The 69638-nt window shown below is 45.6% G+C and overlaps 1 long non-coding RNA gene and 1 pseudogene across 1 annotated transcript; one reads left to right on the forward strand and one right to left on the reverse strand.

Annotated features, from left to right (window-relative positions):
- The first annotated feature begins 26842 nt into the window (after window positions 1-26842).
- On the forward strand, window positions 26843-27666 carry LOC135375489 (uncharacterized). The gene is made up of 4 exons (XR_010417257.1): window positions 26843-26908; window positions 26977-27025; window positions 27091-27132; window positions 27201-27666. It is a non-coding gene; the product is annotated as an uncharacterized LOC135375489 (long non-coding RNA).
- A 5475-nt stretch (window positions 27667-33141) lies between these two features.
- LOC135393553 (peptide methionine sulfoxide reductase-like) lies at window positions 33142-56946 on the reverse strand (annotated as a pseudogene).
- Window positions 56947-69638: the final 12692 nt, after the last annotated feature.

The raw sequence follows: 69638 nt of genomic DNA on the forward strand, positions 1-69638 counted from the left end.
AGCAGAAATAATTAATTCTCGAAACGATTCATTGTTTGAGCCGGCACATTTCAGTTCAGTGAACGTAAATTTACAGATTTGCTGCGTATATTGCAACTTTCGCTGTTGTTTTCTTTGACACGGAAAATTTTGCTTTTGCTCTCACTCGGGGCTCTCCATGGTGGTCGAGAAACATATTATGGCATTTTGTTGCACAATCACTCAATCCAGTGATGTATTGTAAGCTAATGACGCTTTCCGTAGTTATTGCGTGAGGGCGAAACTTTCCAAACACGTGATTTTCTTGTTTTCCTTGTAGCAGTTTGTTGTAATTTGAGCAGAGATAAAATGACGTGGTGATTCTATTTCAGCGCAGACAGATAAGACTTCACAAGAAGTACATATAGAAATCCTGTACTTTAATCGTCTAAAATGAGCTCTGGCGAGCCGAGGGATACACATGCTATAAATCGCGGTATGCCTCGATCGTTTCCAGCGAGGAAATAGCTTATATTGTTTTTTGATGTTGTGCAGTGCCATGCACAAGGTTTAACGTATCGTAGAGATCAATTTTTATACACTTTGGGAAGAGATGATGGGAAAACTCGCTGTGAGAGATCACAACAAAACGAGCAGGTACAATGATTGGTGTCTCCTGAATGTAGCTTGGACGAATACTCTGTACGAAGGAAAGATATGTTCCTTTGCCGATTCCAACAGGATTCAAGCCGGGTTATTAAATTAGCACGATAGAATTTGCTCTTGCTGAAGTGTGGCCTGATAGCGCTTCCCAACTATAGAATTTGGCTGACAAGACTCAGATGTCAAACTCAACGGCCACACTATCATCGCGTTGTAGATATAGCCTTTGTATATGAGTCAGATCAGTTCCAGGACATTTCACTGAACAAATTATTTAAAATGTGGAATGGAGTTTTACTTGGGAGGTCAGAAGGAAATCTTGGGATTGCCCAAAAATTACGTTTACGAGAACAACAGGTTGGCATCTGGTAACAAAAATAATAATAACAATGATAAAATAAAATAAATAAATAAAAATGAAAAGAGATAAGCGGGGGATGCAGACAAAATCTCTTGTGTTAACCTTTCTCTTCAAATTTAGGATGAAGACAAGGAAACTGTATATTTTTACCATGATAGGCAAGCCTGAGCGATGGGCAAGACACGTAAACAAACACAAACACGAAGGCTCAAAGCCTTCGAGCCTTCGTGTTTGTATTTGTTTACGTGTCTTGCCCATCGCTCAGACTTGCCTATCATGGAATTTATCCACCAGCTAGCCTGCATTTACGCCATTCTGTCACTGTATATTTTTATCACTATACACGGCCATGAATGGGCTCTAGAGTCTGTAGTTTATGGTCCGCAGAAGCTTTTGATACCTTGCAGAAGCAATTCAAAGCAAAAAAAGAAAGAAAGGAAACATGAATAGATAAAAATAGAAAAACATCACCCCCCCCCCCTCAGCCTGCTTCCGGTGCAGCAAAAACTAATAGGTATGAGCGGACTTCGTTTACTAAGTCGACTTGGCATTACATCTTTCCCCCCAAAGTGGTACCCCAAGACAAGTTATTGTATAAATATCATGTTGAATGATGTATATTTGAAAACTTTACGGTTCTTAGTGTTTTTATACTACCCATGTCACACATTGAACAACTTGAAGTAGCTCAACAAACCACGCTCATCGCAGTACGTCTACAATAAGGCTATTAGCAAATGAGCAAATGTTTCCCGTAGACCAAGTCATCTCTGTTTTTACACAAAGAAAAAATACTTTCATTAAGTCCTCGACAAGTTAAGGCTCGCCTTCCATGAAGAACATATAGCCATCGCGAAATGCTGCACGTTCGAATCTGCGAAATCTCCTTTATATGTGTAGATCATTCTTACATACGAACAGAGTGCAAAGATTGCAATATACTTCAAGGATATATAAAAAACGACCTCTGCTTACGCACTCAAAATGCAAGCACAAAGAAAGAAAAAGTGTACACTTCCAAACACCCATAGAAACACTCTGCAAGCCATACGCGCAGGCACCGGCGGACACGAAAGTCTCCCCCCGAACGATCGCCGCGCCACCACTCGCCGCTCGGCCGCTGAACTGAAGTCCTCGCGCGAGTTTCCTGACCAGAAAGAGTATCGAGTGACCGTGGTGGTAGTACGAAGGGAGTTGCCTCAGGACAGGAGCCGCCGATATTTCGAACAGAGACTGTCCTTCACTTGGGCACCGTCCTCGTCATTGGCATGGTATTTAAAGGGTTAGTATGAGGTGTTAAAGGTTCACGGGAATTGTGGGTCAACAGCTCGGAGGGAAGAAAGGGTCGGTACGGGCTACGGCCGGAGTGAATAGCCGCTTTGTTAGAGTGTGGAGGGGATTATGTGAATGAAGTGATCTTGACTCCAGACCGGTTACAGAAGTGTGAGTTTGACGAACACGGGAACGAAACGGGACAACAAGCAGCAATTGGCAGGGTGTGGCAAGCATTCCGAAAAATAAGGAGGTTAGTGGTTACGTGGGGAAATTCCAGAGCGAGCAGAGCTTTTTTTTTTTAATATATATTCGTAATACAAAATTGTGGCATGCAATAGAGAATGCAAATAGCAGTGGTCATGCAGAACATAACAGATGATAGAGGGGATAGAAGGGAAAATGTCTGAGCATATTTTATTTGTGAAGTGTTTCTAGTACGCATTGTGATGTGTTGATACCGAACGGGTAAAGATCGTTAAACTTGTATAGACCACTTTCTGTCTACAAACATGTGTCGTCTCGAGAAGACCGGTTCGAGGTTATATTTTGCTCGGGTTGGCAAGAAGCGGGAAAAACGCGTCTGCTGATAGGCCGAAAAGGCTGATAAGGTTGATAGGTGCCCAACAGCATGCTTTGCGCGGCGGCGAAACGTAATCGATGACGTAGGGGTGCAAGTGGTCTATTGGCGCCGAGAAGTTTGGGAGTCGCCCCCTGGTGTTCACTGAACGAACCTTGTCGTGGGGATGTCCCCGGGCCAGTATTCTCACATTGCATTGCGTATAAAGGCATTGCACGTGTTAGGGGCTGTCCAGCATTGATATTTCCTGGTGATTCATGAAGAAAACGACATATGTGTTCCAAGTAAATCGCATTTTTATTCCAATATGACAGTTTTTACTGTAAGTAACAGAAACGAAACCGAAACGGGGATCCCCACCAAGAGACGGCGCAGTGGCGCCCCTAGTGAGGGTCTCACCACCAATATGAGATAAGACTCCCAATCACGTCTGTCACGTGTGGATCTGAATATTTAGTTTAATGTTGTCAAAATTGTGACCAGGAACGTTAAAGTGTTCGGCGACTGCTTTGGGGAGTTTGTTGGACGTGTCGGTTCTGTGTCCGGTAAGGCAGTTGTTCATTTCGGCGGTTTCACCAATGTACTGCATAGAGCAGTCGCCGCATTCACTGCACTATATGACATTGGATCTTGTGCATGCGAATGCGTGGTTAACGGGGTGGGTGTGATTGCTCGCAATGCTTTTGATGGAGTTAGTGTGTTGAACGTGCTTGGATGTTTTGCAGCGCGGGAGGTTGCAAGTGCGTGTTCTAGTGCACTGAGTGTTCGTTTTGCTGATTTTGGCATTGACCAAGGAGTCTCCTAGTATTTCTTTTTTTTTTTTTTTTTTTTTTGCGCGTTGGCATGTCACCTGTGTTGGATGACAGTTGCTAAGTCGGTCACTGCTTTGGAGGAGGGGCGCGTGGTTCCGTAGAATGGCTTTGATGTTTGGAAGTGCGTTGGAATATCATGTGATGAAGCTTATTTGGCACGCGTCAGGATCTTTTCGGTGTTCCAGAACCTCGTTTCGATCGAGTGTGAGTGCCTTGCGACGGGATTCGGTTAGGAGGGAGTCTGGATAGTCCCTTTCGGCAAAAGTGCTGCAGAGTTCGTCAAGCTTCTCAGCATAATCTGTGTCGTTTGAACAAATAATTCTGCGCAGTCTTACACTCTGCCCATTAGTAATTTCAACCTTACAGTGACGCGGGTGCTGACTCTTCAAGTGAAGATATTGTTGTTTGTCAGTTGGCTTTTTGTACAGGGTTGTGGTGAGGTAGCTGTTGTCTAGAGATATTTAGCGTCAAGAAAGTTGATTAAGTGAGTTGAGTGTTGTGATGTGAACTTTATAGTGATATGCGCGGTGCTCAGTAGATCTACGAACTTTTGAAATTCATGTTCCTCGTGTTCCCATATTATAAGTATATCATCGATGTATCGAATGTACATAGTGTTTTAATGCGAGGGCGGTAAGAACTTCGTTTTCCAAGAACCCCATGAAGATATTTGCGTCCGTGGGAGCAACAGGTGTGCCCATACTTGTACCGTGTACTTCTAGGTTGCATACCAACGCGGAAACAACCCAGCAAACTCCTTGGTCAACGCCAAAATCAACAAAGCAAACATGCAGTACCCTGGAACACGCCCCTGCAACCTCCCGCGCTGCAAAACATGCAAGCACGTTCAACACGCAAACTCCATCAAAAGCACTGCGAGCAATTACACCCACCCCGTTAACCACGCATTCACATGCACAAGGTCCAATGTCACATACTGCATTGAAAGCTGCTGCTCTATGCAATACATAGGTGAAACCGGCCAACAAATGAACAACCTGATTCAGATCCACAAGTGACGGACGTGATAGGGAGTCTTATCTCATATAGAAGTTTAACGCTCTTTACCCGTTCGGTATCAACAAATCACAAGGCAACTAGAAACACTTCACAAATAAAATATGCTCAGACATTTTCCCTTCTATCATATGTTGTGTTCTGCATGGCCACTGCTTTTTCTTTTCTTTATTGCATGCCACAACTTTGTATTGCGAATGCCTCTACTGTCCTGCTTACACTATACAGGGTGTCCCAGCTAAGTGTATACAGATTTTTTAAAAATACATATAACACTTTTTCCCAGATGAAATCAATTGCAATATAGTATATGCCGAAGGGCACTCCCTAGGAGGGCATTAGCAAAGTCCAAAGGCAATGTCTTAATTAACTTTCATTAATTAACTTGTTAATTATAAAAGCTACAAAGTTGTCCCAATGAGAACATCTGTTCCTTTCGGTTACCTGATATCGTAGCCGTTTCCATAACAAAAATCCGTTCGATAGATCGCCCGCAAAAAACTCGTGAAGGAACGCCATTTTTTCTTTATTTTGTTCATTGCGCTTCTTAGAAGACGCGTCTTTCCTTCATCCCCAATGTGAGAGGGAGAAAGAGCACACTATCGCCTCTCGCGTCCTGGAAAAAGATTGAAAGGAAACAGAACATGCAACCCGAGATAAGGCCAGTTCCGATAGAGTCACCCGAGACATTTGTTTTTGTTTTGTTTCCGCAAGTTAAAGCTCATCTTCGACGCATGAGGCGGCAGTGTGCTCCTTCCCCCTCTCACGTTGGGGATGAAGGAAATACGCGTCTGCGAAAACGCGCAATGAACAAAATAAAGAAAAAATGACGTTCCTTCACTAATTTTTTGCGGGCGATCTATAGAACGGATTTTTGTTCTGAAAACGGCTACGATATCAGGTGACCGAAATGAACAGATGTTCTCATTGGGACAACTGTGTAGCTTTTATAACTAACAAGTCAATTAATGAAAGTTAATTAAGACATTGCCTTTGGACTTTGCTAATGCCCTCCTAGGAAGTGCCCTTCAGCATATGCTATATTGCAATTGATTTCAATCTTGGGAAAAGTGTTATATATTTTTTTAAATCTGTATACACTTAGCTGGGACACCCTGTATCTTTAAAGAAATGATTTGCTCGCTCTGGAATTTTCCCCACGCAACCACTAACCTCCTTATCTTTCGTAATGCCTGCCAATTCCTGCCTGTTGTCCCGTTTCATCCCTGTGTTCGTGAACCTACCATTTCTGTAACCGGTCTAGAGCCAAGATCACTTCATTCACATAATCTCCTCCGCACTCTAACAAAGCGGCCATTCACTCCGGCCCGTACGGACCCTTTCTTCCCTCCGGGCTGTTGACCAACAATTCCCGTGAACCTTTAACACGTCATACTAACCCTTTAAATACCATGCCAATGACGAGGACGGTGCCCAAATGAAGGACAGTCTCTGTTCGAAATATCGGCGGCTCCTGTCCTGAGGCAACTCCCTTCGTACTACTCACTAGTGTTGCACCTGGGTGCGAACTCCCACCACTTACCGTTTGGGACAGCACACACTATGAAACTTGACAGCTGCATTGGAAATGGTATTCGGATTTTATCCTTGCCGAGCATGTCTAATCGAAAGCATTATTTTCAGTAGGGCGCGAACGGCCTTCGATGTGCAGGAATGCAAAATGCAGTACCGTAGGGACTCTATGAAACTTCTGTCGGGAAGCCGCGACATTTTGTATCTTTATATGCTTGTTTGGCCTTTTTCAACAGTTTCCGTCAGTTAGAGCCTGAATATTTGTATAGTATTAACTAATTCAACAACAGTAAGCATATACGTTAGAATGTAATCCTTCACGCTCCCTTTGTTCTGTTTTCCCGCGCTCCACTTTCTTTCCTTCGTTAATGGCTTCGTGTAACTGTAGCACATCAGCGGGGGCGACGCCCTCTACCCTCGCTGTTTTGGATGTATTTGTTTTAAAATAAAGTTGGGCCACCGTGTTACCAACGCTCTGGCCCATACTCTGAGCCTATTTAAGCGGCATCCTGGTCCACTGTAGGCACTGACAGACAGTTCTGGAAACTGTCTTGGTTGATAGCTACTCCGTTACATCGTCCCTCTTCACGCCGCCTTGTGTGAGGACTTTGTTCTTCCCTCGGCTGTGGGAGACGTGGACAAGGGACAGGCTCCCCTTTCCGGCTGGCTGTGGAAAAATAAGTTTTCCCGCCTGTGTTGTCTGGAGCACAGCTACAAGGGCAGCCCTTCCAGAAAGAACATGCTCCTACGCGATCAAATTGAGACGTGACAAAGTGGTGGAGAGTGCGGGGCAATCCCTAATATAGTACACCCAACATAAGTAACAGGCTATCAAGTCTACACCCCAACACTCGGAAATACCGCTGTCTAAAAGCCAAAAACGTAATCGTAGTCGACGTGTCCCTTCTTCAAGGCTTGCAAATTCCGGACCCGAAAGCAGCTCATTATTAGTTGAAGTGACTGACGAGAACGGCGCCCAAGAATCTGAAAAACTACGCAAAATCCGCACTGATCATCACCTCAATCGATTATTAGCATTGGCAGAGGAGTACATCAGGTCCCATGAAGAAGTCGCGAAACATCAGTAAGCTATCGCCCGCTATCATGGCAACATCCACCCCGAGACCAGCCATGGCAGCGCCCACCTTTAGGGGAGGACCCGATAGGAGTATCCACGAGTGGTATGACCACCTCCTACCCACCAGGTATGAGCACGTCGCTGGAATAAACCGCTGGGGCCAGGACACAAGAATTAAGTGCTTGTACCTGGCCCTCGAGGGAGACGCGCGGAAATGGTACACAACCAAAATACTGACCACTGCAGCATCAGCCTGGGACGATTTGGAAACGGGAGATGACCCAAAGCTTCAGCGGCCACCAAACCACGGAGGTGTTTCACCTCCGCCTCTGCAACCGCAGCCATACGACACTAGAAGCACCCGAGCAATATTACTACGACGTTCTCCAGCGTATCGCTCGCGTGGATCCGCAGGATGACCGAGACGACGAAGCTACGACATCTCATAAAGGTGTTACGACCCGACAACATACAGAAGATGTTGCTCGTAAATACCCGGACGTGCACGGAATTTATCCAGACACTGCAGCCAATTAGCCAAGTCACCATCATGGTCCAAAGCGCACCAATGTCGTCGCCATTTCCACCACTACATCGACCACAAGCAACGCAAGTCACGGGTATGACTTTTTCACAGTACACATCGGATCTACATTCATCACAGCCCCCGAACTCCTTCGGAGGACCTCTGTCAACAACATCCATGTCAAGCCTAGCGGCACTGGCGGTAACGAGCGCACCAGCCACACAGCTGCAGGAACAATGGAAACCTTGAGAAACTTGGCCTATCCCTTCGCTCCCAGGAGGAAAGGCTCGCGACTCTCGAAAGCAGTTTCCTTCGCCCCCCGGCTCGGTGGCCACACGTAAAGGGACGAAACGATGACAGGAGGCCACTGTGCGACTATTGCCATCGCACGGGTTACGTATGCAGGCAGTGCCGCAAGCGCATGAACGACGAGCAAACAGCGTGGGGAGGCCAGCGTAGTCATCCCCACCATTGTCACCCCCAAGAAAGCTTCCCCCAGACGGAAAACGGAAACGGCCAGATGTAAGGGGCCCGTCTGGCCGCCCTTCCGCTACGCTTTCCAAGAATTAGCTTTTAGCTCTCCCTGTGACAGTGCAAGGGTTCACAGCAGACTTTGTTATCGACCCTGGTTCGACAGTGAACATAATATCGTCAACTTTTGCGTCCTTTACACGCGGTATGACGGTAAAGCCAGTGCCACATGTATTTATCACAACTGTGACCTAGAATTTAGTGCACCCGTCAGGAGAACTTACACTATGCATTTTTTTTTGGCAGTCTATCTTTTGAAGTGTCATTTCTAATTTTCAATGACTTTCAGTGTGACATTCTCGGGGAACTTTATTTTGGCAAGGACGCAGAAGTTTGAACTCACTGTCACAATCGCAAGCTGCGTATTTCTAATGAAACGTTTCCCATTAATCTAGATGACTGCATTTTAAAGTGTTTGTATCAAATTGTATCTGTGTATAGCATCTGTCAAATGCGTAGATATCTAGGAACTGAAGCTGTGCTACCACTAACTATGCGCAACGATGTCCTGCAACTTATAGAGCCCAATCCGAAAGTGAAAAATATGCTGTCCGTGGCACAAACAATCACCAACGTACAGCGCAGTAAGGGATTTGTTCACGTAGCCAATCCGACATCATCGCCGATTATCCTCCATGCTTCTAGTAAGGTGGGCTCAGCCAGTTCATGCTGAGCACGCAACTTTGCGTCGTGGCACCATAGGTCAATCAGGGCAGTGTCAGTCGACAATTAGGGCCACGAGAGAACTGATTTTCTGAGGCTGGAACAACATAGAAGAGACAATCACATACACCCTGGAAGTCGCTGAGAAGGCGTGTTAGCTTAGCTCACTTGGTAGAGCCCCGCACAGGTAATCCAGAAGATGTGGGTTCGAGTCCTACAGCTGGCTTACCTTGTCAGTGACTTTCATCTTTCATAGTTAATTAGGGCCACACCTAACAGACCAGGAGGAAACATCACTGCGCACCCTCTTAGGCAAATTTTACTAGGGTGTCGAACCGAAACATTTTTCGTTCCGGTTTTCGTTCCGGTTGTATCATAAACGGTCCGGTACCTGTTCTGCTCCGGAGCAAAACAATAACGGTTCATACCGGTTTTAACCGGTTCCGCTCCTGGTAGCCATACTCATTCCCAGAAAAAAAAATTAATGTTGCAAAATGTAAAGCCGTTTATTCCGCATTATGATATTTAACATTAATAGGCAGCTGTGAAGTTCGTAGCTCCTGTTTCCTGCGGTGACTGTCTGTTCAAATAGTCTTTCTCCTTTCTTGAAGCGCATGACAAAGACGGACTTGTTTGTTGTGATGTCATACATAAAGTACTTTCTGGCTGGATTGGTGCGATCGCGTCCCATCCGAATGCATGTTGCTGCTTCCTCGCCAGCAAGCACTACCGCACGGGTACGACGCAAATTGAGGAACACCATCACTCACAAACGCGCTCGACGGTTCCGTTTTCTTTTCTTCGTGTCCTGTCCACAAAAGAGGCGCCATTTCGCACCCGCTTGCCTCGCGGATACGTAAATGTATTCAACTTCGCTGCTCTCAAACAAGGGTCACGTTGCGCGACATTACCGATAGCGAAGCCGTTTCGCAGCCCCCTTGGGTCGCTGTTTAATTGAGAAGAGTTTGGGCAGATGAAATTAAAACGAACACTACGGCACATTGGTAGAGAGTCACAACCGCTCACATGTACATCTAAGTCATTGTGCGCGAACGATAAAACGTTACAAAGGGAGCCTAAGGGTCATAGTATACCGACAACATTGCACCGTAACCGTAACCCTCGTAAAGTATCCATGGCATGACTTCAGAACACACGACGACAGTTTCATTCGCCTACTCGTAGTCCAAACCAGCGAAGCTTTTTCTTGGACCGAAAACCGTTAAATTAATGTTTCGGTGTCCCTCCTGAGCGAAAAAAACGTATACGGTTTCGATTCCGTTCCGGTTCGCACCAAAATTGCGGGGGGGGGGTTTTTTTTCGGTTTTTGGTTCCGGTTTTCGATTCGCTCCGACACCCTGAAGGGAACCCTATCCGCGAGGCGCATTTGGCTGAACATAGGATCGACACAGGTAGTGCAACGCCAATCAAGCAGCACCCATATCGTCGACCGCCCTACGAGCGCGGCGTTATTCGAGCTCAGGTGCGCGAGATGTTGGAGGACGGCATTACACGCGAATGCAACAGCCCGTGGACCTCGCCGGTAGTATTAGTCCCGAAGTCAAAAGGGGCTGGCGTTTTTGTGTTGACTTTCGAAACGTCAATGTCGTGACAAAAAGAGACGTGTATCCACTCCCTCGCATGGATGACATCCTAGACGTACTGCAAGGAGCGAAATATTTCACGACCCTCGATTTGACGACAGGTTACTGGCAGGTCGGTATCCGCGCGGAGGACAAGGAGAACACCGCCTTCACCTGCCGCGCAGGCGTATACGAGTTCAACGTGGTACCGTTCGGGTTGTGCAACGTTACAGCCACATTTCAGAGAACACTCTAAGAAATAAGGGTGTCATTAGGGTGTAACCTCCAACACATACACCCCAGAACACCTCTGTACACCCCCGCCTGAGTGAGCGGTGTTACAGAACGCCCTTACACACCCGCGACTGCCATGTACACCCCATGTTGAGTGAGCGGTGTTACAGAACGCCCTTGTACACCTCGCCACCGCAGTGTACACCGCAGCTTGAGTGAGCGGTGTGACAGAACGCCCTTGTACACCTCGCCACTGTGATGTACACCCTATCTCGAGTGAGCGGTGTTACAGAACACCTTTTTTTGTCTTTCCCTCGAACATCTGAAGTTTATCGAAGTAATGTTTTATAGTAATTATATCATGCCAGAATGACTGTTTATGAAACATTTTATTATTCACTGGTTTTTGCATGTAAGTGGTAACAAATTATGGCGGGTGTTATTAGTCCATTGACAAAACAGCCGCAGCGCGGGAAGTTACCGTCAACCACAAAACGTAATTTCACAGTGAGGCATCACTTCGCACCCAAAGTACAGGTCCAATCGTTGTTGGGAGGCTTCTTGTCCAGGGTGGCTCACCCTAAATTTATCAGTTTTGGATACTCTGTATGAATATCTGTGCCTCCGAAATCCATCGACACAAAGGTCACATAAAAGCAGGAAGAGTTTGCCGGATATGACGTACAAAGCCACCACTTGGGAGAATTCTGGGTTTTCTCCTTTCCTCATGATCAGGATGTCATCCATATAATAGGCTATGTTTCCTACACTTGCAGACTTTACCTCCCATATTGGGCACTCCTCAGTTAACTGCAGCACACATGGCTTAAGTGTTGACAGGTCTGCTTGCTTAGCGCCTGTGGTGGTGAGATTATGGTCCGTGGAATGCGCATGAAAAGTATAACTTTGCAACAGCTGGTGCCTCGACGCAAGTGTCCTACATATGTTCTTGTAGTTCTTTACCCTTGAGGCAATCGTCTTGAAGTATTGGTGTTTTGCCTCAAACCGCATGCACCAGTATTGTCGTAAGGGCCCCAGTGCTGCAATGAACCTTGGGTAATGTATAAGATAGTGCAACTTGTGAGTAAACCGCGCTGAAGGATACATTTCCTGAAAAGAACACAGAAAGTCCTGGATTTTGACTTCTAGGTACGGTACACTCTCTACGGAGAGTTCCTCGGCGAGCACCACGTCCACTATCTCCCGATATGCTAAGTAAAGACACCAGTGGGTACTGTCTTCAGGGATTCTTGAGCCAAGGATCAGGGGTAGCAAGCGGAATACACACCACTTCTGTGATGCCGTACCCTTTAGGCCGCGGTGATCAGACAAAAATGCAGGGCTCATTGCCTCTGGTTTGTTCTTCTTGTCATTATGACCGTAAGAAAAGTTAGCGATTTTTTCTAGGTCTGAAGCAACCAGAACCCCATCACAAACAAGTCCATTCAATACGTGGTGCATGACATATGCAAATGAACCTTCGAAAAGATCATGCATTATGTCAGGTGGTAGCTGCAATGTGATATCGAAATAGTCCAATACCAATAAAGGAGACGGCTCATTGACACCATACAGAGTTTTCATTGCTGGATTAGCCGCAATGGTTGCAAGGTGCTGCTGGTGCGTAGTCTTTGTTCGTATAACACATAGCTCCTCCCTTGTGAAACTTGAGAGGTCCACAGCTCGTGCCATACAGAAGCGGCACACTCTTCCACAAGAAAAGGAGGCAGTAAATCCACTTAATCTGTTCATTGAAAGGTTGTCTCCAGTGAATGCTTGGACAATGACCTTTACAGTGGAAGCTGTACCGTTAATCATGACTTGAAGTCCTTGATACTGCAGAGTCACCAACTCTGCAAGCAACGGCTTCAAAACTTCATGGTGTCCATAACGCTGTACATCTACATATTTTGCAATGAGTGCAAGATACAAATGCTTCATCTGAGACCTATAGAGAGGGTGAATTGTAAGCAGGCTGAAGTACACAACATACAGTTTATGTACTCCTCGTCTTGATCCCAGGGGAATGACAATCTCCAGTTCATCACTGTATAAGAGTATGTTGACAGTGTCTGCAGGTGACGTCGAGATAAGAGAATCCTGCTTTTTGTACAGGGAGCCATCACGGAAATCGCGGAGGACATTGACATAGCCTTGAGTGCCCTGTGAAGACTTGAAATTGCACTGCGTCAAGCCCTGCATTTGCAGGAGATGCCCTATGACTCTTCCGATCGGCACGTATTGAAATGAAGACGTGCTATTCTCTCCAAGAGCACACTGTCGAGGCGCAACATAAGGAAAATTTGTTTTCGCAAATTGCTCCCTTTGGTAACTTGTTTTCACTGCAGAAAATAAGTCATTCACAAAGCTACGATCCAGCAGAATGGATACATTGCCATTTACATCACTGCCATCTGTACGGATATGCCTTTTCACTTGCTTGGCGAACATTTCTAGGATTGATTCCGTCAGCGATTGGAAATTGCTGAATATCTTTTCCGAGGTCGAATGGGCAACCTTATGCTCCTCCGTGAGTTGGAAAAAGAAACGGCATAAGGCTTTTCTTGTTTCCTGAATGAAGTCTTCAAAACTTGTTTCCGCTGATGGCCCTTCATCGGACTTAGGGCCAGTGTTTTCGAAATTTTCATTACCTGCTTGTGTGTCACCGATCGGAAAGACAGGTGAAGAAGCGTCCAGCCACGAAGCATCCGGCTCAGCTACAGAGTCTGCTGGATTGTCCGACTGCTGGACGTCGAGATCGAGGTGTTTCCGATGACAACGGTAGAGATGTTTTCTGTATGACTGCGCTCCGCTGTACGACTTGGCACATCCGTCCACGCCACACACCACGCTGAAGCCCACGTTACTACCGTGAGATTTCACCACGTGACTTCCCACACGCGCAAGTCTTTGTGAGAAGAACGGGCATATCGGGCAACGAAACAGTGCTTGCGACATCTCATGTCAACCCCTTAACCACTTCAATACTCTATGCGACTCACATGCAGTGCTTCGGCTTTAAATTGTCATGCATGCCGTCACGAACGGTCACAGTCGGGAACGACACATCACTAAGGCAAGCAATAATGCAAAGCCGCGAAAAAAAATAAAAAAGAAGGAAAGACGCGCTTCCCGGGAAAACTCTCCGACCGCAGATCACGCATGCGCAGAAGCTGCTTTCTGGTGTCGCTCAGTGCTGTACCTCGGCCCATTGGCTTCGTGCGCGCGCGCAAAGTTTAAACTTGAATAACAAAGAACCCGCTACTTTCGATCGGACCTTCCACTACGCTGCACTCATCAAGTTCTTCTCATGGCAGGTGAGTCCGTTGACGTTTGCAACTCGATTGTAATTACAGTATCACAATATACAAGCTAGATGCAGCGATGAATACACGCTGTTTCGTTTAACTGAGCTCTTAAGTCTGCTTGCGGCTGTAATACTTGTTGTTGCATAAAGTGTTTTCATTGCGAATATTTCAGACGCTGTTGCGGTGGACATTGTTTGCCTCGTAACACATGGCACGTCCAGAAAGGAAATTACTGTTCGTGGTGAGCGCAAGCTTGAGGACGTGCTGCGGGCACTTAGAGAATCCCCCTTTCGGGACTTAGTGAACGAGAGCCTTCTTGTACAGGTATTGTAAAGAATCCGTTACGGTAATATAGTCTGCAATGATGACAGCATAACACGCTTCATTAGTGAAGCTGGCGCTTTTATTACGGTGAGGAGAGTGCGTTGTGTGATGCCTCTGCAGAGTATATATGCTAAATTCCCATTCGTTTCTGAACTGAATTACTTTGTCGATTTTCTTGTATTCTGTGGTGCTACCAACAATTAAATTACACTGATAAACAGTAATATTATGAAGTTAAAAGACAAAACAGGGTATAGGCCTAAGTGTGTGTGATTTTTGGCTGATCTCCCCCTTCCTCCTGTTTGACGCAACCCGTGAACGCAACCCACGAAGAGGGACAGGGTCATAAAGTACATATGGGGATCTGGAGCTCTCGCTTAAACAGGAAGCAATAAACATTCTTCCTTTGAGCGGCATGTTCAACACAGAGGAAGATCCCCGGCGTTTGTTTTCGCTCCTTTTCCTCCCGTTTTCCCTTTTTTTCCTTTCCTCTTTTCTTTTTTTTTTTTTGTGACAAGCCGTTTTCTCCCTTGGCATGACCACTCTAGAAAGCTGGTTCCTGCTTCTTCGGACATGTAGTGGCTGAAATTAAACTGTGCACTCAAACTCAGCAATAGATAAAATATATCATAAACGAAAGGATAATCAAAAAAGCAAACGAGATGACACAGAGCTAAACAATGAGAACAGTTTAACCTTTTGGTCTATGCAAGCTTTTGGCACATAATGCGAATGGGAGGAAATATTTCTGCGTATTCGGGCACAAGAGCCACATGATACTACGGGCCCTTATGAGAATGTGTTCGAGTTCCAGGTACATGACAAGGATTTCAACGTGTATGTTGACTTGGACGCACATGATGTGGTCGAGCCCCACTCGATGCTCAACTTGGCACTGCAACCGGCTGCAGAAGCTATAGTACAGGCAGTGGATCTGAACATAAGGTAAATGTTCGGCAATTATTTCCTAAGTCATAACGCACTGAATTAAGCATGCGTTCGGGACGTATATTTGTTTTTGTTTTATTTCTTTATGTGTTTATTTTAATTCCAATTGCAGTACTACAGATAATGGAACAAGTGGCCCCCCTAGTGGCGAGCCTTCACTCGGTCGAGCAGGGCACCAGCTCGCGGAGACTCAGCGGCCACTAACCCTCTATAAGCTTCCTGAAACGCCTCCAGATGTAGCAACTTTCATGAAAGATGTGAAAAGAGGAGACGTCCCTGAGTGCTTGCGGAGAAGGCTAGTAGACTGGATATTCTACGACCTCTGCACGCACACGCTGTGAGTATGACCCATCAATCTATCATTGAGTGGTCAAACGTAAAAAAATATAATTGCAGTGAAGAATTCATACTGTTATATTATACACATAATGGAAGTGTATAGTGTCAATGGGCATCACAACACAGTTTCGTGTTTTCACCAGGTACCCTGGGAAATTGTACAAAGCTGCAACTGAGCAGCTAGTTCGACGTTTCCCTGTGCTGAAAGATCTATCCTCAGAAGGGCATGTAAGTATTGGCACCTTGAGGTCCACAGCAGTATAAGCTAGCGGTATACGTTATCCACTCAAATTTGGCTATAGCTATAGTATTGTCGTGATTGTATGTGGTGTTATATCTATACTAATATCAAGCAACCTACTTAGAAGGTTTTATATGCACCTATTACATGTTAGTTTTCATGGTACATGGCGTTGAGGAACAAGGCCAAGAATAGTAGACGGAGGCTTGGAAGTGGCATACCTGAATTAGATGCTGCCAGGGAAAAGACGAAGGCCCGCAAAGGGAGGGGATCCCTGGCGCATACAGGTGGGACCAGTGAGGGACCACTGTATGTCTCAAGAGAGGTAAGGACGGTATGTATACGTATATACCATTTATCAGATTGTTCCAAGAAATAGGATACCTTGTTTAGGGGAGTACTGTCAGAACTTTCAGTTATAAAATGTTTCAGAACAATAAAACAATTGGAATGATGTTTATAAATGCACTGTTTCCAATCTTTGTTACAGTCTACCAATCATACAGTGTACCGTGAAGGGGAGGATGAGGCCTCTATAAATGGGCATATTTCCTTCATGGTCAAGGAGATGAGAAAGAATGACATAGACAAAGAAAAAGTGAAGAGCTCTATTGACAGGACTTTCCAGTCAAGAAGAGAGTGGATCAGGACAGAGCGACCACTGGTGCAGGATGTACTGACGAAATATCATGCACTGAGAACTGAAGATGAAGTAAGTTTCTTTCTAACGTTTGTTGTGTCCATGGTTTCAAGGTCCCTTATTTTGGATGGCAAAAATTACATCCTATTATAAATTGACATTGGGGGGATATTGATTTCATTTTGGTCTTGGTGACTTATCATTGCACCGATTTGCTATACAGGGTCTCTTTTTCGTGCTTTTTATGCATATTTTTCACAACATATTTATTTATTTATTTATAAAACATACTTATATAAATTATTTATATATGTTATATATATATATTATATAGTGTTATATATTATAGAAATTTATTTATAAAACTAAATATCTATGCCCTACACATGCCGTTAAGACCTGGTGTGGTGGGCGTATCTTTTGGGGAAAAAACGAGGTTGCAGAATCGATGATTTAGATACAAGTAGCTGCTCTTCATTATGCAAATGAGTCAGCTTCGAATATAGCCATTGAAGTTGATCTAGACAAAATGTTTCCTTTTTTCTTGGACACCACAGCCTGTGGTGCCTTTTCTAACATGCTGATCTGTGTATCTATTCTTGCACTGGAAACCATCACTCAAGGTCTCTAGGTCATGTACATGGCTATTGTCACAGCTTGCGGTGTCCGAACGAAAAACGGGAACATGGCTTCTTGCCCAACTTGAGCGGTTTCAGTTCATTAGCATAATAAACAGGAACTGCTTGTATCTCAAGGCACAGAAATATTTCGAGAAATATTTTATTCTTAGTGTAATATTCTATTTTTCTGTACTAACTTCTAGGTCAGAAATGAATTCAAGCGTCCGACAGGGGTCGACGCAGATCGAGCGCTCCTTCAGTTCATTAACAATTGTGGAGACAAGGTGCTCAAGCTGGGCTCTCAGAAGAAACCAGTTCAGGAGCATGTCAGGGAGCTCTTTAAAAGCCTAGAAAAACTTCAGCCAACAGAACGAAAGTGTGAGTTCCGTCATAGGCTCACTTGAGGCACTATTTAATTTTTGTGTGTACCTGTCCGTTGTTCAAGACAGTGACATGTTTGCCGTTTACAGACTACTATGCAGTTGATGTACTGAAGTGCTTGCCTGGACTACTGAGAGAAAATTCGCAAAATCTTCTTGTAAAGCTGGTATGTAAAGTTTGAGCACCTTAACCTTGCTTTCTCTTGCTTATCAGAATGGCTAAGTTTTCATATTATACACGGCCACCTGAACTGAAGCAATGGTATGAGTGACACATAAAATGCTCTTGTTGACCAAAAATGCCGGTTTTTCCTTTCAAAGTCAAGCACGGTAAAGTCGTTTCACTCCTTCTTTAATTGTTTTTGAAATTTCATTTTTGGTGATGTTCGCAGACCAGTACATTTGCTTTTACAGTCTGCCAGTGTTCCTGTGCACATGCCTTTCCATATAATGATAAAACCAGGGATGGGGCCCGCAATACTAAAATCATTATAAATGCTCCATTTTGTTATTCGACTTTGTGCTTGTGTTTTAATCGTTATCCCACACTTTAAGCATACTTTTATCCCACGTTGTAGCCTGAGCTACAGTAGAGGAGATAACGATACTAAGTGGATTCTAAATTCCTTGGAAGTTAGGGAAGATTTATCTATGAGCATCGTCTACTCTGTACTCTAGGTCAATGTGTCTGAAATATGTATTCCTATGCCAGTGAACCTGACAGCTGCTTTTATTTATCTTACAGGATCCCAATGAGGCGCACGCCTACCCAACAATCAGTTATACAGGCGACGATCCACTGACAACACACAGCGTTAGTGTCACCGCGGAAGGGCTCACCATCGACGTCGTTGATGTGACATCATCGGTGTCACTGTTGTTGTGTGTCTACTGGACATTCAACATTCACCAAAGTTGAAAAACACACTGTGTGTGCTTGAAAGGATGATGGGGGTAGAGTACACCGAGGTAACGTCCCTCCCACTACGTGTCATAACGGCACTGAGTGCTTAATGTAAGTGCTTTATCCATTTTTGCTATTTTGTATGTATGTATGTATTTTCGTTATTCAGATAACTTTTCCCTGGGCCTTAACGTATGCTAGCTTCTTATCACTACCATCCATATATCGGCTATTCGTACAAATCAATAAAATCTATTATTATTATTATTATTATTATTATTCCAGTTCCCAGACACAAAAAAAACGAGGTTCACCACAAAGCATGGTTACAACCGACCATCACTGAGAATGACACCATTACCTATCTCAGTTTATTTGGATATGTAATAGATATTCTGTAGAATAATCAATAATAGTTTTTGATTTCTTGAAAAGGAGGAAACTATTATTGATTATTGTACAGAATATCTATTACATATCCAAATAAATCAAGATAGATAACGATGTCATTCCCAATGACGGTTAGTTCTGAGTAGTGATGTGTCGTTCGTGGACGAACCCCTCAAACTGAACTAGTCATTCGGGTGAACTGAACGAACTAGTTCAACAACAACCAAAACATTAGTTCCTCAATTCAGTTCATTGGGCCTCGACACCCACAACGCATCATACACTTTGATACGCTTCCAAGTGTGACATCTGCGCCATCTAACGAACGTTTTGAAAAGCTAACAAATCACATGAGCGCAAGAAGAAGGGCGGGAGACCACGGCGCATACGCTGTGGCCTTGAGTGGCTGTGACGCTGCGCTGAAGTGGACTGTGTGAAGGAAGAGAACTGGATGAACTAAAGAACTAAACGACGTCGCGAGTCGTTTTGAAGGACTCGCAGAGCCTGCCGTTGCCTGTCAGAACTGCTGCTCGTCCACAGCGCATGCGCTTAAGGAAGAGCGCGGGCGGTGCGGCGAGGCAGAGCTTCAAGTGGACTTAGTGAAGGTGTGAAGGAAGAGAACTGGATGAACTAAAGAACTAAACCATGCCGCGGGACGTTTTGAAGCACTCGCAGGTTCTGCCGTTGGCCGTCAGAGAAGGTGCTAGTCCACAGCGCATGCGCTTAAGAAAAAGCGCGGGGAGGGAGAGCTTCGAGTGGACTGTGTGAAGGTGTGAAGGAAGAGAACTGGATGAACTAAAGAACTAAACGATGCCGCGGGTCGTTTGGAAGTACTCGCAGCGCCTGTCAGAACTGTTACTCTTCCACGGGGGAGGGAGAGCCAGCAGAGCGGCTTTGAACGCCGTATGGATTGAAGTACTCTGGGCAAGTGAACTATATGAACGGCGAAAGCTGAACAAGAGTAAATCATTTAGAACTGATTGCGCTGAGATCGCTCTGAGCTCCTTCTCGCAATTGTGGACTGGTAGTGGCGCCGTTATGTTCTGACTTCTGGCTGACTGCTTGTGTGACTGGCACACCCTGGAGCGGGCACGCTATTTTTGCGGCAATACACTGCAAGCTTCCCAATTTTTCCTCCACAACGCTACGTTGTACTTTTCTTCAAGCTCTCTCATGCATTTGAATGAAAGGAGTTGAAACTGCGGTTACTCTATCACACTTCTGTGTTCTCAAATTCGCAGCAAGCAGACGTAAGTGATCAGAAATACACGATTGTAACATTGAACGACGACGGCACCTTGCATATTGATCTGTGCATTACTTTTCTCGTTAAAAATATACGTAGAAAATTAAAGCAAAATAAAAAAGCGACCTAAAAGATTACGTTTGCTATTGTTATGTTGATGTTCTCGAACCTTTGGAAAACTGAATTGCAAGATCATTTTGTTGTATCTCTCTTGGTCGAGACACTTTAAAGTTTGGGACTATATTACTTGATTGTGTTTAATTGCGAACAGGTGAACGAATGAACTATTCTTTTAGGCAGTTCAGTGGAGTGAACTGAACTAAATGAATTAGTTCACAAAAATGAACTGACTTGCCCATCACTAGTTCTGAGCATGTTATGTGGTGAAGATGTAGCGTACTTGTCAAATATGTGTTATTCCAGCTACATGTGCAATAAGTCTTATTGTTGTTATTGTTATTATTATTATTGTGCCTTATTCTGTAGTTATGGGTATGTATAAATAAACATGTGCTCAATAAATTCTTGTTTATCAGCATAAACTGTAGTATGTCGTTCAATACGATACGTTGCATGAACGCTCAGCTCAGGCAGTGTACATTACTAGGTTGACTATAGAAAATTGCAGGCACAAATGCTGTTATATCCTGAGAACGAGTTTCTCTGTAATTTGCAGAGACAGGCAAGCAGGTAAATGTTATTTGTACCTATTTGCACGTCTGCCAGTGCACGTCACCAAGCAGAAGTGTAGTCAAACATGTCAAATATGTTGCTAGGGGCCGTCATCAGTCAAACATATTGCTAGGGTGTAAGAGTACACCACCTCTCCTTTCTTCTGGTGTATGAGCAAGGGTGTAGTAGCACACTCTTTACTTTGCCGGGGTGTACTAGTACACTCCGCGCCGGGGTGTACTAGTACACTCCGCGCCGGGGTGTACTGGTACACCCTTGTGCCGCGGTGTACTGGTACACTCCCAGGGGTGTCATATGTGCGACATCCAAGTACACCCCAAAAGGGTGTTAGAGGACACCCTTATTTCTTAGAGTGAATGATCAACAAGGCACTCGGGCGTCATCTCTGGAGAGTGTGCTCTGCCTATCTGGCCGCATTGTGATATTTTCTAAAACAATGGAAGCACATGTGCAAGATCTGGAGGAAGTACTTCCTGTTCTGGATCACGCGAACCTACGACTTAGGTTCGAAAAATGCAAATTTGCGAAAGCGAGTGCGAAATTAAGCACTTTGGTCATGTACTCGACGAAGGTCACATTAAACCCGACCCTATGAAGATTAAAGCGGTACAAGAGATAACCCCCGCCAAAGAACCGAAAAGAAGTGCAAAATTTGTTTGGAATCTGCAACTACTATCGCCGTTTCGTAGAAGATTTTGCGCGCACAGTCCGACCAGTAACCAATCTTACCAGGAAGGGCGTACCCTTTGTATGGACAGCTGAGTGTGCTGCCGCTGTGGCAACGCAAGACACGTCTTGTGCTGGAGCCAGTGTTGTGCAATTTCGACCCACGCAAGCCGACAAAGACACAAACAGGTGCGTGCGATTGGTGCTGTCCTTGTGCAGAGAGATGAACGTGAAGAACGTGTGGCTGCTTACGCCAGTCGCTGCTTCAACAGAACGGAATGCAACTACAGCACAACAGAAAAAGAGTGCCTTGGCGTTGTGTACGCCTGCCATCACATCCGACCCTACGTGTTTGGAAGCACATTTGCCGTTGTGACGGACCCATCCAGCCCCACGCGGCTAATGAATGTAGAGAATTCAAACGGACAGTTGATCATGCGGTTCCTTCTGCTTCAATAATTTAAGAGGGGATACCAGCCGCTCCGTTTCGCCGACTCTCGGCACGAGATGGCGCCGGGGTCTAGACAGCCACCAGATGGCGCTAGAGGCGCTGGGTGCCGTAACCAGTACCGTTGTTCAGGAAGTGCGCAATACCCCGCTGGGGCATGTAGTTCCAACAATACGCGTGACCTTGTTGCATTTGTTCGGATCGACAAGAATGTACGGCTAATCTCCTAAGAAAAGAGGGGTTCTTGAAGGGAATACAGCTTTGTGGGACAAATGGGTCTGTGGTTTCTTCCTTGGTTCGCACTCTGTACGACTTGTGTATCGTCTTGCTGCTTTTGACTTACACCGTGCTCCTCACTAAGATCTCCCAGCTGAACGACTCGAAAACGGTTCATGCTGGCGAAATAATTTCTTTTGGGTTGCTATTAGTGATGCACCGGCAACAAGATATGCCGTGTAACGTTCATTTGCATACACTCGCCAATTAAATAAAAAATAACTTATGAATTTCGCATGTGATGGTCTCCGAGCGTCTACCCCATGAAAGAACACCTTCAGGAACTACATTTTAGCGACAATCAGAAATCGGCACGTGGTGGCTAACACGGCTAGCGCGTGGTCCGCCAATTTGGTCGAACGCTGTTTGATTGAATACGTTTGATCGAACGCCACTTGGTCGAATCGTTCGACGCGTTCGTTCGAAAAGTGTTTGGTGAAAAGATCTAAAGCTTAATCCCGCCATTTAGAGAGAGTACCTTAGTTATTTCGATAATTTAGCAGCAGCGAAAACAAAAGGTGCGTCGATAGAAAATCATCTGCGGTGTTTTCAGGTTCCGGGACATTTGATTGGACGCCGTTTGGTGGAAGGTCGCTTGATCGAACGCGGGACATTTGGTCGAACGCCGTTTGATCGAAACGGCAGCGGTCGTTTGATCGATTTTTTTATTGTTCACGCACACTTCAATTAGAATAGGCGAGAAGCAGTGTGCACTAAAAGACCCCACAGAAAAGAAATCCTCTCGTGTGACGTCATGTGCACAGTGTCTGTGTATTCCAGCGTTCTCCTACGTCCAAAAGGAGAAACATTCTTTGTGTTTGAATTTGCACAAAGGCATAGAAGACACACCGAAGTAAAGCTTATTAGTTATTATGCTCAGATGTTTATTATGCTCAAAAATGTCCCCGAAAAAATGTTCTGGAAAAAAATGTCAACGTTCCAAGCCCCTCAGGAAGGATTATAGCGCAAAACAATGCACCGACTTTCATTTGATAATACCAAAGAAAGTATTTAAAATTCAATTACATACCTACAACTGCGGGTGGAATAGAGTAAGTTACAAGAGTGAATAAAGGATATCATTGTAACACGAAACAATGGCGAGGCGAGCAGAAGGAAATGTCGCCCATTATATTTCTTTATTTTTGTCTGCAATTCTATAGTTATGCACGCACTTCATGATCCACATGTGTTCGGCTGACGTTAACCATATCGTCCGTCCAATGCCGCGAAGAAATTGCTCCAGGCTCTTCTCTCCCGGTGTTTATTGCATACAAAGATTCCAATGCCGCATTTGCAGATTCATTGTCGTCAGCTTTACACGCTTTTTCGGCGGTATTCCTATTGCTTCTTGATGAATTAAAGCAGACTTGTGTGAGTATCACCATGTAAATGCGACAGCAAATGAATCCTTAGACGGTAGTTGTGAACAATTTTGGGGAAACTCTGGGTAACCTCTCCACAGGGGATACTTTTTCCGGGGACCTTCAGCTTATTGCAGGGAAATACGTTGGCCCTCATTTCACAGCACAGAATAAGCATTAATAATGACAGGATGCTCAGTAAACGTGGTGCAACAAACTGTCGTCTAAATACCATGCGATCCTAACCTCAACACCCTTATTTTGTTCCTTTCGGGAACTCACGGTAACCTTTCCACAGGGGACATTTTTTCTGGGGACATTCTTTCTGGGGACGTTTTTTCCGGGGACATTTTTTCCGGCTCCCAACTTGAACGGCGATGGAGCAGAAAAACATACAATGGAACACCGGCGTCAGATTTGAATATGGCGAGACGCGAGGAAGCAACAATGAAATACAAAAGCATATATTGTGTGTCCTCTTTTTCTTCCCCCTTTTTTTATTTTTCTTCACGAGTGGGGCAATAAAAGGATTTCTTTGGCAGAAGAGGAATTTGTTTGCAAAACTAGGAAATCACGTGACTTCACACAAACTCGGATAAGCTTCAGGTTGCTACATTCTTTATTTCCGCTCCGCCCTTCGTCCACCTTGACTTGCGCTTCGTCGTTCCTTGTCCTTTTTTTGTTTCTTATAGAGTCATGTGATACGTTTCCTGACGTGACACTATTTGTAAATTTGTCACAAAACCACCTTCTGTTGCCGTTCTACCTTGATCTTGAACTTTTTATGCTTTAGCCTTCATCGAAACTTTCATCTTGAGCCATATACATGCGCTTCCAATTGTATAAATACTCGTGAAACGTTCGCATACAGCTTTCCGCCGAGAGATAACAAGAAATCATTCGATAAAAGTGGACATGAATCTCTGTTATGAGGCAGTGTGACATGTCATGCATCTATCGTTTTTTATTGAACAAGTATTCCTGTCAACGCACGGATTATTGGAATCTTTACGGGAATCTCTGAATAACGTTTTGTGTTTTCAATTTTTGATCCGCTTTATTGTGTCTTTTTCGCTACCAAAAGCGAAATTGATAATATAACATGTGAGCACCTTTTCCTTTCCTTCGTTGATGGAGACGTCCCCGACCAAAAGGCTGCTACCCGTTTTCACTTCGGAAAGCTACCAAGGGCCGGTTGGCCACCTTGGCCATCAGTTAATCCGCTTTTTCAGGCACCAAGTGGGCCTCCTACAATGGGCTTCTGATCCCTTCTGACTCACACCACGAGAAGGAAGGATAGGGGTTTGGAATACGGGGGCTTCCTTACGCGGAGTGGTACTTCTCCCTTCGAATCCACGGCATGGCGCTACCATGCAGGGGGAAGACAGGACCATCTCCTACGACTCTAGGTACCTCTGCATTTTGCCCTTAATCTCAATAACGGGTGAGCGGATTTCAATGAGTATGGTATCAAAATACTCTGGAAAGAATTCTGCATCCGAGTTTCAATACGGATTTTTCATTTTTCTTCTTAGTTTTTAACAAGAGCGCTTCAAAGTTTCATTCAATTTTTCCCGTGCTTTCGCAACGCCTAGAAAAATGTCAAGAGCAAAATCAAAAATCGGCAATGAAGCTCAAATGCAGCATTGGACAAGCTATCGTACAAAACAAACCGGGTGAAAATCCGTCGAATATTAACCGAGATTAAGGACGAAACGCGTTCCATAGAAAATACATGGGGCCTTTGGAGCTGGTATCCCCTCTTAACATCACACTACGCCATCAAGCAGGGAGGAAGAACAATAACGCCGATGCCTTATCCCGCTTTCCCTGTGATTCAGCTCCAGTAAGTGAAGAATCCGTGCTACCACTTCTGATCATAGACCAAGGGAATGTCGCGGAGCAGCAAAAAGGTGATCCATTCTTCACAAGAATTATTCAACATTTGGAAAACCCGGATGACGAGGCTGAGTGTAAAGTAAGAAGAACAGCCAGATCATTCCACATGATCGACGACGTACCCCACCGCAGAGCCAAGGATGAAGAGGAAACAAAATTTGTTCTCGTCGTTCCTACGTGCCTTTGTCCTGAGATACTTCGAGCTTGCCATGATGACATAACGGCAGCTCATCTGTGTATGAAGCGCATATGAGAGAAAATACGAGGCAGGTGCTTCTGGCCTGAGATGTTTTCAGACTTTACTTAGTACATGATTGCCTGCAAAGATTGCCATGCAAGGAAATCGCCTCCTCTCAAGCCAATGAAGTTCCCGCAACCCAATCCACCTGTTTCACGCCCCTTGCAGCAGGTTGGAATGGATTTCGTGGGACCGCTTACGAAGTCGAAGACCGGTAACCGTTACATCTTTGTAATGACAGACTACCACTCAAAGTTTGCGGAAGCCGTTGGAACTCCACTAGCCACTGCATGCTGTGCGTCCACCCCTATGAAAATGCATTTTGCCTTTCTGCAGACTTCTTGTGGACTTCTTGTTTCCTGCCTTGACAGTGTGTTGACTTCGACTTCTTGTTGATCAAGTCAACAGGAATTGCTGTTGACATCATGTTGACAGTCTCTTGAACTGCCATGTGTACTCTCTGTGGACAAGGTACATAGGTGTCGTTGTTGACAATTTGTGGTCTTCCTGTGCACCTGTGTAACAAGCACTTATTTCGACCGTTTTATTTTATAGAAGGATTTTGTATTATTAATCACTGCCTTATCGGCCAGTAATGTCTCCAGAGGTCGACCTCAGGGGTACCGAGCATTCCCTAAAAAGGGGGGGGGGTATATGTGTATGAGGCATATTTGTAGTCTATTCATTGGGAGACAAAGGTGTATGCGTAATATCAGCAATTTCAGGGTGAGTTGCAAAAAAAAAAAAAACATGTTGTGTATGCACCCCTCCTGGGAGGTAGACAGATCCGTGTTATCGGCTCTCTAAACAAAGCGGTATTTGAATCTGAACTTATGATCAAATGTAGTAGCTTGAATGCCACTTTTTCACCTTTTAGCTAGACATTAAAACTCTAAATACATTTTTGTTGCTTTGAGAAGGCGGCTCCTGGTATTATTTATACTTCAGTTCAGTATTCAATATCCTTCTTATACGACCACATGAGGATCATGCACATGCGACCGACATGTTTGCTCCACATTTTGACTCTGCGCCTCTGTGCCTCGCCCTCGCCTGGTCACGAAGGAGTCATCGCGATTAGCATCAACGGAATGTCGTTGGAACGGTTACGACGTGTTTCAACTGGCTCGTCCACTAGTGAACAAAGGAGGACGTGATTTTGCGTCGTAAGGGGTAAGCTGTGTGATCGAAGTGTGTTCGTAGGCTTCACTTGTATTCACACCATAACTGTTGTGCTGTAGGCTTTTGTTGTTTGTTTCGAGCAGCGGCTGCAGTCTCGCGTCCGGTCAGGTAAGTGTACAAGTGTCAGTTCGTGGTCGGTGTTGCTTCTGCTAATTTCATTCTCGTTGTTGCAGGCCATGAAAGAACAAAGGAGGATATCATTCTGCGTCGTATGGGTAAGCTGTGTGATCGAATTGTGTGATTAAGGTTCACTTGTATTCACACTATGACTGTTGTGCTGTAGGTTTTTGTTGTTTGCTTCGAGCACCGGCTACAGTCTTGCGTCCCGTTCAGGTAAGTGTACAAGTATCAGTTCGTCGCCGTTGTTGATTCTGCTAATTTCATTCTCGTTTTTGAAGGCCTTACTTTGTTGAACAGTAAGCTGGGTGAACCAACTTTGTTGTTGCTATGGCCATTTTACTGAGTTTTACTCTCTTGCGTTTGAACATTACTAATTTGCAATTGCACGCCCTATTTCAGACACATTTCTCTCCAACGCTTCGAGACGTCGCTTTCGCCGAAATTCAATGAATATTGAAGTCCAGCGTTTAGTGTTTCATCGTGGGTCGCCCGAAGGACAGCAGATCATTGACTGTCAATTGTGCGAGTGGCACGATGCATGTGTACGTGTGAAATACTTTACTACTGTGTGCCCAGGATGTATTGTATGATTGTGTTGGTACTGGATACTTCTCTCAAGGTATGCATTTTCGGAATAAAATAGATACATATATAGTTTTGCAATACTGAATTTCGTGCAGTTTATGCGTGTTGCGAGTGAGTGAACATATGCACTCATAAAAATACAACTTCACCGCAAAGCACGCTCCTAGCCGACCATCAACTCGAATGATATCGCTATGTGCCCGATTTGTTCAAAACGGTAGGCGTACGCCTTTTTTGTGACACTTACGCTGTTCATAATTGTCACAAAAATGGCGTACGCCTCCCGTTTTCAGCAGACCGGCAGATAACGATATCATTCGAGATGATGGTTGGCCAGGAGCGCGCTATGCGGTGAAGTTCACTTCTAAGAGTATAGAATCACAGGAAGTCCACAAAAAGTCTTCACACCATACGCGGGATAGTATTGTTTTCAGTACACATAAAGTGAACAAAAATTGCACAGCTATTCTGTAGCCAAATGTCAACAGAAAGTTGAGGGCCATAAGTCAACAAGAAGTAAACATATGCTGTCAACACGATGTCTACAGAAACTCTGAAGAGAGTTTGCTACCCATGTTGACTGGTGTCTGTAGAAAGTAAACAGAAACTAAACACCCATTTTCATAAGGGCAAAGGATTCGTCGAGAACATCGCACTCAAACATGGTGCTCCGGAGAAGCTGATCACAGATCGCGGACAGCACTTTGTTGCAACGCTACTAGAGGAAATACCCGTCCTGCTGAAGACAACAGCATATCATCCGCAAACGAACGGACTCCGTGAGAAGTTTAACAACACCCTGGTGGACATTATAAGCATGGACGTGTCAGGGAACCACCAGGACTAGGACAAATTTCCTCCGTATGTTTTCTTTGGATATAATTCTTCCCAACACGAGACGACCGGATACACTCATTTGCTTCTCCTGCACGGGTATGAACTTGCCCTTCTTATCGACGTGGCCCTCGGGAGCGAGAACACCGAACTTTCCTGTGACGACCCACATACAGTACAACATCACCTCCAACATGACAGTGAAGTTGTTGCCGAAAGGGAGAGACATACAGAGCGCAAGAACAAGCAGCACTGCGATCAACGCAGAAGGAAACACTGCTTCCAACCTGGCGAGAACAGGACAACAAAGCGTTTACACTCCTACCGCGGCTCATTCCGACTTGCGGAAAACGATTGGGAAGTAGAAGGCAGAACTGGCTCAAAGATAGTTGTGGTGAATGTGGGTCGACTGAAGCGGTATCTGCTGGAATGGGAATTAGGCAGCTCAGAAAGCGATCCACATTGTTCAGGTGATGCGCCGGAGGACCGTGGAGCCTCGGCCGTTGGCAATTACAGTGATGATTTTTTTGTTAGTGTCGACGATTCATCGGATGTCGAGAACGACGTACTTACGAGTGATATCGATGCACAGAGCCGGCCTCGTCGTAACACGCCACCCAACCAACAGGCTGACTTTTCTTATTACTGATGTGCCATTAGCAGTAGCCCAATGCTGTAAACGCTTTGCCACTACTCACTAAGTCACAATGAATGCTTGTTATTCTATTCACAGTTTGTTGTGTCGTTGTGCTATGTACTATGTTTTTGTTGAAGAGTGGGGAGAGTGGGGGCACTTTTTCTTCGTAAGGAAGAGGTGTCGCGATATTTTGTGTCTTTATATGCTTGTATGGTCTTTTCCAACAGTTTTCGTCTTTTAGAGACTGAATATTCGTATAGTATTATCTAATTTATTAACAGTAAGCATGTATGTTAGAATGTAGTCCTTCACGCTCCCTTGGTTCTGTTTTCCTGCGCTCCTCTTTCTTCCCTTCGCTAGTGGCTTCGTGTAACTGTGGCACATCTGCGGGGGCGACACCCTCGCTGTTTTGTACGTATTTGTGTTTGTACGTATTTTCCTCTCCTAGAACTCTCCTAGTACGTACTAGTAGTAGAACTAGTAGGTACTCCTAGAACAAGTAGACTCGAATCTATGCAGGATGTCACGTAATTTCGACGAACTCCTAAAGAGTACTACAAGAGGCTACAGAGATATTGTCGGCATAGATATCATTCAAGCCCTCCATGTGCTACACACATCTGTGTCACATCCTAGCTGCGGACGGCCGTTTCGAGCTTCTTGGCTCTCACCGACACAACGTAGGGACAGACCTCGGCAAAACTCCCTGATGAGCGCGCTCAATCATGCTCACTCACACTCAACTCGGCTAATGAACTGAACGAGAGTGAGCGATCCGAGAGCTGAGTAGGCGGTGAGTGAGTCTGAGTGAGCGAGCCGAGAGCTGAGCGACCATGGGTGAACCCGAGTGAGCGAGCCGTGAATTGAACGGGCTGTGAGTGAGCGGGCCGAGAGCTGAGCCGGCTGTGAGTGAGCACGAGTGAGCGGGCCGAGAAGTGAATGGGTAGTGACTGAGCGTGACTGAGCGAGCCAAGAGCTCAGCGGACAGTGAGTGAGTGAGCGTGAGTGCGCACTGAGTGAACGTGAGCGCGCGATTCGAGAGTTCAGCGGCCTGTGACTCAGCGTGAGTGCGCAAGTCTGGGAGCTGAGTGGCCAGTGGGACTATGAACTGAGTAGTAAGCGGCCCATTTGCATGCGCTCACTAATTAAATAGGCATCCTAACTTTTAAATTTTACTTCGCACGCTTACGGAACCTAGGTTTTACGCATCGCAACCTTCAGCGAAAAATATTGCAAGAAAAAACCGCGTCGAAACTTAGTGAATTTTCCGAGTAATGAATTGGTTTCAGTTTGCATATTTCTTGCGCGGAGCAGTGCACCAATGCGCTCTTTGGATCAGCTATCCGGCTGTCAATTTCGTATTCATCCGCTCGGTTGACACACGGGGATGATGAAAGATAAGGAACAGCTGTAAGACTGCAAGACGCTTAGCGATCGGTGAGTGAGCGTGAGTGAGCGAGCTGAGAACAGGGCGGGGGGTGAGTGAACTTGACTGAGCTAGCAGAGAGCTAAGCGGACGGTGAGTGAGCGTGAATCAGCGAACAAAGAGCTGACCAGACGGCGTGAGTGAGCGCGAAAGTCAAAACTGCCGAGGACTGCGTAGGGATGTTACACGCTCTAGTGTCGGCACGAACAGTGTGTCAGCCATGGAGCTCCCGCTCATTCTTCTATTTGTACCTGTACTTGGCAACATTGCACTGTGGCCCCCAAGGTGTTGCCACATGCTCCCAGCCTTTTCAATGGGACAGGCACCGGATTCACGGCACCCGGCCCGCAACAACAGCTATTTGCATCCCACACCCCCTTTCTTCAAGAGTCCTCGGTTCAAGACCCGTTGGTGATCGACTCCATGCCGCGCCCTGCATCCCTGGAGGAAGACCTCCTCAACTTCCTGGATCCCAAGACCGGCCCGTAGGAGCGTGTAGGTGTGCGGTCCTTTGCCTCCGGGTCGTACCGTGTAGCAGGCTGACGGTCCGGATTGGCGTTGGGAGTCCGCTTGTCTCCAAGATCAAGAGAAGACATACAGGGTGTCCACGCTAAGTGTGAACAGATTTTTTAAAAATATATCAATCACTTTTTCCGAGATGAAATCAATTGTAATATAGCATATGCTGAAGGGCACTCCCTAGGGGGGCATTAACAGACTCCTAAGGCAATGTCTTAATTAACTTTCAATAATTAACTTTTTAATTATAAAAGCTACGAAGTTGCTCCAATGAGAACATCTGATCTCTTCGGTCACCAGATACCAAAGCCGTTTTCCGAACAAAAATCCGTTCTATAGATCGTCCGCAAAAAATTCGTGAAGGAACGCCATTTTTTCCTTTATTTTATTCATTGCTCATCTTTAGAGACGCGTCTTTCCTTCGCCCCCAATACGAGAGGATGAAAGAGCACACTATCGCCTCTTGCGTCCTGGAAAAAGATTAAAAGAAAACAGAAAATGCAGCCCAAGATAAGGGCAGTCGCGATAGAGTCACCCAATAGATTTGTTTTTTTGTTTTGTTTCCGCAAGTTAAAGCTAATCTTCGACGCATGAGGCGGCACTGTGCTCTTTCACTCACTCACACTGGGGGTAAAGGAAAGCCGCTTCTTTGAAGATGCGCAATAAACCAAATAAAGAAAAAAATGGCGTTCCTTCACAAATTTTTTGCGGACGATCTACCGAACGGATTTTTGTTCTGAAAACGGTTTTGGTATCTGGTGACCGAAGAGATCAGATGTTCTCATTGGAGCAACTTCGTAGCTTTTATAATTAAAAAGTTAATTATTGAAAGTTAAGTAAGACATTGCCTTAGGAGTCTGTTAATGCCCCCTAGGGAGTTCCCTTCAGCATATGCTATATTGCAATTGATTTCATCTGGGAAAAAGTGATTGATATATTTTTAAAAAATCTGTTCACACTTAGCGTGGACACCCTGTATAGAAACCAAGGGACAAAACGAATCGGACTGACGGTAGGCGATGAGTGCCAGCGAGAACAATCAGGGAGGGGGGATGACTGAATGTACGTACGAGCTGTGCAATAGAAATAACATGAGGAGATAAAACTTGGGCGCGTTGGTGATGCATAGTGAAAAACGACGACATCCTCAAATGTATTTATCCCCTGGTTTTGCAAAATAAAAATTATTTGGTTGACAGTTCAGTGTCGTGTCGTCGTCTTTGTGTTCCGTCGTCGTCTCCCCCTGCACTGAGGGTTTTATCGTTTTTAACTAGAAATAACATGCAAGATTCATTGCAGCTTTGCGTCCGAGTTATACTTGTTGGACAGTAAGAAACAGCATTGGCTGTTAAAGCACCCACGTTGGGGTTAAAGTCAAACTGCAGATTTTGATCGAGAAAATGAGCTGCTCACTAGTCAGTTTATGATTGATGTCCTAACGATCTGTACCAAAAATAAAGTTTTTCGATGCCGCCTGTTTATTCAGCTGGGGCACCTTCGCAAAGCACCCACTAAAGGTCCACCATTCACTTTACAGCCTGTGTAATCAACCATAACACACAGTCCACTACCCAAGCGCACCAAAGCAGCAGTTAACCTCACGTCACCACTCTCTCTCCATGCCCGTAATGCCACAGCGCACCTTGTATTGGGGTAGCTGGTGACGGCCATGTCACGAAGAGCGTAATCACGCTTTTCTTTCGTCAAATGCTGTATCACCAGGATTTAGCTTTCATTTCGAAACGCAGCTGTCACAGAATCTTGTGACATCACCAATCTTCGCGCACGTGCGGCAGATAGAAACATTCCGTAGCCTTCCTGGGCCAGTGTATAATTCCTAGTTGGTAACTATGATAATAAACGCGTAAAGTTGTTGTTCTGCCTCAACTTCTCTTCGCATGCGTAGTTTTTTAAGCAAGCTGTTTTTAATATAACTTGTAAAGAACAATAACTGTAGGCTTCTTCGACCACGCTCAAATGCACAACCTTGGCAGCAGAGGGCGGAAAATGTTCCCAGATACGTGCCCCTGCCAGACTTGCTCTGGACAGTGACGGGGCAAAGACACTAGGACACTGTATTCACAGAAACCGAAACCACCGACCTGAAAATCTGAAAATTTTTTAATCTCCACTCTTTGCAGCAAGCGCACGGTGTACAGAAGAACCAGTGCGGAGACCTTCATCTTTGTCGCAGCGGCCCTTCAACCTGGCGAGGTGCAACACAGTTGCCTTTCCTCACCCGGCATCATATGCAAGATTAAACGAGATCACTTTGCAATGGTGCGTCTAACACCGGTCAGCATGCTAAATTTTTGGGCGTACGGAATCACAGGAGGGAAATTTTTGTCCTGCCATTTTCACTTGCGGACAAAGGACTTGACCATGTTAACTTGTTCGGTAGTGAGGCCAAGCTCCGTGCTTTCCTCCAAGAAATCCCTCAAGGTTCCAAAACCGGCAACGTAACCATTGAGACGGGTAGCAACGTGGCTATTTGTAAAGTCTTTCAGACCCGATGCCCTCAGACTCTTGCAGAGTGCGCTCTTCTGTTGGAGTCTGTATTTCTGGTGATACCTGAAAAAGAGGCAGCCCAAACGTTTAAAGCTGACCCGAAGAAGAGACGATTAAAGTTTCGTAGGCATCAGATATATGATTGAGCTATCTGTACCGATATTACAAGTGTTATCGATATTCCACTGCCTACCTACCTACCTACCTACCTTTTGATAATCCAATAGAGGCCAATTCTAATCCAACTCTAATGAAGCACAATCCAGATCTAAGCCACACTGCAGTTCTAATCCGACACAATCCAGTTCTAATCCAACACAAGCCAATTCTAAGCCGTCTGATTGCTCGCCCTTCGCTACGCCCCCTTATGCGAATGAGCTGGCTTGGCTCTGCCCCTTCACGCTGATTGGTCTATGCCAAGCCTACTGATCACCGAGTCGTTGATCGTTGCTCCGCCCCTCATGCCGATTGGCCCACGCTGAGCCTACTGATCGCTGATTGGCTGGTTGTAGCTCCACCCCTTCTTACTAGCTCAGCCCACTTCGTGTTGATTGGCCCATTGTAAGCGTTTCGATCACTCAACATTTTCTAGACTTCTAAGCCCTCTGATTGGTCCACGCTAAGCCTACTGATTGGCCCTTCACGCCGATTGGTCATCTCTAAGCCAACCAATCGCGGGCCCTTTTATGCTAATTGGCTGTGCATCTCCAAGCTGATTGGTTCACGCTGAGCCTACTGAACAGTGATTGGCTGCCCTGTATTTGTCACTCCTAAGCGGTTCCGGCATGGGCTCCATCCCGGCAGCTGGGCAGTGGCTTCACACAAGACACAAGGAACTGATTTGGTACGACAGGGTTCAGCCTCCTTGTACTGATCCGACTTCTTCATAGAATATGGGCTGGTCACTGTTCAGCTGCATCATGGAGATCAGCTGCATCGTAGAGGTCACTCATGTATTGATCTACTCATTGGTCCATAATTCTATTAGACCACTTCCAGTCATCTCTTGATCCAACCGCTCATTGGTTGGCCGCTGGCTCGCCTGGCCGCTCACTCAGCTCGCTCATAGCCCGGTAGACTTCAACTGCTATTGATTCACCTAACTGCAAGCCTCTCAGTGGTCATTCACGTCTACCCAACTGCTTATTGGTTCCTACTTCTAGGTGGTCACTTCCACACATCTCTAGAGCTCCCTCATAGGCTGGTAGACTCTAACTGCGATTGCGTCGTCAAGCAACTGCAAGTACTGCAAGCAACTCACTGGTCACTTCCACGGATCTCTACATCCAACTGCTATTGGTCCATTGAACTGCAAGCCACTCATCGGTCACTCACACTCATCTCTAGATTACCTAGGTTAGATAAGGTATGTTTAGCCAGGTATGTTATTGGAACTTTCTACCATTAGATAAGTTTAGCAGTGGCCATTGAAACTTTCTACCCAATTGACTCACATTTCTAGATGGTCACTTCCACTCACGTTCAGGTTTCTACCCAACTGCTTGTTGATTCATACTTTTAGCCTGTCACTTCCATCATATCTAGAGCTCCCTTATAGGCTGTTATACTCCAACTGCTATTCGCCCATGCAAACTGCATGCCACTCATTGGTCAAACCTCCAAGTTCCCACCCTGCTGCTCATCGGTTTACAATGGACCTTTTTCACAATGCTTCTGTGCATGCTCTGTGACCCAGACGGCGCCGAAGATGGTTCCCTACATATTCAATAGAAGGGGTCAGTTGTAGGGTGCCACGAGCGTCCCCTTTGCAAAGAAGGCTGAGGCACTCTAGCTGGCTGTGTTTTAGCACGCGCCGATCGTGTTTCGCTGGACTGCCGCTAGCATACGACGCCAGTGTGAAAAAAGTTCATTCTAACTGCAAGCTACTCATTTGTCACTCATTTCTACCCAACTGCTTATTGGTTCATACTTCTAGCTACAGAGTCGGTCACTTCCACTGTGTTAGAAGGCTAATCCACTGCTAAACAGTATACGACACTAATAAAAAACAGCTTACATCAACATGCCACCACCTGAAGTCAGCCTCCTTCCTTGTGTTCACACTGCTCATAGCCACAGTTGCTAACGGGAAATTAGGAAACATGTTCAGGGTACGACGTGCACATCTCAAAACACATTCTCTCCATTTCTCGATAGAGCACGAGTAAAGTTGGCTTCCATGCATGCGTATCCCACTTCTGGGAACAAACATAGGATCGTCTTTTCAATAGTGTGTGCTGTGGACGCGTTCGAAATATAAAAGCTGAGCAGGAAGGAGCACATAATCGAGAAGCATCGATAGTTGTTGCTGATACTGTGCGGAGAAGCTCGCTTTAGAGAAAAACGATCTGAATGTTGATTCAGCAGATGATCAAAAAACCCTGTAGAGGTGCACTGTAGGATCGTTTTTGTCTTATACAATGGGCTTTGCACTTCAACATAAAAAATTATTTAAATGTTTATCCAGCAGAATGGCAAAGAAAACCCCTAGTGATGCTATACGGTTTAGCTCAAGATTGTTTCTCTCACTGATACTTCGACGCTCCAATGGTTTCAACGCTTATTAAAGAAAGTGATTGAGTAAAGTCATAGTTGTTGGTGCTATGCAGTGAAGCCCCGCACATACCCAATCTTAAATCAAACCTTAATCTCAAACACAATTTCAGGTTGGCTTCAGAGCTCTCCCAGAACATTTTGTGCGTGCACCACAAACGTATCCAGTGTATATTTCACGCGACACACCTCCGTGATCCGTGCGCGTTCCTTCTAAACAGTACACACAGATTCCAAATGAGGAAATCTCGTCGTACTATGAACAAGTTCATCTAAGAAAAAAATGTGTTCACCTTAACAGTATCACAGAGTATGGCTTTAAGGATTTTTTGTAGCTTTCACACGCATAAATACGCCATCGTGCGCCACCGGAAGTTCCTCAGGAAAGTAGACATCGAGTTACGTGTGCAAATGCCGGTTAGGTTTATCTGCACGCACCCTGTATATGGTTATTCACGACATTGTAAACGTAATGTGCTACTCAGCTAACTATGTGAATCATGTTGTTTATGGTCAATATTTAGTGATTCGCTTAATTCTTGCTTCATATCACACTCCGGCACCCCGCTTTAGGGGACAATAGAAGAAGACGACGAGTAACAGCGTTTAGTAGCTCGTGCACGTCCCTAACAGTGTGATTTGCTACATTATTGTTGTTGTTATTGCTAAACACCGCGGTACTATTACCATTGTTATTGCTAAATTGTCTACGTGATGAAACCACTAAACAGGAAGCGCAAGTAAAAGATTGCGACAACACATGAAGAACAAGTGAAGGACAACACTTCAGGGTTACTAAGCATCAAATGCTTATCACAATTTCAACGAAGTGTGAATTCGCACTGGCGACATCCCTCGTTAAGTGGAGCTGTGTAATATGAAATCTGCAAAGCAGTGCCGACACATCGTGTTGTTGTCATGATCGCGATGCGTGCATGCTCAGATAGAGCAGAGGGCATTCGCGTCCAAAGGTGAAACTAACTGCGCTCCAATACCTCGCGCCCGCGAAGCCGCCTGACTAGGCAGCAGAGTATACCCCTTTACTTGTCACTATTGGAACAGGCTTGCCTAGCCGTGGCGCCTGTGGCGCCATCTCGTTGCTCACGCAAGAAATGCGTACGGCGCAAGCGCGGCAGGTACTAGCGTTTCCCGTTGTCAGCCATCTCGGCTGTCAGATGGTCAGGTGTATAACTAGAGTGTGCATCGATGCACACTAGGCTGTAGCCGACTGAATAGCGGACTTGGCGAGATTTGGAACGAGATTTAACATGGCGGCACTTCCGGTTAGATCGCTAGGCAGTCGACTAATCGGGGTATTGGAACGCGGCCAGAATCTCTCTGAATCGTTTCAGGAACCGGTTTGGAACATTATTTTTCTTTAGTTCCGGTTCAGGTTCAGTTCCGGGCCGGAGAGAATATAGCGGTTCAGTTCAGCCGGTTCACCAGTTCGGGGTCGTGAAAAACTTACAGTTCAGCTCCGGTTTTTGGTTCAGTTCGGTTCCGGTTCGACACCCTGCTTATATCGGACGGTCGACTCCTGCTCAAGCGCACAACAAGGAAGGCATGTCTTACTATTGTATTCAAGATGAGGAAAGTTAGCTAATAGCTGTTCTCATTTTCAGTGCATTCGGTATGTGGAGAAACTTGCACTGAGAAGTCATCAAGCAAGATATCGTCTATTTTCGAGAAGCAGGATAAACTAAGGAAATCCGATGGTGAGGAAAATGAGCAGTTCCAGAGAATGAAAAGGTCGACGTACTAGACTTACGCAAGGTGGACACTATGTACAGGGAAGCGGTATACGTGGAACTCCTGATGGAAAACGATAGAGGATAAATGACAAGCTTTCTGTAGTCAAAGAAAATAGTATTCACTGTATTGAAGGTTGTAAATCGCGTTTTCCGAGAAATGGGGGTCAGCGAACTGTCGTTTCAGGATGCAGTGAGCCCACTCTGTAAAACGTGATCTCCAACATCTCCCTGTGCAGTCACATCCATAGTCACATCCCACTATCGGGGCTTTATATAAAAGTACTCGTAACGCGTTACTCGTTCCATATCTGCGCTCAAAGGAGCTACTTGTCTGAGATTCCCGAGCCGACTCCAGAGGTTGTGAGGAAACTGAGCTATTATTTGTTCTTATTTTCAATTCATTCTGTGTGTAGAGAACCATAGCTAAAAGTCATCATAACACAACTGAGATATGTCATCTCTGTTCGTGAAGCTCGATAAACGAAAGAAACTGGGTGATTCAGAAAACGAGCACTGAAGGATGGAAAACTTGCGTTTGATATATGCGTTTGACTGCGTTTAACTTATGCAAGATCGAATCTATGTATTGAGGGGAGGCGATATGCGTTGGACTCCTAGTGGAAAATGACACGTATAATGGTGCCCAGTCGTTTTTTAAGCAGAAGATATTTGGAAGAAATTGTCGAATCTATCACTGGAGGGATTAAGAGATCCCCCGACATAATCTCCATGAAGAAAAGGTGATGAGTCATCTTCAAAAGTGTGAAGACGGGTAATTTCCCGTAAATAAATACATGTATTGTCCAATCTAAAAATACAGTGTGTCGCGTGAGTGGATCAGTCCGTATGCAAACACAAGCTTTCAGATTTACAGTGCCTAAAAAACTTTTTACGAGCACCGAGTGTACCTAAAGCTAAGGGGCGACAGTCCGTCTCTATGGAGGATGCTACCAGTTCCCCAGAGCCGCATGTTCCGGAAGCATATTACAGAAAAGCAGTATTCAGAAAGCTAGATCTCAAATTGAATATCTGAACACGGAGAAAAGAGTAATTCAAGAGCTATCCCTACTCAGAGTACTTATCAAATAAGACAGTTTGTGAGATACAATTTGGATTTGTTAGAGCGATATGTGGAAGTGGAGAACCCGTCGATGAGTCAATGAGCTGGATCCCCGTGATGCGTGACCATACTGGAAAAATAACCATACGAGCTTGGACGTCGCCAATGGCAAGGAACGAGTTGTTTCCACGTTAGAATGCGTGCTTGCTGGAGTTTCTTTTCTTTTTTTCAACCAACTTTTTCTGCACACCGCATGAAGTGAAAATGAGAACACCTATTACCTAACTTTCCCTTTCTTGAAGACAACAGTAAGACATACCTTCCTCCTTTTGAGCTTTTCCCTGAGTCAACCATCCGATGTAACACAGCTGACGAACAAGTACGTAGCTTCTTTGCGGGCACGCAACTCAAATAAGTTGTATATGTCAACTTTTATATAAAGCACGCCTAGAGGGAGACTGTGGCGTGCACAGGGGTGAGAACCGTGACAGGCTAGCTGGGTCAGATTTTGTTTACGCAAAGTTCCAATCACATAGGAGCAGTTTTTTAGCCCGTGATATGTGGCACGCCCGCAAGTTAGCGGCGATGTATACAAGGACTTCGATAACCCCATATGGAACTTTTTGGAAACCAAGCTGCAAAAGCGAACACTTTGTTTTTGGTTACCGAAAGCTTGTTTCAGCATGTGGAAATGAGCAGGCTATGATGTAAAACAGGTGGCCCGCTTTGACGTGGCCTCATAGGGATTTTTTTTCTTCAGATAGACTTGCCTAATCAGGCAGAATAGTTTACTTTTTGTATACGTTTTAATACGCGTGGCGGAGACCTCAAACGAAAGCTCGATCGCTCGGAAAACATGACTTGCAACCCCAAACAGCCACACGCATGCGCTGTGGTGCAGAGACCTGGAGGGGTATATTACGCGCCCGTGTTCCGGCTATCTAGTTTTCTGCGCGGCTGGCATTCACAACGTTAAGTTCAGCTATCGTTTGTTGACATGGGGTGTGATGTAGGTTTGTAAACCTGGAAGGTAGTTAGCGGTGCGCGATATCTTCATTTTGATGTGTCTATATTGGCGCATGTTGAGCCCGTGCGACGCGATCATCCGCAGATTATGCATTCAAGAGAGAGAGAGAGTGTGTGTGTGTGTGTGTGTGCGCGTGTGCGCGTGTGTGCGTGTGTGTGTGTGTGTGTGTGTGTGTGTGTGTGTGTGTGTGTGTGTGTGTGTGTGTGTGTGTGTGTGTGTGTGTGTGTGTGTGTGTGTGTGTGTGTGTGTGTGTGTGTGTAGCTACTGCGTGTGCATGGCTCTGACGTGAAAAATTGCAATATTCGCGTTTTGCGCGACCTGTAGGTGGCGCATCTAACCTCCAACATGGCGGACGTAACCAGGTTTGTCGCTTAGTTTGGATTTTGAGGTTGCTGAACTGCAATGTTGACTCTTGATGCGTTGAAGGCGAGCGTTTATTAAACGCTGCTCATATACTTCTGGCAGGCGTAACAGAGTTGTCCAAAGAGAAGGCTATAGTTGTAGCGTATTATTAGCGAAGTTCCGGCGTGTTTGATCAAACACACCCCGTGACGGTGAATTTCACGTTTACCGGTTGCGAGGCCGAAATAGCAAGCAGCGAGTGTCCTCCGCTGCAGGAATGTCAGAGACATGCAAGCACACGATATCTGTGCTTATGATCTCTTACAGATAAGATCTTCCAAGTGTGTAGCGCGTGTAGGAATGTAGTTTAGAATTTATAGGGTAATGTTGCCACACCCGTGTGTCACTGGTGCGCATGTTTCTGGGAAACCTTAACGAAACGTCACATCCTTTCTGAATTCTTTCCTCAAGTGATTTGACGCGCAATTACAAAACTGACTTGGTGTACGTTTTCGCGCTATCCCCTGCGCTTTCCTGCACATAATGGCTACTCAAGTTTGAAAAAAAAAAAGTTGTGTTTTGCCTAGACAAGGTTTTGCTTCCCTTCCTGACATGACTTGCAGAGACGTGTGTTTCATAAAAATAATAAAACGTTCAACAGATATGTAGGCAGTATTGCCCCAAGAGCTCTGCCATCCACACACAACCATTGCTGATGTAACAGGTTTGCTGATTTCGAGTCACTCAATCCATCTCTTCCGAGGATGCGTCAAAGGTGCAGTATTGCATTCGTGGAAAAAAGAGAACGAGGAAAGACAAACTGCTGTCTCCTTGGCGCGCAGAGCCGCATTGCGGCACAGAACAAAAGTAGTTTGGTTTAATTAGCTGGTCGTTCTCAGCACTGTTCCCTTCATCGATGATTTCAACAGCAAAATACAGGTGCAGGTCAGCGACCCATGCGAAAAGCAGCGACTTCTCCGCAATAGAACGCAGGGTCGGCCGTGTGTACCTCGATCGGCTAGTCCCGAGTTTCACCGCTGTGCGGCGTCGATTTTGGCGAAAAACGCGAATACGCGGACATGGGCAGGCGCGTGGCGCGTGAGCTGTCCACGCGCCAGAAATTTGTGTTTAAGATATTGCGGAGAGGGGTGCGGCATGGTGCTCGTCAATTCTTGGACAAGTGACAAATTTGTGCGTGTGGTGAATTTATGTGGTGTGAAACACGTCATATTTGTAACCGTAATGCTCTTAAGGTGAGCACATTTTCTCAGAGATGAACTTGTTCATAATGCGACGAGCTTTGCACATTTTGAATCTGTGTTCATTCTAAATTTATATTTCAAATGGTGCTTCTTACTGTTCAGTAGTGCCTGTGCATACTGTTTAGAAGGAACGCGAGCGGATCACGGAGATGTGTCGAGTGAAATATATGCTGGCTATGTCTGTGGTGCACGCACAGATAGTTCTGGGAGAGCTCTGAAGGTAAGCTGAAATTGTGTTTCTTCATACTCAGCTTCGGTTGACTACATTTCTTCTTTTTGAGATTGAGTACGTGTGAAGCTTCACTGCATAGCGCCAACCACTATGGGTTTACTCGATCTCTTTGTTTAATAAGCGTTGAAATCATTGGAGTACAGAAGTATCAGTGAGAGAAACAATCTTGAGCTTCACCACATAGCATCACTATTGGCTATATGTCATTCTGCTTACTAAGCATTAAATAGTTTCTTATGTTCAAGTGCAACACACACTGTCTAAAACAAAAACCATCCTAAGCTTCATTGCAGTTCGCCTCTACAGGGTTTCTTGATCACCTGCTCAATCAACATGCAAATTTTTTTTCTAAAAAGAGCTTCTCCACATCAGCAACAACTATGAATGTTTTCTCGATCATGTGTTCCTTCCTGCTCAGCTTTTTTATTCCGAACGTGTGCGGAGCTAGGAGGCTTCGCTGCATAGCATCACTATGACGTTTTTATTTTGTGCACTGTTTAATAAACGTTGAAATGTTTTTGTTGCAGGAATGTTGAAGCACAATATCTGTGACAAAATTCGTTCTTAAGCTTTTAAGAATGAACGCGTTTCACTCCATAGCATCATTTGTGGATTTTCTTTACCATTCTGCTTCATAAAGATTTTAAATTTATGATAAATAAATTTTTATGTTGAAGTGCAAAGCTCACACTCTAAGAAAAACGATACTAAGCCTTTTCTCAGGCGTGGGCTACGCACGCATGAAAGTCAACTTTACTCGTCTTCTATGTAGATGGATAGAGTGTGTTCTGAGATGTGTACATCGTACCCTGAACGCGTTTTTCAATTTCCTGTTAGCAACTGTGGCTATGAGCAGTGTGAACAGCAGGAAGCTGCTTCAGAGGGTGGCACTGAACATGTTGATGGAAGCTGTGTTATTCATATTTTGTATTGTTAGGCAGCAAACGAGGTTTCCAATGCCGTGGAAGCGACCAGTTCTCTAGCTAGAAGTATGAACCAATAAGCAGTTGGGTAGAAGTAAGCGATCAATGCAGTTTGAATGAACTTTTTTGAGACTCGCATCGTATCCTAGCGGCTGTCCAGCGAAATACGGCCGGCGCGCGTCAAAGCACAGCCAGCCAGAGTGCCTCAGGTTTCTTTGCAAAGAGAGCGCAAGTATCGAGGCACCCTACAATATTGGCCCCATCTTTTGAATATGTAGGGAACCTTCTTCCTAGGTCACAGAGCATGCGCACAAGCATTGTGGAAAAGGTCCATTGTGAACCAGTGATAAGCCGGGTGGTAATTTGGAGTTCTAACCAATGTGTGGCATGCAGTGTGCATGGGCCAATAGCAGCTAATGTCTACCAGCATATTTAGGAAGCTCTAGAGATGAGTGGAAGTGACTGTTTATAAATGAGAATCATTGAGCAGTTTGGTAGAAAGTTCCAATGACCCCAGCAAAACTTATATTATCTCATCTAAAGATGAGTGGAAGTGACCAATGAGTGGCTTCCAGTTAGACGGGCAAATCGCAGTTGGACACTGCCAGCCTGTAGAGATGCGTGGAAGTCACCTGCTAGAAGTAAGAAGCAATAAGCAGTTGGGTAGACATGAGTCCCCATTGAGTGTCTTGCAGTTGGATGAACTAATAGCTGTTGGAGTCTCCGAGGAAGCTGAGTGACCGGCTCGAATAACCACTGAGCAGTTAGGTCAAGAGATGAGTGGAAGTGACTGGACAGAATTATGGACCAATAAGTGGATCGATACACGAGTGACTAATGATCTTTATGATGCAGCTGAACCAGTGACCAACCCATGCTCTATGATGTAGCTGAACCAGTAGCAAGAGGCTGAACCCTGTTGTACCAAATCAAGGTTGAAATCAATTTTGTCATGTCTTGCATGAAGCCGCTGCACAGTGGCCGGGGTGGAGAATATGTTGAACCAGCTTAGGAGCGACAAATGTGGGCTAGCCAATCACTGTTCAGTAGGCTAGAATGAAGCAATCAGCATGAAGAGGCAGAACCATTAGCATAAAAGGGCCAGCGATTGGTAGGCTTAGAATGGACCAATCAGCGTGAAGGGTCAATCAGTAGGCTTACCATGGACCAATCAGAGGGTTTAGAAGTTGAGAGTGTTGAGAGTGATCGGTATACTTAGAATGAACCTATGGGCTTGGCACAGACCAATCAGCATGAAGGGGCGAAACCAAGCCAGCTGATTAGCATAAAGGGGCGGAGCTAAGGCTTTTCGGTTTGGCTTGTGTTGGATTAGCGTTGGATTAGAATTGGCTCCTATTGGATTAGAAAAAGGTGGTTGAAGCGTGCGATGGCAACCTACTGCTAATGTGTGGAGCGAAGCAAATGTATGCCAATAAAATTATCCATAACTTTTACACAAATGTTGATCAAGCGTCGATATTTTCATACGTATTTATTGATATTTGTTCCAGATATTTGTGTTTGTTTCAGGATTCCGATATATCTTCTCATCTAGCAGCCATCCTAATGTCGCGTGAATTCTGTAAGCATGATGTGCATCTCAATGGATCAATCCTTTTGACTGCATGTGCATGCACGTTCCCTTGTCGGTGCAAAACTCTTGTCTCGTTGAAAACAAACCCATCACTTTCCCTTTTTCAGTGGCATGTTAACACCGCGAAGCAAGTGTGAGCGGCGCAGAGTTGTGAGAGGCGTACAGATGTGGATGGATGGACAGAGGACAGCAGGAGGAGTGGGGGACATAGGGGTTAGTATGCGTCCTGTGCAGACTTCATGGGGAACTGTGCCCACATTCGTCTTTAAACCTTCATAAAACCCAGGGAAAGCCTCGGACAGCACAGCCGGTGATAGGAACGCCTCGAAGCGTTTGAGCAACAACAAAACACCCCTACACGCGAGTGGAACAGCCCGAAACGCGCTCTCCCAATAGTTCGGCTGAATCCCACTAGAGTGTCTCTCCTCCTTCTCCGTACGCGAAGCAGCGTTCAAGTTAAGGTTGCAGGGAGCTGTACTTTAGCTTCCTTTAATAGTTTTGTACAAGCGGTGGATGTCCCACGAGAGATGTTTTTTTCTGAAGTTGATTATCATCATCATTCTGCGCGTTTTCATACGAGCTGTTGCTGTTGCTGTCGTTTGCTACGGTAGTCGTACGTCCGTCAACACGAATTCAAAATTCGAATTTCCATTGCCCAATCATCATGTACATCTCACGCGCCGATGAGTAGCGCCCCTAGCGGATCATGCGGACGGGCTCCTCATAAGAATTCCAGATTATGACATGGTCGCTATAATATACGAGTAGGTCGTGGATTGGACAGACACTTGGCAACGTGATTTTCCCAAACTTTACTCTCTCTTTTTTGCGTAGAGACGGCACTGTCGTAGCATATAAGGGACTAGTTTCCCCTCGAAACATGAATTCGCCAGAGGTACCGTTTTTTCATGACTTACCTATGAGCTACTTCAGTTGTCGAATTTTTGTCGACATTATAAATCAATATAACGTACGACGTGTGAGATTCGCGCGTAGAATGACATATGGGCGACGTCACAGCGATGGAATGCTCGAACCCACACCTCTCTAATCTTGGTTCGTGTCCCGCAACTGGCACGCTCCGTTGAATTTGTCTTAACTGTTCCTTAAGGGGAGACTCTCGGACAATTCGAAAAACTTATAGTGACTGTGTAAGTAAGTGCGGTACATTATTCAGAAATGAGAAATGGGAAGTTGGTTTTGGTCTTTGGAGACTCGTAAGCTGCCAAAAAAGAGCTGGGAAGCTTACATCGAAACCGATAATCCTGAACGCTCCCTCTCCTGCCTCTTGCCTGACGTCACATGTAGTTTTGGGCACATGCTCGGTAATTTCTTCGTGCGACATGAATGGCGCGTCGTCTGCTTCCTCAGTTCCGTTGTAAAGTGCTCGCCACCGGTAGGACAGAACCTACAGAAAGGCCCTTGGTCCCTTTGGAAAGAACTGCCCTTCCGTGCAGAAGCATGGAATCACTCAAAGGAAAATTTTCCTTCTCTAATTATCTGTGTCAACTGAGGATGAGAAATTGTGTCCACTGAAACATCATATGGTATGCATTTATGTAGCACTGTTACATGGACACGATCACGTCTGCGTTTAAACCTCTGCAAGCAGCGTTGCCAAATTTGGCTACTTTCAGACTGTCGTGGCGCCAAAAATCTGGGCGATGGCGACTCGACTATTTGCTGGATACTTCGCGTACACTTCTTGGGCACTACTTCTCAGACTACTATGCACCTAGAACAGAACAGTTTTTATCGTGGCGACACATCTAACGCCCATACGTATACATTGAGTGCATTCCTCAATCGGTTCACGGTTGGTTTTCTCTGTCGGCACGACGCAAAGGCGCAGGTTATCACTACACCGTGATATTGTAAGATCTCTCTTTGGTTAGGCTTTCGCCACTAGTAGGATAGGTAGGTGGTTTATGCCCCGGAGTAGGTGCCGCGGGGTTTATGCCAGGGGTTGGTGGTTTATGCCCCGTACTCGGGTCATCTTTCGCGTGGAATCTACAGGGTTCGCCAAGATAAACTTCGGGGTAACGAAGATAATACAAATTAGAACAGTGTCAGAAAGCCAAAGTATATGTTAGAAGACGTATCATGCCCCAAAATTTTATGTCCATAACGCCGCTTGTTCTGTTTCCCTGCGGAAAAATCGTGAAAATTAAAACATCGCCGCTGCCTAAACGGCTATACCTGTGTTTCGGCTTCTTTCCGTCAGATGGCGAAACGTCGAACGCGACGTTGCAGAGTACGATGCTGCATTCAGTTCCACTTGATCAGATTTCGATGTCGTCTGCAACGCCGCGTTAGACCGTTTCGCCCTCCGTTCTAATTTGTTTTATCGTCGTTACAAACCCCGAAGTTTATCTTGGCGAATCCTGTATATCGACAAGACCTGTGTTATTTATTTATTTTCTGTCAAAATATCATGCACCTCAACAACTCGATCCGACTAACTGTTAAACATGCATCGCATGGGTTTTAGAAGAAACTACAAAGAAATGACTCCCCGTCGGAGCTGCGGATTCGCTGACAACTGTGACTGCAGCATACGAATATACCTAGAGCGATATTGATCTCGAGAGAAAGAACTCGCAAGGCAGCGAAGCTTCCCCTTCAGAAACAGTCCTCACCACAGCCGTCCCGAGGCGAGCTTCCGCCCGGGCCACGATTACGCGAAGCAACCCCCCCCCCACACACACACACACACACACACTGGCCGCCCTTTCGCCCCACCCTTGGAACGGCTCTGGCCCTCAATAATTATTTAACACAATCCGCGACCAAATAAAGTCAACAAGGGTCTTTCAAGCATAGGGCTCCTGCAACCCTGCGATGACACCCTGGTAAAAAAATTCGTACCAGACGAGTCCAAACTTGAACGATCACGTGTTTCTACTTCTCCCGGGATTTTGTTTGTCCAGTTCTTCCATGCTACGTTACATGGGAGGGTTAAAAAGGCAGCAGTTCTTGCTGTCACTGGCATTTAAGGGGTAAGGGAAAAAGGGCGTTTGAGCAACAATGACCTCCAGATCAGCATTGTTTACGGGGGAGATTCTAGAGCTCTATTGGTCCTGTCTTATATTGATTTTCTTTAGAAGGCGAAGGCATCAACGTACAAAAAGGAATACAAGCTGTCAATGCGGTGATCTTCTATCTCACAACTAGAGAGTTAATTAGTGAAAATTAAAGCGGATAATTCCCCAGCAGGTTTTTGTTGCGACAATCATATGGCCCACGTGAACTAGGATATATCGGCATTGACTGCGATTGAAGAACAAAATTTCCTTCCTGATATCAGTTTTATCCATAGTTAGCGCGGATATCGTATCAATAAGCCTGTTACCATCAACGTATCAGCGTCTTTTTACGACGCTAGATAGTCCTGTAGGAGTGGTGAGGACTATGTGTCACCGGTGCTTAGTGCTATAGCAAGGAGGACCCTTATAGGACTCTCTACCATGCTTAGTAGTGCTATGCTCTGTGGCGCTACTGGATTTCCGCACGGTACAACAGGACATGTCCCCAATGTTTAAGACATGCATGTGTCTTATCTAATCTACTTACTCATCAGCATCGTGGAACGTCGAAGCAGGTAATATTTTAGTGTATATTTTCTTCTTCCGTATCTTCAGTTGTTCAGCTCGAGATCTCACGGCCAATTCCTTCTGCTCATCGTCGTGATAGAAAATCGCCGACATGTACTGAGGCCTGCGCTCCACGGTGGGGTCGTGGCTTCTCCAGAACAAGGGCAGTAGGGTAGGGAAGTCTGTGACCTCCGGATCATACTCAATCTCCACTGCTTCTGCGTTGTCTCCGCTGAAAAACAAGCGAGTATGAAATGGTCGTAAGCATTCTTGTAAGCTCATACAGCAATGGTTCCCAACCAGGAAAGGATTCCTCCAACTGGGAAGAAATTTCATCACTCCCGTGGAGGAATTAGTCCCAGTTAGATATCTGATCCGCCTACGAGCGCATACAACATAACAAGCAGGTGTTTGTTCCCGATAAGTGCAATTGACGACATGATCGACGCACACCTCGGGACACGCAGCTCGCGTCGCACCACAGGTCTCAGAACGTGACCCCCAGAACGCTGCGCCCGCGCGTGCGAGGTGGTGAGACGGCTTTTCGCCAGAACTCCCACCTGTTAGTGTACATTAATATGTCATTCTAGGACGTGCGCGTTCTGAAGCGTTGTCAAGCTCGCAACCTCGGTTATGACCTACGTAGCACCAGTTGTCGCATATGTATGACAGTGTAATGGTGTGATCAAGTCGTCTTCGACGCACGCTTGTAAAGAGGGAAAAGGTGCGAAAGCAAAATGCTGCGTTGCCAGAAATGTCCGCCGTCTTCAATTCAAGGTCATTAGTGGCACCTGGAACCTCTTACCCACTCTTCATTGATAACTATTGCTTATTTTTGTAGATTCAATTCCGTGCGGATTCCACTCAAAGGCAGCTTTGGAGCTTTTGAAGCAGCATGTTGGTTGCTTGAGAGTTTAAACCCACTTTGAATTAAGCTCAAGGACTTGTCAAGCGTCAGCCCATGTTTGATTGCCTTGGTGCAGTGCATGTACGGCTCTAGACAAACCGTATGCAAGTGCTCACACTAAAGAATAGTTACAATGTAGTACCCCTTTTTGGACTCCAAAAACTAAAACAACAAAATGCTGAGACCAGTATACGAAAGGAATAACGTCAAAGTCAAGGGCACTGGCTCGTTTTGTGTATTTTCGGTGCACAGATCAACTGAGATTCAGATAACTTGGTCAGGCTTCTGTCCGACTTACCAGGGAAACCCCTGTTATACTTCCGGGATAGGGAGGTGTCTGACATGGAGAATTTCCCCATGAACGTCCCCATGTGTTTTCAATGGGAGCCCATCGGTGCAATGAAACGTTGTCCGACGTGGGGAGTTGTCCGGGGTAGGGAGGTGTCTGACTATGGAGGTTTTGCTATATGTGATGCAGGTTCGCCGCTGGCCACGTTAGGAACGCTTCTCTGGTGGCGGCTGGAATACCAGTGCCTCTTTATCCTTTTGTCCTCTTTGTCTGACCCGAAAGCGAGCTGGGAGTAGTGAATGGCTTGCTTTCTTCTGAATTAAGGAATTGGTCAACCGTTGTGTGTGTCTCTGCGTCACTTCCGGTGTAGTGCACGGCGCTGGGACGGGGCGAAAAGGGGTCGAGGGAGCAGAAAAGGCGGGGGATCCTCTGTTCTACAGGCTACTTTTGCCATTTGAGATGGCCTCTCTTTTCCGCATGAGAGAAGGCAAAATGTGAGGATACCACCCGACAGGGCGCCTGTCAACTCAAACAGCAATAGTAAGAGGTCGCTTCTGAGCTCAATTCAAGATGTCGTTTACAGGAAAGGTCACGTGCGTCTGACGTTGGTGGTGGTGGACCAGGTGGATATCCTCTCGAAAAAATGTGGGCTACTACAAGATGGCTGATTACCTAAAATTTATTAACTTTTTAATCGGGCATTTCATACAAATGCAAGTAGGCACATTGAGATAGTATTGTAGAGGAGATGATGTTCCTCTACGCGAGTCCTCACCGGCGATGATGGGATATCCTAGTGGGCAGATGTGCGTGGCCTCACGCTAGAACGGTGCCGGTAGAACTGACGAGGCAGCGCCGTCAGTGTCAAAGTAAAATGGCTTCTGATCTATAGGGTTTGTTTATCTTTGCCAATGGCACTTCAAAGTTTCTGCATTAACCAGCGATAATATTAGGCTCATTCGAATGACAACGGCAAACGAATCTGTACAAATAATAATAATAATAATTCGGGGCTTTACGTCCCGAGGCAACTGCGATCATTAGCGACGCCGCAGTGGTTCAGTCTGTGGATTAATTTTGCCCACCTGGCGGTTTTTTAATGTGCGCCGAAATCTAGACACAAGGCTCACGTACCTCGTCCCTCGCAGAAGACGGCGTATCAAAGCAACTTGCACCCAGAGTTCTAGGTAACTCGTTACTGTAACTAACTTCCTTTTCTGATAACTTATAACTTGACTCGGTACTTTTGCGCCGTGGTAACTTTCAGAGGAACTCGTTTCATTTGAAAGTAACTTTGCCAAAGTAACTTAAGCTAAGTTCCAAGTTACTTTTAATTCGCTTTTCACTCACGTTCACTTATTCACTTATTTCCTTGCTTTCTCTCCGGTTCCTTCATGGCAATTTATGCCACACAAAGGGATATTCAATCAACGACAGTATTCTATTGAGGAAGTAAGAACTGCTGCCATTGAAATGAAGCTGAACCATTGTACGCTCACAAGGAGTAAGACACAAAGCGTTCGAATTGTTGGAGATAAACGAAAACGATCTAAGCGTGTTGCACTCCTCCACAGGCAACTCAAGATCGAACCCAACTACTCGCGCGCTGCACCTGTGTAGTGCTATTTTGTGTCCGAGGTAACTTGGAACTAACTCGTGCTTTTTTCCCAGTAACTCCGTAACTGAGTGTTACATTTCAGGCTGAGAACTTCGTTACTAACTTCGTTATATTTTTCACACAGTAACTTAGCTCGTAACGAGTTCTTCTTGACGGGTAACTTCTCGATCTATGCTACATGCCCCTGAGCTTGAGGAAAAGGCAAACGGACAGAACACAGAACGAATAGCACAGGACAAGTGCGTACTGTCCATTTTGTCTTTTGTCTATAAGCTCAGGTGCATGTTACCGAGATCCGCCTATTTCTCAACTTAATCACAACCATGGTAATGCACTTACGCCAACGGTGCTCGAAAGCACGAATGAAAAAAAAAAGTATTTCGGACGTACGGGGAAACACTCATGCAACGCATCCCTGACGACCTCCAGATCGCAGTCTTGAAACTTTGTACCACCAACTCTTCCTCTGAGAGCCCCAAAAATTTGAAAAGCAAAAGGTGCTATATCGGGGGAATAATTGGAAAGATTGAATTCGGAGATTATAAGGCTGGGCCTTTCCTCCCTGTGTACCTTATAAACGGGGCCCCTGCTATTTCACGCTTAGACACATGTCAGCAGTGATATATCAAGCTGTTACAAGGTAACGCAATAATGACCCTCCACCCCTCCTTTCTCGATAAAGCGCGAGGAGTGTTCAAGTCAAACCGGGACTTGATCTTCCGTGTGTACAAATGGTTCGCGCTACTTCTTTTTTTGTCATTTTCGCACGCGACAGGCCTCCGCGTTCACCACATGGTAGTTCAAAGTTTGTGCAAACCAGAAGACACGTGCTGGACTAGACGTGCTGGACAAGATGGCCGACAACGAGGTGAGCGCGCACATCGAACAGCGCATTGTCATGAAGTTTCTCTTGAATGAAGGCGTAAAGTCATCTGAAATTCATAGAAGACTTCAGGCTCAGGATGGCCACGATACACTTAGCCGCAGCAAAGCGTTTGAGTGGTCCAAACGGTTCCGAGACGGCCGTACATCAGTGCAGGACGATCCCGGCCCGGGCGGCTCAGGGCCCAGTGTCAGAGTTCCTGAGAACATCCAACTTGTGGAGCGCCTGATCCTCAAGGACCGACGGATAACATGTCTCGAACTGGCTCGAAAGACAGACCTTTCTGTGGGAACGTTGAAATATACCATCATTCATGAACACCTCCAGTTTCGGAAAGTTAGTGCCCGTTAGGTCCCAAGGCGGCTCTCCGTGCTTGACCCGCAGAGAAGACTGGAAATCTCCCAAGATCTAAGGTACCGCCGTTCCTTGATCGGATCATCACGTGCGATGAAACGTCGGTGGACCATTTCACTCCTGAGTCTAAACGCGCATCAAAACAGTGGAAGCATCCGGGCTCGCCAGCTCCCAAGAAGGTCCGAAGCACCCCGTCTGCGGGTAAGGTCATGGCCACGGTTTTCTGGGTCAAGGCTGGCGTTGTTCATGTTGATTTTCTGCCCAGTGGTACTCTCATCAATAGTGCATATTACTGCTAGGTTCTCAGGGATGTGCATAAGGCGCTGAAGCAAAAGCGGCCGGGCCTCATCAGAAAAGGATATCTCCACCTACAGGACAATGCACGCCTGCATACTGCGCATCTCACGACACGCACCTTACAGGAACTTGGGTGAGAGTTGCTGCCGCATCCCCCTTACAGTCCAGACCTCGCCCCCAGCGATTTCCACCTCTTCGGGCCACTGAGGGCGTTGCTTGGGGGCCGCCATAAAATTTTTCGAAACCGAATCCAAATCCGAATCCAGGAAAGGGTCTACTAATACATACAAACCTTACGAATCCTCTCTTTAAAAAGAGTTTGAAAAGCCAGGAAAAAACAAGCTCTACTAGTGGAAAGCGTTTTGAAGCAGAATATGATACCTTTGTTTTATGAAAAACAAATTAAATAATATTTCAGTTGCAGGTGAAAATATACCCATATAGCAGTTCTTTTATTTAACATGTTCACCAACTGCAAGAAATGCATAAATTCTCGAGTGTGAATTATTTCCATAAAGCTAAAGCAATAATCAAAAGCAAAACCATGTTACTTTTAAACTTGTAATGTAACAGTTCCCGCCTGAACTCTTTCAGTCCAGAGCAATGGAAACAGACGAACAAGAGAACCCCCCTCGGCCAATGAGGCTTTCGAAGGACTCCGGAGGCCAATTTAAAAAAAATAAACAAACAAACAAACAAACAAACGTGGTTCGTGGATTCGAAAGATTCGATTCGTGTGAGACAGAATTCATCCCTCTCATCCTCATCGTCATCATAATAAACGCGCTCTTCTTAGAAACCCAACATTCGCCGTTTTGGGCACTGAGATTCGGATACGGAATCTCGAATCTCTGCTTAGGATCCGAGGATTCGTGGATTCGCGAATTCGGTCGGCACATCCCTAATTCATACACTTTCATACTAGAGGATTACCGAGCCCAAATAATTGACAAGAAAAAAAAAACCTTGAGTGTGTTTGCCAGGATTCAATAAGACAGACACAATTCATTATGGGAATTTGCGCATTAATTTTCCAAACTTCCACATCTTTGAAGAAGCAGCTCGTAGCCTGGTAGCCTACATCTATGTTTGGACGTAACATTTTGTAATTTCTGCGAAATAGACCCGCATACCTCTTCCCTGCCACACCCTAGACCAACTCTCATTTCTTTTACGAATCTTTACATATTCGGTTCAGTAACCTGTATGCTTCGTTCTCTAAATATAAGTGTTTAATGTGTGACCTAAACACAGGATTTTCTTTTTCCAACTTTGAGCACTTTCCACAGCACTGCTTGTATTGAAACTGCATATTCTAATAGCTTTATTTTGATTGATCAATATTTTTTATTTATTTATTTTATTTTATTTCATTTTATAGAGATTTTATCGAAAAGTTACAGTTGATCCATTTAATCTCCTCCAATTAGGATACCCTCCCTGCAACGAAACGTACAGGGAGCGCCGAGAAACGCCATACAGTTGATCCTCTGCCTCCTGCGATGCCTGCTTTCCCATCGACAGTCTGACCCTGCGAGAAGGTCTCGTGTTTCGCCTTAATGTCAGTTGGAGAAACCTCATCACTTGATAAAGCAAATACCGTAAGTTAAATTTTTCAGTTATACAAGGTGTTCAAAATTAAGCTTTCACGAGCGCTACGCAAACACAGCGATGACAGGAAACCGGATGATAACTTTACGCTACTTGTGTAAGAAACAGGTACACAAACTGCTAATTATGTAGCACCTGTTTCTTACTCGAGGAACAGAAAAATAGCACCAGTTTTCTTTTGTTCGCCTATTTATAAAGTGCTAGTGAAAGCTTAATTTTAACACCCTGTATAAGACACTGCTACGTACTGCTGGAGACACGGCTGTCTAAAACCTCCAGCCCGTGGCCGAGCAGTCCCCTATCGGCGATGTCGTGCACGAAGGAACTGTACTGTGGAGGAAGGAAACATAGGAGCGGCCCTTCAAACTTTTTGCCATTGGGACGGGCGTGCCAGCCTTCGCATTGCGTTCTGGTATGCTCCTGTCTACCATGTGACCGCTCACGTGACCCCAAGAACATGCCCATTCCAGTTCCCAAATCAGACGACGGGAGCCGTGATTGTCTTGCAGTTTAGATATCTGCATTGTGATGAACGCCGCGCGTTCAGTTTTATTTGTGCGTGTTCGGATGTTTACTCTTGGTTTACTCTTCTATTGCAAGACCAGTCACGGTCTTCAGGACAAGCACGGAGGACTGGAAACATCATTCGTGGCAGCGACGTTTGTGTGACGACGTCGCCACGTTTTTTGTGTTTCCAGCTGAAGTGGTAAAGAATGTCATTAATCGCACTTGTACAACAATAGAGCAAATCAAATGAATCTGCAGCGGTAGGACAGCGCCAGCTCGCACACGAACAATTCAAGATGATTCTCACATACACAGGGGCACGAAACAACCGATCACGTACATATACGAACGCATGAAACGTTATTCCCGCGACAGAGCTGCTTTCTTTTGAACGACGGCCACTGCCGTGGTAAGAAGGTTAACATAACATAGTTGCTGTAATCGTGCTCACATTTTAAGAGTAAATGACTTTGTAAAGGCATAAAAGCACGGAGAGTAATGCGAAACTTTAAACCGCGGTTGCTAAAACCGAAACTTTAGAGGGGATCACGTGGTGGACAGCAAGTAATGACGGTTTTGACACGAGCCACCGCCAGAGGGGTTCCACGGTAAGCTGTTCGAAACGGCCGGTCCTGTGTTTCCTTCCTCCATGAGCTATACCACGGTGACTATACCACCGTGACTATACCATTACAGTGCCCGAAGTAAGGCCACGCAGCGCGGGTGTATCCCGTTTGAAACCATTAAAAATAACCTTTCAAAAATAAACGCGTAAGTACCCACTGTTAAAAATACATCTCCCAGAATATACGGTTAAAAATAAACGCACAAAAATAATCGCCGAAATATCCCCATTTAAATATAAACGCTAAGGAATCCACGGTTAAGAATATATCGTTAAAAATCAATCGTTTCAGAATCCCCCCAAATCCACCTTACAGTTGCTAGAGTCATGTGGTATGGCCCAAATCAAGGTGAACTGCAAGCAAGGGGGCTTAACCTAACATCACAGGACCAAACTAGCCTAACTATCCCAAACTAACCGAAACCAAACTAAACTAACCTAACATAACATGATATAGCCCGGCGTAAATTGCAATCAGTCCGCCTTCGTGCTAGATAGTGAGGGGATTTTGAAACAGTTTATTTTTAGTGGTGGATGGTCTTGAATGTTTTATTCTTAAACGTTTATTCTTAATGATGGATTTCGGGGAGCCCCCCCCCCCCCCCCCCCCCCCGCAGCGCCGCCTGTCGGGAGAGAGTACCATCGCATTCTCAGCGTCGTCTGCTAGGGAGAGCAGTTCAGCGCGGTCTTCCCTCGGGGAAGGTGTTGGTATAGTTCCTTCGTGCGCGACATCGCCGACAGGGGATCGATCAGCCACGGGCTGGAGATTTTAGACAACCATGTGTCCCCACCAGTACAATGGCCACGGATCCACACTGTGCTTCTCTGCAAGGTCAGTCCTCGTCAGATTTGCCACTCCTGAGATTCGCAGCCTGCATGGAACTGGTCACAACTCTAGTTCCTGAAGGCGTGTCTGGTAACGCCATGGTGCACACTGTTCGAGTGCCTTTGCCCACAGAAATGCGCACAGCTCGGTGATTCATCTTGTCACGACGCGAACCTCTCAGAGTTACATCGCTTGAAGCAGAAAACGTATGTGTGTGTCAAGTCAAAAAACAAGCAGACATCGCGGGGGGGTCATGAAGCGACAGAGAAGTTGACAACATGTACTTGTCTTTCGGTTCAGCGCAAGAAAAGGAAGAGAGAAAGAAAAAAAGCACCCACATTGACGTGTCGTTTGAATTCTTTGCTGTGCCCCCGGTGAAGCCAACCTTGGTACGGACAACACCCCGAGCGCTGCCGAACAGCGCTTCGGGGCCCCAGAATCAGGCCACCGCGAAGGTTGCCGTCTCTGTAGGAACTGTTGGCTCGTAGAATGGCATGGCTGCTCCGATCTGAATGTTTGGGAAGAAAGAAAGTGAACTTATCAGTCACAAAACATATACACTAATGTCTGTCCTCTTTAATCATTATTCACCAACTATTTGGTGCTCTGATGCAGGAAAACATACGAGAAATGTGGCCGGACCATGGTGGATGACGGGCTGTGCTATGTCATGCCAATCAAGCTAACCAAACGCCAGCAAAGTACTCAACAAAATAAAAAACCTACCAATCACATAATTATACACAAAAAAAAGAAGAAAACTTACCCGGCAGGGAAACAAAATCATAACCTGCGAGCACAGGAGAGCATATTCTCCATTGCCATAGCGACGCATAGACGACGAAATAGCCCGGAATTACGTTGAAAAGGGATATTAACGTCCGGTGAATTGACGCACTCAGACGTGCGTGTGTTGGGACTTACCTGCCGGAACTCCACATTTCCTTAGAGCAAGCCAAAGAGATGTTACCGAACACACAACCTTCTTACGACAGAAAAAAAGCAACAACTTCGGACAATGATTATGGAGATCACGTGCTCTGGATGAATGCTGCTTAACCTAATCGTTTCTTAGGTGCATGTCTAGTTTAGCGGCGCCACTCGATTTCAAACTTCTAATCTACATACCTGGATGGGATTTTGCATGGTGCATCGTAATCCAAAATAATCAAGCGGCGGTCGGTTCCACGAATTCCTCCAGAGATCAGTTTCCCTGGCGCAGCGGCAGTTTCGGCAGCGGCGACCATGTCATCTCCATGCGCCCATTGTTTACCTATTACAGCTTACGCACACCTTGCACTCTTCCCAGCATGCATTTCGCCTGTTCCCTCTCGCTCGTTGCCAAGAATGCACAATGAAAGCACTAGATCTCGACGGGTATCATTTGTGGTACTCCTACGCATCAACCATAGAGCTTGGTTTCCCTCACTAAACGAACTATAGTGAGGTTGGGTTAGGCCAGGTCAGTACATATTACACGCGGGGGGGGGGGGGGTCCGGGGGAAGCGGTAGCCCCCCCCCCCTCCGCAGTTGTTCGAGACTGTGCTGACAGAAGACAGTGCCAATTTTGGCGCGGAGCAATTGCGTGAAGAGGAGGCCGACTGTCGTCCGATAGCGGAGTTGCTGTGCGTCTTAGCAACGAACAGGCGAAAGGCATGCTGGGAAGAGTGCAAGGTGTGCGTAAGCTGTCATAGGTAGACAATGGGCGCATGGAGATGACATGGTCGCCGCTGCCGAAACTTTCCAGGGGAAACTGATCTCTGGAGGAATTTGTGGAACCGACCGCCGCTTGATTATTCTGGATTACGATGCACCATGCAAAATCCCATCCAGGTATGTAGATTAGAAGTTTGAAATCGAGTGGCGCGAGTAGAAACTAGACATGCACCGTTTCTTACTCTAAGACGATAGTTTTTCTTACAAAGAAACGCATACGTTTCTAAGCATTCTCAGTGAGTAACTTCTCAACAGAGGGCTGACAGACTACCACTATCGGGTAACAGGTGATCGAAGACACATTCCGAACACTTCTACGTCTTGCATTGCAAGACGTTCTAGGAGTGGACTTGCTTTATTCTTGACCGCATTATCCGATGTAGACAGGACTGAGCGGAACACATGCTTACCTTCACCGTCGGCGCTCCAGCACAGTTGCCACGACCGTGCGCACGAGGAACGATGGAACGACATAAACAAAGTCATTACACCATGCGCCATCTGCCGAGACCAAACGTAAGTGACGCGGATCGGAGAAGTCCCATTTCCGTTCTCCCTCGTTAGTGGGCGCTGATGTCGATGGATAGTAGCATAGAGTATGGCGGGCTAGAAGGCCCGCCATACATAGAGTTCATATAGGAAGGTTCTAGACATGGAGGAAAGAAGAAAAGGAGGCGCCCCAACGGAGCCTCCTATGATCCCATGCTTCGACCTTCGACCGAAGAGAGAGACGTGAGGATAGGAGACGAGCCATTCGCTACTCCAGCGAAGCCGTAGCCACCTAGTGGTGGAAGTGGCAACCCTCGAGTCCAGGTTCGGCGTGCGCCACCTATAGTTCGCTGGAGTCGCGAGAGGATCACGTTACCTGAATGAGGTCGCTTTGCACACGTCACTTTGGGGGCCACTTCGGCGCGCTACCACAACACCTCTCGAAGTATTCCGAAACTATGCGTTGGGTGCCCCGATAGAGATGAATGTAACCGCGACCGGAAAGCGAGCGGTGATGTCACTGGAGTAGCCCCCAATCTCGGCTTCACTTCTCGGTGCAGTAGGGCTCCTCCTCTCTTTCCTCCCTCCATGACTCTAGAGAACGTACTTGGCGTGCCAGTCAATGGGATTCTCCTATACCCGAGCGTGAACGCCCGGACCATGGAGGAAGGAAAGAGAGGAGGAGCCCATATTGCTCCGAGAAGTGAAGCCGAGATTGGGGGGCAGCACTCCAGTGACATCACCGCTCGCTTTCCGGTTTTGGTTACATTCGTCGCTATCCGAGCCCCCAACGCGTAGTTTCGGAATACTTGGATAGGTGTGGTGGTAGCGCGCCGAAGTGGCCCCCAAAGTGACGTGTGCAAAGCGGCCTATTGGGCTATTCAGCTAACGTGACCCTCTCGCGGCTCCAAAGAAGCTACAGCTCATCTCCTATCCTCACGTCACTTGCCCCACGCTTCTCTTCGTCTTCTTCTTTAGCCTGTATCATACCATGGCACCGCATCCGCAAGGGCTTCTCTCTTCTATCGAAGAGACGATTGGGGCGCCTCCTTTTCTTCTTTGCTCCATGACCCGGCGCAGCCATCCGTTGGTCATGGACAGTGTTAGTAGACGAATTTCTGCCCCCTAACGACAGCGGAGCTGCTCCGTTTTGTTGCCAACCCTGTGGAGTCACATGGGACATGGAATAGCAAACGGGGAAACGGGCCGCAGATACGGTTCTGACGGGCCGATGGAGGGAACGACGTACAGCGTGGGAAGCGAGGTAAAGGTAGGAAGAGGGGGAGTTATTGATAGTTCATATCGCTACAATGCACCACTGAGACGGGACGAAGGGCGGTTAAAACAAGGAGACAAACGTATCTGCAAACTCTCAACTGATGGGAATTTATTTGCGCAGGCATATTTAAACAATCAAAAGGAAAAATAGGTGGTGCACTAGCTACACAAAATTATATGCCCCTAGTGTGGTCCACGTGGGCCCGCAAGGTCAACCCCACACTCCACGTTTAGAAACTCTTTTTCTAGGTCAGTCAGCGCAAGGGACGGGGCACTGATACAATGCACCCCTTTTCTGTGAATACAAAAGGCTTCAATTATCTCGCGTACAGTCTTATCAGAGTTATTGCACAGAACAGATGTTTTTTCAAAGCATGGTATCCACTGTCGTCATATGGTACTGTGTTAATGCTTTATAGAATATATTGCTGTATAGAGTTTCTTGTTTCGTCGGGCTGCCTCAGTTCAAAAGCAAATAAATAAAAAAACAGTGAAGGCCAGCCGCGGTGATACCTGCAACAAAATAACTGATAAAAAGTGACTCGTGTCCTTGTTTGTCCGTATCGCATCCCAAGCACTGACATTCGCACACCAGCGCTCTTGGGCAAACTGTAGTGGAACATTACGTGACTTAGGAAAATCCGCCAGAGCGCGGCCCTATCGCGGACTTCAGCGTCGCTGGAGCATCCTTCATTTTTGAGTACCTGAAAAACTTGTCGATTGGCACACCCGTATTTCTAGCCCACCATAGCCCGGATTCCCCAACAACGCCGCCATTGAACCCAATGCATTTCGTCCCCCTCCATGCCGTGGTTGCTTATCGCATACATATCGGTTGCTTTCTTTAGTTCGGTGCTAGTGCCGCGAAGGAACTGTGGCTATGAGCGACGTACAGGTGTTGGCAGATGGAGGGAGGACAGCAGGAAGGAGTGGGGAATTAGTATGCGTCCTGGACCAACATCAAGGGAACTGTGCCGTCATTTGCCTGGACAGTCTTCGGGAAACCCAGGAAACACGTCAGAGAGCACACCGGGTGGTGGGATTCAAACCCACCACCTCCCAGTCTACAGCACGACCTTGGTTAACACCAACGAGCAGGACGCCTGAAAGGGGCACAGAACCACCGCCACCACCATCACAATCCTCCTGCTCCTTCTTGTTCCTGCCTGCCACAGGGGTTACACAAACCCGCCATTGTTGTAACTACCCTCAAGCGGGTGCTGTTGGCAAAACTGCAATCTTTTCCTGGTCGCACGTTATAGAAAACGTCATTTTCAGGTCATGTGACTTTGTTTACATGTCGTTTTGCACTTTGTTTCGTCGTTTATCGACATATTTTCGTCGTCATAACGCCAGGAGATGAGCGTATTTTGCCAGCGTAAACTATTCGGTTCTTCTTCCGCAACATGGTAGTCCATTTCTCCTTAGTTTAAGTACATCGCATCGCCTCGGCGAGTCTTAACACGCGGTCGTCATTACATCTTTGGAAGTCGTCATCAGTACGAGGCCTTATCTGTAAAACTGTGCGGTTTACTGCGAGATTATCGGATAAAAATAATTACCGCGATCGAAAGACATCGAAAACGACGCGCAGAAAACACAACCGCATTGTTTACAAACGGTTTGGCCGCTATGAAAATGATTTTCTAGTTTGTATACAGGTCTTAACCAGGATGTATCCAGCCTATTCAGTCCCAATCTAGCAGATAGAAACTAGATTAAAACTGGATACAGGATTTATTGAGCGCACTGTATACATTTTCTATACAGGAATTCCTAACCACTTTGTAACCAGCACTTATCAATTTCTGTACAAGAACACCCTATACAGATTTTATACAGAAAGTTCTGTCCGTTTTGTAACTAGTTCCTATTCAGTATTTATTCAGCCGCAGTATTTTATGACTTGTGAACCCCATCACAATGTACGCACATGCAGTACTAAAAAAAGAATTCACTGCTCCATTTCTTATTTAATGGGCCATGCCATTGACCATTCTTTCACAAGCGCCTTACATTGACAGAGACTTCAAAATCGTTTTTATAACTGTTGATGTGCCACGGGTTGAGGTTATGTACCTACGCACCAGAGTATCGTGCATTGTTGGTCGTACAGTTGGCCGTACTATAATCCCAAAATTGCATACTTGTGCTCCAGTAGTGCTGGGCTCAGCATTTGTAAAATACACGTACGCGAGAACAAAGAATTTGGACAATTTCGCGGCTATCTGTCCACCACGACAAGCAGAAATATTCTACTCTTCCAGCTTGCCCCGATATCTGTTCTCCTGCCTCGTGCAGAACAACTTTTCTTCACCTTCTAAAGAGAAAGCTCTATAAACATCTGATACAACGTATCGTGCACAAGAGTGAAGGAGCATGAAATGGCCATGGTCATTTCAATCTCATTCACTAACTGTACGATTTCACTAACTGTACTTAAACTGTACAATTCAGCACACGAGGAAAACCGCCGTGCACGGCAGTTTTCCTCCCTGTGCTGAAGTCCGAATTGTTAAGTCTGCAAGACATGCGGGACAGTAGTAGTTTTCTTTTCTTTTTTGTTATAATTCGATGGCACGTGCCATCGAATTATTAAAAAAGAAGCAACTAATCGACCTATAGCCTCATGCAGTAAACGGCATTTGTTCTTACTGGGTTTTTGCCACCTCCCGATGTAAATGTCATGTAACGTAAGTTTAATTATGTAAATTTTTGCGAGTTTAAGTCAGAAATTTTCAAGTGAAGGTCGCTTTTTCACCCCACCAATGTGAAGAGCTCAGTACTGAGGTACTCAAATTAACGATAATTGATAATTCAGGAGCTATACCGTCGGAAAACATTACCGAACATTACGCTCTATGGAGCTCCCACAGGATAGCGCACGATGAATTTTTCAACTCAATCTTTGTCAGTCCGGCGAACCCTTATGAAAATAATTTTCTAGTTTCTATACAGGACGTATAGAGAATCTATCTATCGTGTCTAGTACGTGTCAATCTTGTGCATAGGAAATAGATAGAAGCTGTATAGGGTTTTTAACTGGTAAACTGTACACAGTTTCTGTACAGACTTCAGACTCTAGAATGTATACATTCTCTATACAGTCTCTATAGAGCTAATACTAGCTGCCCCGAAAGATCTTATTTACGGACATCTGTTACTTGTTTTTTGTTGTACATTTGAAGAACAACTAATACATGTGACATGTGCATGTATGAATATGGATACAAATGCTAATAGCAATATTGTGACTTATCAGTTCAGGCAACGTGAACATTTACCGTTTAGTACTTTTTAATGTTGCACTTGACGAACTGCTGCTTCTACACTGTCAGAGGAAAAGGTATAAAAAGCGTATGTATAAAAAGGTAAACCAGGGCGGTAGTACAATTTTTGTACCTATTTCAACTGTCTATACCATCGTTTAAACCAAGTGTAACTCACTGATAGCAGTAGCTAATCGTATAGTACGGGGCGGGCTCCATGCATGAGTAACGTGCAGCACCACATTAATTTGGTGTGGAGATTGTGCTGGGTTAGTTCGAGTAATTTGAGTAATAAACACAGTCCTTAATGCAGTAATATATTAACCAGTTGGAGGAAATATTTTTAGTGACTGTTATTTGCAACCGAAATAACAATCTATGCGTGCTCTCCTCACCCGTGTGGTTGCATCTCGAGCTTAGACGGCTCCACATGTGGCCTAGCCATTTCGTTGCAGCAGTATTTGTTGCTCTGCAAACACGTCATAGGCTTGTGCGTGTGCAGGTGTTTCCCTCTTCCTTTTGTGTATTTTACATATTTCTTAAGTTTTTCTTAGGTCTTTTCTCTCTCTCTCTCTCTCTCTCTCTCTCTCTTTTTTTTTGTCTTGTTTGTAGTGGGATGTGGCGGTAAAATAGATGTTTTTGGCGGTTTTTGAAATACAAAAGAAGATTTTCGAGCTGCTCCCATCGCCTAGGCGGCGCAAACAATGCGTAGTCAACCAGTTGTCGAAGCTGCATCGAAAATGAAACGAGATTCTATTCATATTCTATACGACTTGTAATATGCTCTCAAATTCCTACCTAATATTGTTTTTAGTTTCTATGAAATATCGTTTCCAGCCTCTATTCAAATTTGCCATCCAATTTTTTTCATCACCAATTATTGAAAGGAACCACACTGAAGCCAGATAAATGCTCTATATGTGTATACGTCTTACTGTATACAGCCACTTTAGAATTTGTAACTAATATGTATACAAGTTCTATACAATTTCCTTTCCAGTTTGTATACATTTTGGCTACCTAATTTGTAACTACTCCCGCGCCCATTTCTTAGAAGAAACTGGATTGGAGCTGTATACAATATGTATATACCTTTAATCCACCCAACCCAGGATTTTGTACACAGTTTGTATACAATCTGGAAAACTTTTTTCATAAGGGAAGCCACGTCCTTTCGTAGTTCGCCAGAAACAGAAAATCGTTTGGAAGGCTTTCTGGGCTCCTTTAACCCGCTCGACCATGCCGCTGGTATTCCGGTTACTGCGTACCCTTTACTTGCACGAACCTTATGTGTGCCCCCCCCCCCCATTCTCTGCAAATTCCCACTTCCTCCATTCTTTACTGACAGCAGAACGCAATGATATTGCACGTGTGAACGCCCATGTCTAATCGGCAGAAGAACTCAGCCAGTGCAAGGTATACTCTTCAGAATGAACTTTGTCGTATAGCACGCTCTTGTCCAAGCATAATCCGAATGACAACGTTGTTTCTCTTGATATGATGGAACCGGGGGCGTACGCCATTTTTGTGGCACTTATGAACTGCATACTGCCAGAAAAGTGGTTTACCTCCCCTGTTTTGAGCAAATCAAGGGAGGGGAAGACGTTATTCGGGACGATGGTTGGCTAGGAGCGTGCTATGCGGTGAAGTTAATTTTGAAGAGTGTATGCGTGGCTTGATAGATTGCTTACTGCGGGCACACCTCATTGCCGCAGTTCGCTTTTGCCAGCCTTGTCACTTACCAAAGAACGAAGTACATCAATTGGTGTCGATGCCCACCGTCACTAATTTGAACGATAAGGAGGTCTAGAAAACAATACGGGCTTTTCAAAAAACCACCTACTCGACCGATGACGCGATAACCTGATGTCAAACTGTTCAGCTCCTGCAGAGAAGCATCCTGTCTGTGCTAGGTATCCCACCGACATGGGATGATCCTTGATCCTTGGGATGGGTCCTTGGTGACAAAAATACAAGGTCAAGGTCGTGCTGAAGACTGGGAGGTGGTGGGTTCGAATCCTACCCACCGGGTGTGCTGGCTGAGTCTTTCCCTCGGTTTCCCGAGGACTTTCCAGACCAATATCGGCACAACTCGTTTATTCACACTCCAAGTCACTTGTTTCTCAACTTCTAGGACAGTCAGCGCGGAAAAGTGAATTTAGTTTAGTGCCCGTAATGTCATTTTCAGTGTCTCAATTGTTGAATGCCTAGAATTTGTTACTGCCTATGACAGGCGGACAAAGATGAGTTGTGTTTCTGTACTTAATAATCTGGGGTCTAATGATATGACAAATGGTTGTCTTGTCTCTCGAGGAGCACTAACCATGTGCCAACGTACGTGGCACATTCATGGCCTAGCAAACAACCACCATAGGTATCTGTGATGCTCAAGGAGAGCGTGTATCTTCTATGGCTTCTATCTTCTATGGAAAGAAAGGTACTGTGTCATTTGTAAACAGTGTAGTACCTGGCTCTGCCTTCTGGATGCTACATAAAGACATATCATGCCTCTCAATTAAAAACGACAATGCTCACTTTCGTGAACCGCGTGGCAGCCAACGTGCTCTCAAGGAAAAGACTAATGGAAGGCACACAAAGTGATTTCTAGGCAGTGTATGGTCATTGGTTTTTGATAAATGGCAATTCAGAATTTCAGAACAGTGGCACATGACAAATCTTACACCCACAGTTTTCTTGTATCCTTGTGTTCTCGTCCTGGGTGCTCGTGGCGTGTGGTCGGGCGCCCGCTGCGCTAACATCTGCACGGCTAAAAAATGTGGTATTTGTGTTTGTTTCGGTATAGTCCGTACGTTGCATAATTATTGATTCTTATATGTGTTGCCAACAACTTCACCACTATGCAGGTCTCTTGTCAGCTGTTTGAAGCAACTTCCATTTTAACTCAACGCCACGGGTGAAAGCTTCCAAAGGTGATGTTGAATGTCCATATACAGGGTTAGTCTAGCAATCGTCTAGCTTACCCTAAACTTTGAAGAGTGCAAACTGTTTGTCTCAACTTTTATTGAAATTTTTTGTAAGCACTATGCTAAGGTAGAATGAGAATTAAAAATCAAACAAAAACTCGCCCAACGCATTTTCAGTTGCCTATCTCACGCAAACACCGCCATTTCTTCTTGTGTCTTCTTCACATTCACACCACATCACACAGGCGGCGCTGCCTACAAAGATGTGACATGCCCATTCAGACCATGGAGGTAAGAAACTAAGGAGAGGGCTATAAGATCGGAGGGCCGTGGGACCCCTCTAGCGGTCGCTCCTGGCAATACCACGCCCATCTAGTTGCCCGATCACGTGATCCCCACATGTTTCGGCGTTTTGGCGGTCTGCGTGGAGGCTCGGAAGTTTAGCAAACCTCATCTTCAGCAAACGTCTTACCTTCAAGGAGTTCATTCGCACAATACTTTGAAGGTTATGGGTTGCTTCAACATTTGCCGCGTGATAAATCACAGCAAAAGTTGAGCAAAAGAGAAGCCAGGCAATGTCACGATGACGTACGTCTTCTAGCGATTTAGTGATCCATTACTTCCACACTGAGATGATCTATCTTGTGTTTCAACGGGTGTGATAACTCCAAAAATGTTATGAAAGCGGAAACAAGTTATTCGGCCGCAGCTCGTCTCTGTATTCAGGTAAGATACGCCGCGGTCATGGAGGACGCCATGTTTTATGACGTCTTGCCGTGACGTTCATGGGTCACGTGTGTGGGCAACTAACCACAATGGCATGCGCGGGTCACAGCACGCTCGCTTGCATTGGGAAAGGCGCTTAGGGCATCTCCTTAGTTTCTTACCTTCATGATTCAGACCATGATTCTGACGTTATGCACTCCTCCTCTTCTTCTGTACGGTGGTGCCACCTGTGTGCGGTGAAATGAAAATGAGGCGCACACAGTAGAAAGTAGCGGCTTTTGAGTGAGATAGGCCATAAAAAATGCACAGAGACAGATTGTTTTTGATTTTTAATTTTTCTTCTACAGGACAACAGCACTTACAAAAAATTCCAACAAAACTTGAGACAAATGGCCACCAGTCTGCGAAGTTTGGCGTTGGCAAAATCCTGTCTTTTATTTTTACGATGTAGTGTAAATGTGTAACGTTCGCTAGACTAAGCCTGTAAGTCAATAGTTATAAGACATTGTATCTCCATGGCATAGCGCTAGAAATATTGTCTGATGGTTGGCAGGCTCGGTTCCTGCTCGGTGGAAGCACAAATAATGCTGATTAAAACTAATGGCTACAATAACTGAGCAACATCGCTAACTACACCAGCTGACTCTCACAAACTTGAGTGCATTATACTGTTAAAGAAACGGTTGTAGTGCTCCTTTCTTGCAGGGGCTCTTTTCTCCTTCGTCCCCTGCAATCTAAATATATTAGGTGTTCAGCATCACCAGTTTTAGTTACTCAGCATGCCGGTATTTACGTAGACTGGTGCTGTTTTATATGTGTTTTTCTGTAAGATTTCTGTAAGATATTCCTTATAAGATATGTATCTTACACCACACTCTCGACAAAGAACTTCCCTATTTTGATAGGGTTCCTTCAGCTTCGACAACGCGTTTGTATACTGTATTCTGCTACGAAGTGCATCGTACAAGGCAGAGGGCAGCTTAAAACATTTCCACTGGTGTCACTAGATTTATAACAAACCTGGTATACTTTGTTGCTGACGAATTTCCAAGTTTCCAGAATGGTAGATGTGCTGTTTCTACTGACATGCGGTGCCAGATTTACAGTGGTGCAGGTCAGTGGCAGCGTACATGGTGGTGGCCCTTCTGCCTCGCCAGTACTTTTCATGGTTGTGTAAATAGAGGTACCTGTCCTTGGTACGAATATGCCGGGCGATATACAGGGTGTGTGCAGAAAAACATGACCCGCATTTTTACATGTAACTCGTTGTCTACTTAGCCGAGGAACTTCCGGTGGCGCACGATGGTGTATTTATGCGTGCGAAAGCTACAAAAAAATCCTGGAAGCCATACTCAGTGTAAAAAAATAAACAGAGCGCGAAAACATGAGCTTCCATGCATTAGAATAGGGCGGTCATGATAGTGCATGGTAGTGCATTTCGGTCTTACGAGAGTTATGTGCAGGCACCGCTAGGGGTACTGCCGATGAGCATCCATGTGGGACATCGTTTCGATTTAGGCACCGATAGCTTCTCTAGCGGGACTTGAACACAACTCTCCTACGTTTACCACGGTGCCCTTTCACATACACCCTGTTGTCCACCATGTTGCCCTATTCTGATGCACGGAAGCCGACGTTTTGGTTGTTCCGTTTATTTTTTAAACTGAGTATGGCTTCCACAATTTTTCTGCAGATTTCGCACGCATAAATGTGCCATCGTGCGCCACCGGAAGTTCGTTAGTTAGGTAGGCAACAAGCCATGTGCCTAAATGTGGGTCATGTTTTTCTGCACACACCCTGTATATATGAAGTAGTTTCACATGTGATCACGAACTTTTTAGGCTAGTCAGGCTTTCGGCCGAATCCGAAGGCTCATTTTGAAAAAGAAACAAACGTGGTGGTGGATTCGCAATATTCGATTCGCCGTTTTGGGCACTGGGATTCGGATTTCCGAATCTCAGATCCCTGCCTAGGATTCGAGGATTCGGTTAGCCCATCCCTATGCGCCACTATTATCTTGCGCTAAATTGCTGCTTTTTTTATTTTTTTTATTTTTTCACAGAACTGAACTACTATCACACCACCTTGCTAATCAGGAGATATGTTATTCCCAGACACGAAACTTGCAGCTCCAAAAGCCGACCATAAACGCGCTCGGAAGCGTTCGCAACCTCCAGTTACAAGGCGCTGATTCAGAACATAGTCCCGCAACAGTTGAATATCCAGTTTAGAGCAAACGAGATGGCACACGTTGAAGTTTCGATTTGTGCCAGATTGTAACCGGTATTCAGGAAGAGGAATGGATCAGTATTAGGGAATGACCACTAGCTGCCCACAATACACTCGGGTATGGGCGCCATTAATTAGCAATTATTTACAAATTAGGACCCCCACAGTAACAACGATCATCCAGTGAGTCACCTCACTAATTGGGGAGCATCTAACTCGTGTCCACACCACCCTTTGTGTTGTGGGCAACTAGTGGTTTTAAAAATAGATAGAAATAGAGCGGAGAGAAGCAGTTTAGTTGAAGATCAATGACACCATCTTGAAGAAAGCGGTGAGGAACGGCCGCTAACCATAGCTGGGTCGATGGTTACAGAGACAGGTGACTACCTAGTTGCAAAGCGTCACAACAGGTGGCGCCACCGTCCTTGTTATGACCACCAGTTCTGGACATCCTGGGACGTCAGGTGTAACATCATCGTGGCATGTCTGGACAGGTTAGAACAGCTGTAGACAAGCAAGGAGAAAAACATTGATAATTGAGACAGAGGAATGTAAACTGCTGTGAAAGCATGAGTAAAATGTGCTAACAGGGGACACCATCAATAGCTAACAAGAAAAAGAGTTAGGCACACAACAAATCACCCCACTGTCCACCTCAACAGCAGTCACGAGGAGTGCAGAACTATGTGTCCGTTCCATCTGTCTGCCGGGCACAGAAGGCATCGTAATGCTTTTTTCTCCTCAATAAAGTCGTACATCTGCCCCCCCTAGTGGTTACACTCTGAATTAATTCCATGACAAAAATATTAAAAATCATGTCAGCACTACTCTTGTTCCCGAGGCAGAGGCAGCTTTCGTGAAAGATAAAAAATGGCGGGGATACCCGTACAGGAACAACAACAACCAGCTACCAACATGCACAGGCACGTCACTGCTAATCACAAACAAAGCGGGGCTCACGTTCTCAAAAGCAAGGTAAATAAATGTTCAAAGAACTTGTACATCGCTTATAGTCATCGTAAGATACCTAGTCAGATCTGTCTCTTGGCACACAGTGGCTGCCATGACACTGCAGGGATTTCAACATTTTCGGCCGCTGCTGCACTGGCTGGAGCCGACCGCAGTGATGCATTGTACAGGGGCTGGTTTAGAAATACATGACCCAGTCAGGTAAACAGTAGTAGCACTTATTTACCACTTGTTACAG

This window comes from Ornithodoros turicata, chromosome 1, assembly GCF_037126465.1.
Source record: "Ornithodoros turicata isolate Travis chromosome 1, ASM3712646v1, whole genome shotgun sequence".
Lineage (NCBI taxonomy): Eukaryota > Metazoa > Arthropoda > Arachnida > Ixodida > Argasidae > Ornithodoros > Ornithodoros turicata.